General features: G+C 40.1%; 1 protein-coding gene and 1 non-coding gene across 3 annotated transcripts; both read right to left on the bottom strand.

Moving 5' to 3' along the window:
• Positions 1-40268: 40268 nt before the first annotated feature.
• Positions 40269-43212, bottom strand: LOC132605048 (single-stranded DNA-binding protein WHY2, mitochondrial). Of its 2 annotated transcripts, none has more exons than XM_060318355.1 (7): positions 43076-43212; positions 42878-42975; positions 42696-42788; positions 41876-41970; positions 41644-41717; positions 41287-41375; positions 40269-40562 (listed from the first exon to the last, which is right to left on the bottom strand). In XM_060318355.1, exons 2-7 carry the CDS (start codon positions 42899-42901, stop codon positions 40446-40448), a joined length of 492 nt encoding a protein of 163 aa, XP_060174338.1. In that variant the 5' UTR covers positions 42902-42975; positions 43076-43212; the 3' UTR covers positions 40269-40445. The 2 variants fall into 2 exon arrangements, with proteins under 2 accessions (XP_060174338.1, XP_060174339.1); XM_060318356.1 differs by having other exon boundaries at positions 42878-42978; positions 43076-43211.
• A 2476-nt stretch (positions 43213-45688) lies between these two features.
• Positions 45689-45794, bottom strand: LOC132608480 (small nucleolar RNA R71). Its single transcript, XR_009570398.1, has one exon. It is a non-coding gene; the product is annotated as a small nucleolar RNA R71 (small nucleolar RNA).
• Between the last annotated feature and the right edge of the window lie 26295 nt (positions 45795-72089).

Consider the following 72089-nt stretch of genomic DNA (forward strand, 5'->3'; position numbering starts at 1 on the left):
AACTTTCTTTTTTCTACATTGACCAGCAATAGGGCAATGTTACACCTCGGAAAATTTTTCGTTGGTACGCAAGTGGATGAACTAGTGATGAATGTGAGTGCACGATGTCTATGAGCAAGAAACGACGTTTGATGACCTTAGGCGAGATTTCAAAAGTATCCGATGTGAGATGAGGAAGTTGGCTAAGTTAAGATGAGATACAAGGTGAGCAATGCATGTGCATGGACGGGGGAGATTAAAATGAGAAGTCTAAGAAATATGGGAAGTTGCAGAATTGCAACTGCCCAGTGGTCGTAAATTGCAAAATACGGACCTTAAATTGCAATACGGTCCGTAAACTGGCAGTCGTAAACTGCCATGCAAGGTTTCAACTTTCTGCCCAGTCAAGAAATGGTAAAACACGACCAGGTGGACGGACCGTAAAGTGATTTACGGCCCGTAAACCATGGTCGTAAACCACCATGAAGGCAGCCCAGCTTCTGGTTCTGGAAATGGTTAAATACGCCCATGGAGGACGAGCCGTATAGTGGAATACGAGCCGTAAACCTCCATGGACGACCACTGTTCACCCAACACAGATTTTTCAATTCATTAAATGTGAGGATCAAGACTTGTCTTATTTCATTACAATATTACACCACTTCTCTCTAAAAATTCTCTCTACATTTATTATATGAGTTTTCAAGGATTATAAGCCATCAATAACATTAAGACAAGTGAATCAAGGATAAGGGAATCATCAAGGATCATCCAAGTCAAGAAATCCAAATGGAGAAAAACTAGGGTTTTGCTCAAAGATGAGTATTATCAACCAAAGCTTGTTCCTACAACTTCTAAGGTAAGATTCATAATTTTTACAAGATGTTTAAGGTATTGGAGAGTTAAAATATATGGATTGTAGAAAATGTGGTCAACTAGGTCATGAATGGTGAATAGTGACATTTTGAGGAATAGTTTGAATTGAATTATGAATGTTGTTGTGTTACGATATGAATGTATTATAAATGGTACTAAGATCATGAACTAGACACTTTAGACGAATGGACGAAGTTGGAGGTCATGACGATAAATATGGGAGAATTAGAAGCAAATTGAGAAATCTAGATAATGTGGTTAATGTGAATGACTAATGGCCATTGTTATGATATTAATGAAGGCATAGACGCTAGCATTGGAAGGAAACGTGCAAGTGTAGAATAGTCCGACGAAAAGGTATGTAAGACTAACCCTTCTTTCATAAGGCATGATTCTTGGCCAAACTTCTAATTCCTCTATATGAGTATGTTGTATTCAAGTGATTGACACTCCGAGCTCATAAGCTCACGATCCTTAACATGTACTATGATTGTACTACGCCCCTCATATGACGAGTAAGCCTAAGATATGGTTGTAGCAATAATGACGAAGATAGTGATGACGATAATAATAATAATGATGCCAAAGGTGCCTACGGGCTATTATACTTATATGTGCCTATGAAGGGCTATAATGATACCCCGAGCTTATAACGCCGGGTAGGATATACGTATATGATTATGTATAAAGTATGTATACGATTACGTAACGCGCGCACACCTCTGCAAATGGTACGGATAACCCTGAAGCCATGGGAGGGCCAGGTAGAAATAACATTGAGCCTTGGTTGGCTAAGTACGTATGAAACACCGAACCTTATGGTCGGGCAAGCTATGTATGTATATAAGTGTATGGCTATTTATATAATATGAATATGAATGTGAAAAGACTATGTATACGAATACGAATAAGGACATGTATGCGAATATGAGCCCAAGTAGGGTACGAGCACTATTATGAAATACGCATGAGAAATGGAAAGTTCCTATGAAAGGCAGGTAAGTGCCATGATGATGATATTATTGTCTTCCCTCCTGTGCCACTTCATATATTCTCTATGATGCTTCTATATTGATGTTAATCACGCTTTACATACTCAGTATATTCTTCGTACTGACGTCCTTTTGTTTGTGGACGCTGCGTCATGCCCGCAGGTGCACAGGGAGACAAACTTGATCCATAGCTGCCTATTTGGAGATTACATAGAGAGCTCCATTTCCTTCGGAGCCATATCTTTTGGGTACTCATTCTTTTTTTGTATATAATTATGGGCATAGCGGGGTCCTGTCCCGCTAATGTGATATGTTATACTCTTAGAGGCTCATAGATATGTGTGTGTGTGGGTAGATGTGTTTGGCCTTGTTGGCATATGTTTTGTATATCATTTTGTCGGCCACGTGGGCCCATGTACATTGATGTGGCATAAATGCCTACGATGATATAAATGGGTTGTTGTCCAGATGGGACTAGTTGACGAATGAATGGAAATACATGTATAATTATGTGGCTCACCTAAATGTAAGTATAAGAGTAAGTTAAGAGGGTGCTCGGGTGGGTTAACACCGGGTGCTCGTCGCGGCCCCGAGTCGGGTCGTGACAAAAGTGGTATCAGAGATGTTCAGTCCTAGGATGTGTCTACGAGCCGTGTCTAGTAGAGTCTTGGTTATGGGTGTGTTGCGCGCCACACTTATAAACAAGAAGCTGCGGACATTTTAGGAATATATGACCTTCTTTCTTCATAAGAATCGTGCGATAGAGCTATGATGTAAGAAATTCTTGTTCCTAAATCGTGTGTTGTGTATTTCAGAGATGCCTAAAAAGGAAAAGGCTACAGCAGCCCAAAAGGGCAAGACGGTGGCAGAAAAGCGGGCTGAAAGAGCACCGCCACCGGTAGTCGAGGAAGATGAGTCCCAGAGTGCGTCTCAATCTCAGTCCTCCCAGACAGTGCCTATTACCGAGGAGCACGTGGGAGCCTCAGCCCCAGCTCCAGCTCCTCTACCAAATGCTTCGGGCCAAGATGTAGAAGAGGCCATTACTTTATTGACTCAATTGGTTGCGGCCCAGGCTCAGAGGCACAGTTCAGGGTATGGTGATAGGGCTGTTAGTGCAAGAGCCCGTGATTTCATTACTTTGAACCCTCCGGAATTCTTTGGGTCAAAACCGGAGGAGGATCCCCAGGACTTTATTGATGGTATGCTAAGGACGCTCCGGTTGATACATGCTTCAGACACCGAGTCGGTAGAGCTGGCGTCATATAGATTGAGAGACGTCTCGATCCAGTGGTATACAGTGTGGATGGATTCACGGGGGGCCAATGCACCTCCCCCGGTATGGCAAGAGTTTGTTGATGCTTTTCTCCGTCATTATATGCCCCCAGAAGTTCGGCGAGCTAGGGCCGATAAATTCTTAAATTTGAGGCAAGGGAGTATGAGTGCCCTAGAGTATAGCCTTCGTTTTAACTCCTTGGCCAGGTATGCTTCGGCCATGGTAGCAGATATGGGTGACCGGGTACACCGATTTGTAAAGGGCCTAGGGCCCCATCTGATGGACAAATGCTTGACTGCGTCCCTTCAGGACGGAATGGATATTGCACGCATTCAGGCACATGCTCAGAACTTAGAGGAAAGCCTACAGCAGCGGAGAAGTGAACGTGAACAGGATAGGGGACATAGCAAGAGGGCCAGATCTTCGGGTCCAATAAGTGAGTCCAGAGGCGGACACAGGCAACAGTTCCCTAGACGTTCGGGCTATTCTATGACCAGTGCACCTCCACGGTTTCCAGACCAGAGCCTTGATAGATCTGTTCGTTCAGGGCCGAGTCAGAGTTATCCGGGGTCCCAGTTTAGAGGTGATTCAGGCCAGTCAAGGCCACCTATACCACGGTGTTCCCAGTGTGGGAAGTCGCATTGGGGTCAATGCCGATTGGGTTCAGATTTTTGCTATTCATGTGGTCGACCGGGCCATATTATGCGTGATTGCCCCTCAGTGCATGGTAGAGGTAGGACCCAACCATCAGGGTCGGTAGCCGGATCTTCGGCATCTGTACGCCCTATGGGGCCAGGTTCACATGCGCCAGTCGGCCATGGTAGAGGTAGAGACAGAGCTCCCAGTACTAGCAGTCCTCAGCACCGTATTTATGCTTTGGCTGGACGCCAAGCTCTTGAGTCTTCTCCTGATGTGGTCACAGGTATATTATCGGTATTCTCTCATGATGTATATGCTTTGATTGATCCGGGCTCCACATTATCATATGTTACTCCATATATTGCGGGTCGATTTATAATTGAGCCGGAGTCTATCAAACCTTTTGAGGTGTCTACACCTGTGGGTGACTCAGTAATAGCTAGCCGAGTATATAGGAATTGTGTAATTGTGATTTGTGATCGTCGTACCATGATTGATTTGCATGAGCTAGAAATGGTAGATTTTGACGTTATTATGGGCATAGATTGGTTGGCTTTTTGTTATGCCAATGTTGATTGCCGAATGAAGATGGTTCGTTTCTAGTTTCCGGGAGAACCAGTCTTAGAATGGAAAGGGAATGCGGCATCACCAAAAGGTAGGTTTATTTCCTATCTAAAGGCAAGGAAGATGATCACGAAAGGGTGTATTTATCACCTAGTGCGAGTTCAAGATGTAGAAGCTGAGTCGCCGACTCTTTAGTCAGTTCCGGTAGTGAACGAATTTCCGGATGTGTTCCCGGAAGAGCTTCCAGGCCTTCCTCCCGAGCGAGAGATCGATTTTGCGATTGATGTGTTGCCAGACACTAAACCCATATCTATTCCCCCATATAGATTGGCACCCGCGGAATTGAAAGAGTTGAAGGAGCAATTGAGGGACTTGCTTGATAAAGGCTTCATTAGGCCTAGTTCATCCCCGAGGACGAGCATGCAAATCATTTGCGAATTGTCCTTGGAGTTCTTCGAGCTCGAGAGTTGTTTGCAAAATTCTCCAAGTGTGAGTTTTGGTTGAACTCGGTATCATTTCTGGGCCATGTCGTTGCAGCCGATGGTATTCGAGTGGATAGCCAAAAGATCGAGGCCGTGAAGACTTGGCCAAGGCCCACGACTCCTACGGAGGTTCGTAGCTTTTTGGGCTTAGCAGGCTATTACAGAAGATTTGTTGAGGGTTTTTCTTCTATTTCTGCGCCACTCACCAAGTTGACTCAGAAGTCAGCTAAGTTTCAATGGACAGATGCTTGCGAGCATAGTTTCCAAGAGTTGAAAGACCGATTGACTTCAGCCTCAGTCTTGACACTTCCAGAGGGATTGGAAGGATATGTTATTTATTGTGATGCTTCAGGCGTCGGGCTAGGTTGTGTATTGATGCAAAATGGTAAGGTGATTGTGTATGCTTCTAGACAATTACGGAAACATGAACAGAACTATCCAACCCACGATTTAGAATTAGCCGCAGTGGTCCATGCATTAAAGATATGACGACATTATTTATATGGTGTCCATGTGGATGTTTATACAGATCATAAGAGCCTTCAGTATATCTTCAAGCAGAAAGAGTTGAATTTGCGACAACGACGATGGTTGGAGTTGCTAAAGGATTGTGATGTTGATATCTTGTATCACCCCGGAAAGGCTAACGTTGTGGCTGACGCTCTTAGCCGTAGATCCATGGGAAGTCTAAGTGATGTACGACCAGAAAAGAAAGAGATGGCCCGTGAGCTTCAACAGTTAGCGAGCCTAGGAGTCCGAGTAGTGGACTCAGGTAGCAGCGGAGCTACTATTCAGAATTCGGCCGTTTCATCGCTAGTAGCGGAAGTAAAAGAGCTACAATATGAGGATCCCATGCTAATGCAGTATAGAGATACACTCCCTCAGAAGGAGGAGTCATCATTTGATATTTCGGAAGACGGAGTTCTCCGATGTCGAGGCAGGTTATGTGTTCCCGATGTGGTAGGTCTACGTCACCAAATATTGAGGGAAGCTCATTGTTCCCGTTACTCCGTTTACCCCGGAGCGACGAAAATGTATCATGATATTAAGTCTATATATTGGTGGAATGGGATGAAGAAAGACGTAGCGGAATTTGTAGCTCAATGTCCTAATTGCCAACAAGTGAAGATCGAGCACCAAAAGCCGGGTGGCTTATTGTAAGCTATAGAAATCCCAACTTGGAAGTGGAAAGTGATTAATATGGATTTCATTACAGGGTTACCCCGTTCTCGACGTAAGTATGATTCTATATGGGTGATCGTGGATAGACTCACAAAGTCAGCGCATTTCTTACCAGTCAGAACGACCTATATGGCAGAAGATTATGCGAAGCTTTATCTTAAAGAGATAGTGAAACTCCATGGTGTTCCAGTATCTATTATCTCCGATAGAGGGACCCAGTTTACAGCCAAGTTTTGGAGATCGTTCCAAGAGGGTCTAGGGACCCAAGTGCGCCTTAGCACGACGTTTCACCCACAGACCGATGGGCAGGCCGAACGTACCATTCAGACTCTTGAAGATATGTTGCGAGCATGTATGATAGATTTTGGAGGAAATTGGGATGATCATTTGCCACTCATTGAATTTTCTTACAATAATAGTTACCATTCCAGCATTCAAATGGCACCGTATGAAGCTCTATATGTGCGAAAGTGTAGATCCCCAATTGGGTGGTTTGAAACCGGAGAAACTAAGTTGATAGGGCCAGACTTGGTCCAACAAGCAATAGAGAAAGTTAAGCTCATACAAGATCGGTTGCTAGCGGATCAAAGTCGTCGGAAGTCCTATGCGGATAATCGTCGAAGAGACTTAGGGTTCGAAGTGAAAGATTGGGTATTCTTGAAAGTGTCGCCGATGAAGGGCGTGATGAGATTTGGCAAAAAGGGGAAGCTCAGTCCCCGGTATATTGGGCCATACGAAATTGTACGCAAGATAGGCAAAGTGGCCTATGAGTTAAATCTACCTCCAGACTTGGAGTCAGTTCATCCAGTATTTCATGTTTCGATGCTTCGGAAATGTGTTGGAGATCCTACTAGGATCGTCCCAGTGAATGATGTGCAAGTAACAGAGAAATTGACTTATGAAGAGATACCCATTGCCATACTAGATAGGCAAGTACGGAGACTTAGAAACAAGGAAGTGGCCTCAGTTAAGGTCTTATGGAGGAACAACAATCGAGAGGAAATGACGTGGGAAGCAGAAGAGAGTATGCAATCCAAATACCCACATCTATTTCAGCCCTTGGAAGAAGTACAAAATGAGACGTCGAGATCATAAGGTATGCACGTTTTCCTTTTATGCTTTTGGGTCGTGTGTGGCCAATTTTTTTATGTTATTATGTAGTGGCCCTGTGTGGCATCGATATTATGGGCTGTTGTGGCAGGATGGCAGTGCCATAATGTATGGGAAACTCTGGCGAAATTTTTCTAGAATCCCTGAACACTTTAACATTCGAGGACGAATGTTCTTAAGGGGGGGAGAATGTTACACCTCGGAAAATTTTCCGTTGGTACGCAAGTGGATGAACTAGTGATGAATGTGAGTGCATGATGTCTATGAGCAAGAAACGACGTTTGATGACCTTAGGCGAGATTTCAAAAGTATCCGATGTGAGACGAGGAAGTTGGCTAAGTTAAGATGAGATACAAGGTGAGCAATGCATGTGCATGGACGGGGGCGATTAAAATGAGAAGTCTAAGAAATATGGGAAGTTGCAGAATTGCAACTGCCCAGTGGTCGTAAATCGCAAAATATGGACCGTAAATTGCAATACGGTCCGTAAACTGGCAGTCGTAAACTGCCATGCAAGGTTTCAACTTTCTGCCCAGTCAAGAAATGGTAAAACACGACCAGGTGGACGGACCGTAAAGTGATTTACGACCCGTAAACCATGGTCGTAAACCACCATGAAGGCAGCCCAGCTTCTGGTTCTGGAAATGGTTAAATACGCCCATGGAGGACGAGCCGTATAGTGGAATACGAGCCGTAAACCTCCATGGACGACCACTGTTCACCCAGCACAGATTTTTCAATTCATTAAATGTGAGGATCAAGACTTGTCTTATTTCATTACAATATTACACCACTTCTCTCTAAAACTTCTCTCTACATTTATTATATGAGTTTTCAAGGATTATAAGCCATCAATAACATTAAGACAAGTAAATCAAGGATAAGGGAATCATCAAGGATCATCCAAGTCAAGAAATCCAAATGGAGAAAAACTAGGGTTTTGTTCAAAGATGAGTATTATCAACCAAAGCTTGTTCCTACAACTGCTAAGGTAAGATTCATAATTTTTACAAGATGTTTAAGGTATTGGAGAGTTAAAATATATGGATTGTAGAAAATGTGGTCAACTAGGTCATGAATGGTGAATAGTGACATTTTGAGGAATAGTTTGAATTGAATTATGAATGTTGTTGTGTTACGATATGAATGTATTATAAATGGTACTAAGATCATGAACTAGACACTTTAGACGAATGGACGAAGTTGGAGGTCATGACGATAAATATGGGAGAATTAGAAGCAAATTGAGAAATCTAGATAATGTGGTTAATGTGAATGACTAATGGCCATTGTTATGATATTAATGAAGGCATAGACGCTAGCATTGGAAGGAAATGTGCAAGTGTAGAATAGTCCGACGAAAAGGTATGTAAGACTAACCCTTCTTTCATAAGGCATGATTCTTGGCCAAACTTCTAATTCCTCTATATGAGTATGTTGTATTCAAGTGATTGACACTCCGAGCTCATAAGCTCACGATCCTTAACATGTACTATGATTGTACTACGCCCCTCATATGACGAGTAAGCCTAAGATATGGTTGTAGCAATAATGACGAAGATAGTGATGACGATAATAATAATAATGATGCCAAAGGTGCCTACGGGCTATTATACTTATATGTGCCTATGAAGGGCTATAATGATACCCCGAGCTTATAACGCCGGGTAGGATATACGTATATGATTATGTATAAAGTATGTATACGATTACGTAACGCGCGCACACCTCTGCAAATGGTACGGATAACCCTGAAGCCATGGGAGGGCCAGGTAGAAATAACATTGAGCCTTGGTTGGCTAAGTACGTATGAAACACCGAACCTTATGGTCGGGCAAGCTATGTATGTATATAAGTGTATGGCTATTTATATAATATGAATATGAATGTGAAAAGACTATGTATACGAATACGAATAAGGACATGTATGCGAATATGAGCCCAAGTAGGGTACGAGCACTATTATGAAATACGCATGAGAAATGGAAAGTTCCTATGAAAGGCAGGTAAGTGCCATGATGATGATATTATTGTCTTCCCTCCTGTGCCACTTCATATATTGTCTATGATGCTTCTATATTGATGTTAATCACGCTTTACATACTCAGTACATTCTTCGTACTGACGTCCTTTTGTTTGTGGACGCTGCGTCATGCCCGCAGGTGCACAGGGAGACATACTTGATCCATAGCTGCCTATTTGGAGATTACATAGAGAGCTCCATTTCCTTCGGAGCCATATCTTTTAGGTACTCATTCTTTTGTGTATATAATTATGGGCATAGCGGGGTCCTGTCCCGCTAATGTGATATGTTATACTCTTAGAGGCTCATAGATATGTGTGTGTGTGGGTAGATGTGTTTGGCCTTGTTGGCCTATGTTTTGTATATCATTTTGTCGGCCACGTGGGCCCATGTACATTGATGTGGCATAAATGCCTACGATGATATAAATGGGTTGTTGTCCAAATGGGACTAGTTGACGAATGAATGAAAATGCATGTATAATTATGTGGCTCACCTAAATGTAAGTATAAGAGTAAGCTAAGAGGGTGCTCGGGTGGGTTAACACCGGGTGCTCGTCGCGGCCCCGAGTCGGGTCGTGACAGGCACGATCGGAACCTGTACTAGATAAATGAATTACCCTCTTGCCATTAAAGCTGTCTAACCATGGTTCATTAACGAGGATCCTATAAAGCCTTTTTCAGATTGTTTTAGGGTGCCCCTAGTTGTTACAGCAAGTGTACTGATCCCTAGAGAAGCCTGCATCAATTAGTCCACAATCAGATAAACATTCTAAGAAATTCAGACTTTTCTGCATATTATATGGAGTTCCACCATGCTTCTCTTCAGGGCAGGTGATAACATTAAATCTCCTACCACCCCCCAAGGTCCTTTTAGAGTGTCAGATAATATCAATAGTTCTTCCCACAGAGGTTTTCTTAAAGGAATAGTACATTCATCATACACATAAGTTATATAAAAGTTAGTGCAACTATTTGAACAAGCAATATGACAAGTAATATGCTGCATAGATTTATTAATGATGTGAACAATAAGGCTGGACTCCCAAAAGAACCAGATTTTGTTATTAAGATTATGATGAAAATGTTGGAAACCTAATCTCATCATATATTTTGTGATTTGTTTGGCTTTCCTTTTGGATTCTTGTATGCAAATAAAGGGGAGCTGGTACTGTTTTATGAGATTTTTCAATCTCTCACAAGCACCTAATGTCTTAATGCTCCTTGCATTCCAAGAAAGGAAGCTAAACATTAAACAGTTTTTCTAGGTTTTATCACTTTGAAGAATATTTGTTACTCTAGGTGACAAGTTGTTAAGTCTAGTAGGATCATTGCTATCAATAAGATCTTTATCAAAAGTTAATTTTCTTCTTACTGAGAGATTGCCCTGATTGTCCTTGGCAATCTCATTGTCACTGTGGTTGATGGTGTCCTGCTGCTTAGCAGAGTGTTCCTCTTCTACTAGGGTGTTACACCTTGGAAATTCTCCATACATGTACAGTGAATGGGTGAGCGAAGGACATAACATATGCGATGTTTTGACGAGCAATAAACGATGTAAGTGGCCCTAATTAAGATTCTCAAAGGCATCCGAGATGAGGAACGAAAGTTATTAAGGGAAAGTGAACCGTATGTTGTGTATCAGATGGGAATAAGGAGCAACGATTTTGTGATGGCATAATGATGGTTTAGAGACATGTTATAGCGTCCCTAAGATTGGTATTGAAGTGTTAAACAAGTGCTAAGAAGGTTCCATAAGGATCGGAGATCAAACGAGTCGACGAGAACAAGTCTCGAAAAACTGGGCAAACATACGACCAGACATACTGGCCGTATAAAATACACGGACCGTATGTCCAACCGTGGATCTGGCCCAGCACAACATAGCTCACTGGACCAAACATACGGTCAGTGAAAATTATACGGACCGTATGTTGGTCCGTATAAAGTGGGTCGGCCAGATTTTTAAAATAAATATAAGGGACCCTTTTCATTTTAATTCATTTCATTCCTACTCTCCACTTCAAGAACCTTCTAGAGAATACTCTAACAATCATCCATAAGAAAAATTCAAGGGGAATTGATGATCAACAACATAAAATCCATGGAGCAAAGCATATGAAACTCAAGTAGGATTCATCTTCTTCAAGAAAACCCTAAGGAGGCGAAGTGAAACTTTGGTGCAAGAGGAAGAGTTCCATTCAAAGCTTGTTACACCATCATCTAAGGTATGCTTCATGATTTTACTATGTTGTTTAAGGTATTGGAAAGCTAAGATGCTTGGATTGTAGAAAAATATGGAAAATGAGTTTTTAAAAGGATGAGTAGTGTCACAATTGAATAGTAGTTGGATGGAAATCATGAATGTTGATATGTTGTGATCATGAATACATTATAAGTAACGTTTAGACCATGGGGACAAGTTTGACGTATGAGGAGATGTGATGATAGGCTAAAACCACTAAATGTGGAGAAATTGGAGGAAATTGGTGGATTTTGCTAAATGTATATAAACGATGATTGTTGGTTTCTATATTGCGATTATTGTTGTGAATGTTTGGGAGCTGAAGTAGAATATGGGAAACGTAGTAGAAACAAAGGAAATGCTGCCCAATTTTCCCTAGAAATACAAGTCCATTCTTGTAATTGCTTAACTAACGACGGCATGAACTCTCTTGAAGGTATACACGACTGCATCATAAGGGAAACGAACAAGCGATAAGAATGGTAAACGTCCAAGGTATGTGAGGCTCGTCCCTTCTTTCAAAGGCATGATCCCTAGGTTATGATTTCATAAATGTTTCCATATTTTCCTTGTTATCAAAAGTTAAAAAGCCTAAGATTCCAAGGTATGATTTCCTTCCTGATAACCCATAAGTGTTTTCCCAAGATATTCGTAGTCTCCAAACCAAAGTTTGTGATTATGTGAGCTCTTATGATAAAAACGATGGATATGTTTTCCATGACACCGATTATGTCAAAAATGAGAATATCATTATGATGAGAACGATTTTATGTTTAAAGGTTCCAAGCTTACGATTTCAAAGACGACATGAGAACATTGAGCCATCTATTGACTTCTCGATTTTATTCATGAATGATGACTACATTTTTCTCTAAGACTCCAAAAACATATGGATTGACTTCTTATAAGATTATGACCCTATTTTATGTTTCCTCTTGATGTTATTATTCATATCTATATTCTTCATTGATAGTCCCACCTTATAATAATTGTTCCTTCAAGGTGAGACATGACGATCATGATTAAGCCATAATATAGTCGGAGGCTACCGACCTTACGTCACTCCGATAGAGCCATAGCTTTTTCTTGGGCTCTCATGCATACTATGTATATTATATGTATATGTATTCAGGGGATACGGGGAAAGGTGAGGCGCTATAGACGCATAGCCACTTGGTCAGCAAGCATATTATGATCTCATCCCGGACGCGGGATGCCCGGACGCGGGATTTATGGGTGATGGATCGGGCCGTACGTTCCACGGAATTATATTGATATATGATGATATATGGATCGGGCTGCACGTTCCGCAGCAATATATGATACGATGTTTTATGAGTATGTATGCATGAATCCGCCTTAAGAGGCAAGCAGTTACTGGTTATCTTCTTGCACTTACTTTATCTTCTTATTCTCTCCTTTATTTCTTGATGTATGCCTTACATACTCAGTACAATGTTCGTACTGACATCCTTTTCTTTTTAGATGCTATGCTCATGTCCACAGGTAAACAGGGAGACATTGCAGATCCGTAGGAGCCATCTACAGATTTACAAGAGCACTCCACTATTCCGGAGGTGCTATTCGGTTGATCCTTTTGTGTATATTGGTATATGTCATCCAATAGAGGCTCGTAGATACTCGATGTGGGTTATGTGGTTCCATGACGTGGATAGTATGTATGAGTATGAGTATATTGAAATATGTTCTTGTGTTAGAGCATTAAGTTTTGTAATGAAAACCAGATCCTTTCTAAAGTTAACAAGGAATCGATGAATGATTGTTAAATGGGTTAAGGAAATGATAGCACGAGCGGTGCTCGGTGGTTAGCCCCGGGTACCCATTGCGGCCCTCAACTGGGTCGTGACATAGGGCCTGTTTGTATTCACTTTGTTCCTCATTTATATCCTCTAGTGGTACCAATGCATCCATCTGTTCTACCTGATCACCTGCACCTACACTCAAAGGAGAAATATATCCTCTAGTGGTACCAATGCATCCATCTGTTCCACCTGATCACCTGCACCTACACTCAGAGGAGAAATACCAGTAAGAGCATCAAATCTGTTTCCTATTTCAATGGGCTTCTCCTTAGCCTTTCTCCCTTGCAAAGCAGGGGATTTGGCTGTTTCTCTAATTTCTTCCAACAGGTGTAATTCCTCTTGAGTATTTTCCCATGCTTCTTGCTCATTGTTCAGGTTAAATTGAACCTTCTTTTGTATTTTTTGTTTTTTTAGGGGATGGGGGGCATGCTTGTATAGTCTAGACTTCGTTTGCCATGATCCCCCATTTCCTTGTTCCATAGCTTGACTTTGCTTTCTTAATTCTGCTATATCCTCATTTGTAAAAACCTGTGAATTGGTGATGTTATTTGTATGATTATTGGTGCTATTACTCTGGTGATCAGTGTTTCTAATTTCCTCCATATTCATGACGTCTTCTTCATTGCCTTTGTCACAAATAATATCCATGCTATCATAATCTTGGGAGTTTCTCATCTCAATGTTTTTCTCATTATCGAGTCCTCCTTTGTTCTGAGCCTGCATCTTTTCCTCAATACTCTTATCTTAACTTGTATCCCCCATCTTTTTGGCATTTTGACGAACACCTTGTTGACTTGATTTCTGTGTTTGAGAGGTACTTTGTTTCCCACTTTCCATCTGGCCCCTTCTACAGTTCCAAATTCCATGTCCTTGTATCATGCATTTAAAACAATAATTTGGTACTCCTTCATATTCTATTGGTTGAATTATTTCTTCTGACTTTCTGGTCGACTGATTGACAAAGTCAACAATCATAATCTTGATTTCTGTTAATCTTGGTTTGGCTAGGTCAATTTCGACCCTAACCTTAGCAACACTAGGTCTGGTTTTTGAATTAGTTGCTTTGTCAGGACCCAATGGGTAGCCAATCGGAGAAACTAATCTGTAAATAACCTCCCAATGAAAATAATGCCATTTCAAACCTAGGAAAGTGACCTAAACAGGTTCTAGGGTTGTCTCTTCCATAGGTTTTGAAGTCCTTTGCCATCTTTGAAGTCGCATAACTGTATCTGCATTGAAGGGTATGTATCTCCTGTAATATAGATTCTTGCAACCGTCTTCATCAGTGAAATCGAGGAATACGTGTCTTGAATCGAATAGACCGATTGTGAGATCGCCTTTCATTGGAAATATTCTCTTGATTTGCTTCCTGATGGTTTCAATCTGGGGTTTGTTCCTTGAGAATTTTCTGACCAAGGTTAGCCGGCATTTATGGGCAAGAAGATATTTTTCTTCAGATGTAAAAGAGACAATAGGGGTTCCATTCACGATTTCAAAGGGTTTATAGGCAAGTTTAATAGTTTTGTTGGATTGGTCTGTGGCTTTTGTGATGTGCATAGCTTGAGCATATGCTTCTTTGGTTTGTGCATTTTCCGGTGGTTCAATCATGGGATTTGTGTTGTTAGTGTCTGTAGTGGTGGACGAGGGGGGGATGTGTCTGGGCGGTTGCCCGGTTGAGTTGGTCGGACGTCATCGGAGTTTTTGGGCTAGATGCCCAAACAGGTGGTGTGAATTACTGCGATGGTAGTTAACTGTTTCTTGGAGCGTATTTTTAGAGAGAGAATTTTTTGATTGTAAGACTTTTATCACGTTCATATAATATAATATACTTTATATTTTAAAGAAAATGGATTCAGGGCTTCTAGCAATCTAGAAGCTGCAGCAATCGCATAACACGAACCTTCGAGTTTCATTGCATCTTAATAATGGATACTTTGTTGATGTATTACCTGTTTGAAGTTGTAATGCGTGAATAATTCTCACCATTAGCATTCTTATTCAATTTCGGGTATCCGCAAATCTGCAGGCAAAATAAAACATCCTTTTTTTTCCCCTCACTTAGTAGCATATGCTTCTAGCACTATAAAGCCAGAAGCATGTACCCAATACAATATATAATATCTCTAATATCATGTAATTACAATATAGTTGCATGGACAATTGATAAAATGTACCCATATTACATATACTTCGACTTACCTGGGTGTGGCAACGAACTTGCTACATCGTTATCCCTAAACTCCAAAAGTTCTCCTGTCTAACAATAATTTGATAAACAAATAGTTACATCAGTCACCGAGCTCAAGGCAAAACAATGAAGTATGAATCTTTTTGTCAAGATAAAAAGATACTGACATACACTACATAAAAGATAAAAAAAATTCTTTGTGTCAAATGTCAAGCCCTAAATATGGAGAGGTGTAACCGGCACCCGCTGCCACACTCGGCCTGAGCGAACCACTCTATACCTGTAACTCTGGAGGGATAACCCTCAACTTAGGCCGATAGGGCCTACCTGCACACAGACAATAGCAACCAGCCGACAAGGCCACAATTTGGATAAACATAAACACTGACTATCTCGTCTGAACTGAGCACACACACCCAAATATATATATATATATATATATATATAGCCAACGAGGCTGCTATGATCGTACAAAACCAACAATACCGAAATAGGCATATACAAGTTGGCAAGGCTATTACACTGCACACTATATACAAGACTTGTCTACAAGCTTCTAGAGAAGCATAACTGAGTCATAGACGGGACAGGGCCTCGACCCACCTGTCATGTCTATAACCACAAAAGGAAGACTCCACATAGACCTGGAAACTCCGAACAAGAGGGAGCTTACCAATCAACTGATATCAAGTTCTGTCTACCGAGGAGGTCTAAGTCTGTCTATCTGTACCTGCAGGCATGAATGCAGTGCCCCCGGGAAAAGGGATGTCAGTACGAAATAGTGTACCGAGTATGTAAGGCAATAGATAACTGAAACTGAGTTATAATTGAATCTAAAATACATAAATCTGCTGAAATAAACAAGGATTAGAGAAACCTGAGAAGTACATCTATCTGCCTCTACTTAACTCACAAACAAACTGTACTATGGAGTCTACCCGGCCATATCTGAGGCTCGATGCGAACTATCCGGCCATGTGTGGATCGGTGCATCTTTACCCGGCCATAGATGGCTCGGTCCAATTTCTACCTGGTCGTCGGAGGCTCAATGTATCTCTACTCGGCCATAGATAGCTCGGTGGAATCTCTACCCAGCCATCGGAGGCTTGGTGCATCTCTACCCAGCAATAGATGGCTCGGTGCAATCTTTAATAACAACCCAACATGCTATCAACAACATATATACCAAACTATCATAATTCCATTACACAATCACGAGAGCTAACACTTAAAATACTCCTGACAAGGGACCAATCTGATAATGGCAATATAATTCTAAATAAATGGAAGTGGAATTCTTTTGGAAAACAAGTTCTTTTGCTAGTCGTTTTTGATTCGGAACATATCAAGTATGTACTGAGATATGCAAAGACAACAACAGGTCTCTTTATACCTTTCTCTAGGATCATGAACACAAAAAGCTGATAAGAGTCTCTCGGAAATACGACACAACACTAGGGAGGCTATATGCTTCTAGGACAACCTCTAGTTGATAATCTCTCTTTATGAAATTCGTTAAGCTCTTACTTTATAAAATTTCACTGACCATAAGGCCAGGCAAATCTATCTCACTGACCGTAGGCCAGGCATATCTGTCTCACTGACCCGTAGGCCAGGCAATCTGTCTCACTTACCAGTAGGCCAGGCAATCTGTCTCACTGACTAAGCGGCCAGGCTAAAGTATATATATATATATATATATCATGCTGTATATCAAGTGTAAACTGTAATTTATGAAGACGTTAACATGTCTCTTTCTAACTCTTCTACTAGCAATGAACTAGGAAGCGGATAGAAATCCCTCAAAAGATACAATACCACATCTAGAAGCGTTACACCTTTATGACAGCTCTAAACAATAGTTCTCTTTCTTTAAGATTCGATAAACGTTTATCATCTAAGGATCATGCCAAGAAAAGAAAGGATAGCCATTACATACCTTGCTGCTTACTTAGCCACTCAAAGTCTACCTTCCGAGCCTGCAAATCTACATCCAAATGATTCATACAACAATCAGGCCATAGGAACACTTACATACTCAAACTTAGCTAGTTAATAAGTTAACAGAATTCAGACAACATTTCCCCTATATCATCTACTTCCTCGAAACTCCAAAACAACTCCCAAATATCATTAACAAAATCAACAATAACATAATCAAGATACTATATGACAAACATATACAAATCCGTCCGAAACTTCCTTCGAAAATCAGTCCATAGCCAACAACATAAACCTATCAAACTACGACCTTTATACTATGTTTTCCTTCACTTTAAACCATCAAAATCCTAAAAAACAACTCAATATCAAAGTCAAGATGAAGAACACACCTTATACTTGAAGAACGTCAACTCACACAACTTGCTTCAAGACCAAACTCACTACAACATCAAGTAGAAGCAAGAACAATCACTTTTCATGAACTAGTTTGGTGTACTCTTGTTGAATTCTTGATCTAAGGGTCTATAAGTGTTGAGGAGAAGTATATGGATATTTCTAGAGCTCATAAGAAGTGGAAATGATGAAAAAAAGGGAATAATGGGGGTATTTATACCCTTTGAAAGTCGGTTCCACCGACTTTCCAAGTGGGCCCGCGGAGAAGCCATCTGGCAGCCTATCTTGAAAAGCCCATAACGTTCTACTCCGATGTTGTATCGATGAATAGTTAGTTGCGTTGAAAACTAGACTCAATGAACTTCAATTTACATAGGTTTTGCATTTCATAACTCCTCATATTCTGGAGATACACCTCCCTCAAGTTGGACCAAAATTTCTGTCTCGAATTCTGCCAAGTTTTTCTAAAATTTTGACAAACTTAATATTTTCGATTCACTTGATCCTGAAACCTTTAGAAACTTGCTTGGAACTTATTAAAAGTATTCCTTGACCTTATAGGGATTCCATAACCTCTTCGAGCTTACGCTAGTTTACTGAAAACGCAAACGACGCAAAAAATTTTGAGGTATAACATCAAAGAAACCCAATATCTCTCACCTTAAAAGTATGAACTTTTGATGCCAAAAATAGGAGATGAAAAACAGAGAGCCAAATAACTTAAGACTTTCTGTAGCAATTTATACCCGATAGGAATTAGTGAACTGTATATTTTTATATTAGAGGTCTTTCCAACTTCAATAGGTTCACTTTGTAACTTTATTTTTCTTATCGGATAAGTCCTTATTATATTACAACTCCTTAAATTCAAAATTCTGTATTTCAAAATTAGTTGGTGATAAGAAATGATATGTTTTGATGACATGACAAACCCTAAGGAACCTAATACAATTAGGTTCACCTGTCTGAACTTGGTTAACCTTATGATATCTCATATGCTGCTTATCTAACATGCTTCTTGAAGGATCAGATGCCGGCCGAATTTGATCATATATAAGAGACCAGCTATGTTGATTCTGAAGGACCAGATGGGAACAAGTCTCTAGCCTGCTCAGCCAACAATGCAGCTGTAGAGCTACTGACAGTGTATCCAGTACTTACAACTTATTCGAAGAACAGATGAGGAACCAGGTTCCTCCAGATATAGGTCCTGGTCACTGAAGCTGAAAGTCCAAATCCACAGCAGTAAAGTGAGCTGCTGAAAAGTACAATGTAGCTGTACAAGAGTACCTCAGCAAGGCCGATTGATAAACGGTCAAGATTTCATGAGTGGTCATCTCTACTCTCTCTCTCTCTCTCTCTCTCTCTCTCTCTCTCTCTCTCCGTGCATATAAAGATATCATCTTCTAAGAGAAGACTTATTCTTGCACAATCCAAAAATTTCTCCATTCAAAGTGCAAGTCTCTACCTTTCAAGGTGTTCCTCAAGAACAGAGCCACAACAACTCGAAAGACCAGGTTCAGAACTGAAGATGTTTTAGGTCCTTAGGTTGTTGAGTCTTTGCTCTTTTGTGCTTAAACTGTAAACTAATCTTCTATAAAAAAAGTTGTTTTTAGGTGTTCTAAATTCTCAAGGTTGCTTCCACAAGCTCTTGAGTGGTACACCTGGCTAGAGTTAGCTCAGTTGTATTAGTGTGTGGCTAGAGTTAGTCACTGTGCTGAAATTCTCAAAGGGTGCCATTGAGTGGTACACTAGGATGGGGTGAGTCTAGGTGTATTAGTGTGCTTGGGTAGGGGTAGTCAAGTGTGAGGGCATAAGCATTGTTGTAAGAGTGAGGGATTATGGGAGTTAATTCCTAGCTTACGATAGAGTTGTAACCTGAGTTGCTCGGTTAGTAGAGTTGAAATCCTACTGGGGTTGATTGTGGTTTTTAATCCCTTGAGCAAGGACTTTTCCACGTAAAAATCTTGTGTTGATTCTTGTACTGCATTGCATAAGGGAACTGGTACACAACCAGGTCCCTCATTAATACTGTTTGGTGAATGCACAACCTGCAACAATTGGTATCAGAGCAGGTCCTTTCTAAAAGGTTAACACCTAGAGAAGATCTTCATCATGGCTAGTTCACCAAGCCTAGAGAAAAGAGAATCTATCACAAGACCACCAAGATCCAATAGAGAATACATGGATGGTGGAAAAGGAAAAGGCATAACTTTTCATGACTGAGGATCTAAGCTATGGGACATCATTTGTGATGGACCTCATGTTCCTATGAAAAGTTGCGAGGCTGGATCTGGGACTAGTCAAAAGATTGAGAAGAAGCCAAGAGTTGACCGACCCAGTTTCCAGAAAAGGAAGAAGGCTGGAATGAGAAGAGGCAGTAAAAAACTATGTTAATATTGTTTACCTTGATAGTGATTTCAAGGCATTTAACTAAAAGAGTGGATGATTTCCTCTCACTCAAGGCCTACCAAGGAGGGAGTGTGTCTTTTGGAAATGGCAAGAAAGGTCACATTCTTGGCCGTGGAAAAGTTTTAGTAAGACATCCTCCCACGAACTGAAAATGTGGCATAGAGAAATCTGGTCCCTTTATCACTCTACTTGCTGAAAGCTGATTCTGCATGATAGAGGAAAAGGTAGCAGACATCTTCACCAAGACACTAATAAGGGAGCAATCTATAGGAGATGGGTTTGATCGAGCTCAAATTGTTACCTTTCTTCAAACTTCTTCATGATTAGCTATTTTAAGAGGAAAGGTACAATGTTAAAAGGTGTTTATCAGAAGCATCTAACTCACTCTTGTACCGTTACAGGTACACACACATGGCAGGGTCAGGACATCACAAGCATAAGTGACATTACGCATCTCAGAGCTCTTGCCTCGTCTTCAAAATTGTCAAGGGACCTGGTGTCCATGACTCAAGTTAGCAGTCTCTTCAGTTCTTAATATGTCTAGAACTATCTAGAATGCCATGTCATTAAGACTCTTTTGCTTCCTATTCCAATTTAAGCCCTTTAAATGTCTATCTATCCTGAACCTCTTCGTACTTCAAAAGAAAACTGTTCCTTCTTCAGATCTTGCCAAAAAAAAATCCTTTACTATATCTGAAATCTGAATCGTCCTTCCTCACTCGTTAGAAAATCTAAACCCCACCATATCACTTCTAGATCCCACAGATAGTCTGAATTTGGTAAGTCCCACTTCCATCGATCATTTTAGAATAGATAAGGGACTCTATGAGCCCTGTGTAGACCTTCTCCTTGATGACTCTAAATGAGAGGGAAAGAAATAGATCTAATATCATGGAAAGTGGAACTGAAATTTTTAAGGGGTTTGAATAGGCCGTGAAGGCAAAATAAAGCGATGAAGGAACTCAAAATGATCTGATGACCAAATGGATGAAGGGGAAGGAACCTATTAGGGAAGAAATGGATACAATCCGCAAGGCATGTAATCCATTGGAAGAAAGGTATCTGTCACGAGTAATCCTTATAGTAGTGCAGAAGAGACATCATACATATTTTCTCCCTGCGAATCACAATGATCCTAACATGACAAACAAGGATAGAAACACCTTGCCAGATACTGTGATAGATACCAAGATGTGCCACCCTATAGAGCCTAATGTTTATTGGTATAGCCACGCTAAAATCCGAGGTACTAGTTTTCCAACTCATTACCATGTACTGGTTGATGAGAACGGATACGCCACATCAATAAACTGGGTATGCTACATATGCAAGGTGCACACGTTCGGTCTCCATGAATCCACCAGCCTATTATACACATCTGGCTGCCTGTTATGCACGATATTACATTGAGGATGATGTGGTAATCATGGAGAAATGAAAATGCTCGAGAAGGCAAAGGGATCAGGTCTCAGTGGGGCTGCAAAGGAAGTTGACTCTTAGCTAAAGACTGAAAATCTTTGTCTAGACCCACTAATCCTTAGTTCTTGAGCCCCTCCTAGTCCTCTTGAATATCTGACCCTTTGTATTTCATCGCTTAATGACTATGGCACTCATGGTAGTTTAAGCATCATATTTTGTACTGATTAAGACTACTATGTTTTTGATATGCTTAATCTAATCTGGGCAGTTACTCTGATTTGTGCAATGATTTTAATACTTATTGTTACTATTCTTGCTTATGTTGTGTTGCCTTAGTGGCCATGTGTTAATGCTACTGAACTTCTTTTTGGCTTATGCTACTTTTATTACTCTTTTCGATGATGCCAAAAGGGGGAAGAAAACAAAGGGTGGGAAAGGGAGGAAGAATGATGATGAATGATGAGGGAGAGCAGTATATAAATAATGTGTCTAAGTTTGTCATCATCAAAAAGGGGGAAAGTGACTATATGTTTTGATGATTGTCAAACTTGGTGATGCAGAGAGAGAAACCCGATCCTCAATATGGCCTCTTGTCACGACCCGACTAGGGGGTCGCAACGAGCACACGGTGCTATCCCACTCGGGCACCCATTGACATACTTTCACATAACATCTAGGTGAGCCACACAGTAAAACATACATTTCTATCCATCAATCATACTAGTCTCTTTGGACAACAACCTCTTTATATCGTCATGGGCGTCTATACCACATCAATGTAAATGGGTCGACGAGGCCAACAAAATGGTATAAGGCCAAACAAATCTAACCACATACACATGTCTGCGAGCCTCTAAAAAGAGTATAACATATCACATAAGCGGGACAGGACCACGCTATGCCCATAATTATGTACACAAAAGAATAAGTACCCAAAAGCTATGGCTCCGAAGGAAATGGAGCTTTGCTATGTAGTCTCTGAGAATGCAGCTATGGATCAAGCCTGTCTCCCTGTGCACCTGCGGGTATGACGCAGCGTCCACAAACAAAAGGACTTCAGTACGAAGAATGTACTGAGTATGTAAAGCATGATCAATATCAATATAGAAGCATAAATAGCAACATAAGAAGTAGCATAGAATGGGAGATAGCCATATCATCGTCATGGGCACTTACTTGCCTTTCATAGGAACTTTCCATTTCTAATACGTATTTGTGTACCTACATCATTATCCGTGTTCTATAATAGTACCCGTACCATGTTTGTGCTCGTATTCGCATACATGCCCTTATTCACATTCATATACATAGTCATATCATATTCATATTTGCGTCATATACACAATCATATCATATACATAGCATTTACATAGCATACCCGACCATGTAGGATCGTTGTTTCATACATACTTGGCCAACCAAGGCTCAAGGTTGCTCATACCTGGCCCTACCATGGCTTCAGGGTTACATCTACCTGGCCCTACCAAGGCGTCAGGGTTATCCGTACCATCTGCATAGGTGTGCGCGCGTTACGTAATCATATACATACTTATTTACATATCTTACCCGGCCTCATAAGCTCGGGGTTCCATAATAGTCGTACATAGATACATATACATCATGGCTCATAAGCCTCTTTACTATTAACATCATTATCATCATCATCATCATTATCGTCATCGATATCCTTATCACTATTATCATCATTCGTCACATCTATCTTTATAGGCTTACTCGTTATACGAGGAACTAGTACAATCGTAGCATATCGAGAATCATAAGCTCAGTAGCTTTGAAGATAGAAGCATTTGGAGAATATCATAAGCTCGTAGAAGATTTAGATGTTTGGCCAAAGAACCATGCCTTATGAAAGAAGGGTTAGCCCTACATACCTTTTTGTTCGACTATTTACCACTTGCACGTTCTCTTTCAACGGTTGTGTTTATACCTTCATTAAAGTCATACTATCGTTAGAATCGACAACTAGCACACATGGCTAAAGCTAGAGAAAATCGGACAACATCTCCTTTATTTATACGACATTCCTCCATAGCGTATATCAACTCCCAAACGTCAATAATGCATTCACAATACCATAACAATAATCATTATTCATCCACATTTGTAGACTTACTTTCAATTACTCATATCCATGGCTATAACACACAACTATGTCCATTCACGTACATTGCTCATCTCATGTTCTCAACATCATTTATAACACATTTACATCACAATACATCAAGACTCATAACTCAATTCAAACTATTTCTCAAAATGTCACTATTCATCATTCATGACCCATTTTTCTATACTCATCTAATGTCCAAGCATTTTAACTCTCAAATACCTTAAACAACATATATATACCATAAATCTTACCTTAGATGTTGTAGGAACGAGCCTTGGTCGAAATACTCCACTTGAGCAAAAACCCTAGTTTTCCTTCAATAAGATTTTCTTGACTTGAATGATCTTAATGGGTTTCCTTACACTTGATTCACTTGATTTGTGTTGTTGATGACTAATAATCCTTGAAATCTTGTGGAATAAATGTAGAGAGATGTTTTAGAGAGAAGGGATGAAAGGTGGAAGTGAAATAATAAACTTGGATCCCTTATTTAATAACCCAAAATATGATCTTAAATGAATAGCACAGTGGTCGTAAACTTGGTTTACGGTCAGTATTCCAGTTTACGGACCGTCCTTCGCGGTCGTGTTTAATCATATCAGAACCAGAAACTCAGGCTGAGACGTGGTGATTTACGGACACAGTTTACGGGCCGTAAACCACTTTACGGTCCGTATTTTGGGTCGTATTTAACCATTTGCTCATTTGGCAGAAAGTTGAAGTTTTGGAAGCCAAAATACGACATGGCAGTTTACGGACCGTATAACACTTTACGGTCCGTGTTTCATTTTACGACCAACTGGCTAGAATGCAAACCTGCAACTTTCACATTTCCAAAACCGTTAATTAGTCATTGTGGAGCATAACCTCTCTCTTATTGCAATTGCCTTCGGAATCTTACTTAGGGTCGTCAAATGTTATTTCTTACTCATGAAAATATCGGATACTCGTACTCCTGGCGGGCCCATTCACTTGGACAACAATGGAGGATTTTTTCGAGGTGTAACATTCTTCCCCCCTTAAGAACATTCGTCCTCGAATGTTAAAGTCTTCGGGGATTCTATAAAAATTTCGCCAGAGTCTCCCCTATAATACGACACTAACGTCCTATCACAACAACCCATAATATCGATGCCCCACAGGGCCACAACACGATAGCATAAAAATTCGGCCACACACGACCCAAAAAGCATAAAAGGAAAACATACATACCTTATAATCTTGACGTCTCATCTTGGACTTCTTCCAAGGGCTGAAATAAATGTGGGTATCTGGATCGTATACTTTCTCCCGCTTCCCATGTCATTTCCTCTCGTTTACTGCTTCTCCATAGAACCTTAACTGAGGCCACTTCTTTGTTTCTAAGCCTCCGTACTTGCCTATCTAGTATGGCAATGGGTACTTCTTCATAAGTCAAATTTTCTGTCACTTGCACATCGCTTATTGGCACGATCCTAGTAGGATCTCCAACACATTTTCGAAGCATCGAGACATGGAAAACTGGGTGAACTGACTCCAAATCCGGAGGTAAATCTAACTCATAGGCCACTTTACCTATCCTTCGTACAATATCATAAGGCCCAATGTACCGGGGGCTAAGCTTCCCCTTCTTGCCAAAGCTCATAACACCCTTCATCGATGACACTTTCAAGAATACCCAATCTTTCACTTGGAACTCTAAGTCTCTTCGACGATTATCCGCATAGGACTTTTGACTACTTTGGGCTGCTAACAACCGATCTTGGATGAGCTTGACTTTCTCTATAGCTTGCTGGACCAAGTCTGGCCATATCAATTTAGTCTCTCCTGTTTCAAACCACCCAATTGGGGACCTACACTTTCGCCCATATAAAGCTTCATACGGTGCCATTTGGATGCTAGATTGATAACTATTATTGTAAGAAAATTCAATGAGTGGCAAATGGTCATCCCAATTTCCTCCAAAATCTATCATACATGCCCGCAACATATCTTCAAGAGTCTGAACGGTACGCTCGGCTTGTCCATCAGTCTGCGGGTGAAATGCCGTACTAAGGCTCACTTGGGTTCCTAGACCCTCTTGGAAAGACTTCCAAAAATTGGCTGTAAACTGAGTTCCTCTGTCCGAGATAATAGATACTGGAATACCATGGAGTCTCACTATGTCTTTGACATAGAGCCTCGCATATTCTTCTGCCACATAGGTCGTTCTGACTGGTAAGAAATGAGCTGACTTTGTGAGCCTATCTACAATTACCCATATAGAGTCATACTTGCGTCGAGAACGGGGTAAGCCTGTAATGAAGTCCATGTTAATATCTTCCCACTTCCAAGTTGGGATTTCTATAGCTTGCAACAATCCACCCGGCTTTTGGTGCTCGATTTTTACTTGTTGACAATTGGGACATTGAGCTACGAATCCTGTTATGTCTTTCTTCATCCTTTCCACCAATATACAGACTTAAGGTCATGATACATTTTCGTCGCTCCGGGGTGAACAGAATAACGGGAACAATGAGCCTCTCTCAATATTTTGTGGCGTAAATCTGCACATCGGGAACACATAACCTGCCTCTACATCGGAGAACTCCGTCTCTTGAAATATCAAATGGTGACTCCTCTTTCTGAGGGAGCGCATCTCTGTACTGCATTAGCATGGAATCTTCGTATTGTCGCTCTTTCACTTCTGCTACTAGCGACGAGACTGCTGAATTCTGAATAGTAGCTCCCTTGCTACCTGAGTGCACTACTCGGACTCCTAGGCTAGCTAACTGTTGGAGCTCACGAGCCATTTCTCTTCTCTCTGGTCGTACGCCACATAAACTTCCCATAGATCTGCGGCTAAGAGCATCAGCTACAACATTTGCCTTTCCAGGGTGATACAAAATATCGACATCATAATCCTTTAGCAATTCCAACCATCGTCGTTGCCGCAAATTCAACTCTTTCTGCTTGAAGATGCACTGAAGACTCTTATGATCTGTGTAAATATCCATATGGACACCATATAAATAATGTATCCATATCTTTAATGCGTGAACCACTGCGGCCAATTCTAGATCATGGGTTGGATAATTCTTCTCGTGTTTCCGCAATTGCCTTGAAGCATATGCAATTACTTTACCATGTTGCATCAATACACAGCCCAGCCCAACACCTGAAGCATCACAATAGACAACATATCCTTCCAATCCCTCTGGAAGTGTCAAAACTGGGGCAGAAGTCAATCTACCCTTTAACTCTTGGAAACTACGTTCACAAGCATCTGTCCAATGAAACTTTGCGGATTTCTGGGTCAACTTTGTGAGTAGTGCAGAAATAGAAGAAAAACCTTCAACGAATCTCCTGTAATAACCTACTAAGCCCAGAAAGCTATGAACCTCCGTCGGAGTTGTGGGCCTTGACCAGGTCTTCACGGCCTCAATCTTTTGACTATCCACTCGAATACCATCGGCTGCTACAATATGCCCCAAAATGCCACTGAGTTCAACCAAAACTCGCATTTGGAAAACTTTGCAAACAACTCTCGGGTTCGAAGAACTCCAAGGACAGTACGCAAATGATCCGCATGTTCTGCCTCGGATCTAGAATACACCAAGATATCATCGATAAATACGATCACAAATAAATCCAGGAAGGGCCTGAACACACTATTCATCAAATCCATAAATACCGCCGGCGCATTCGTTAGCCCAAATGACATTACTCGAAACTCAAAATGACCATATCTTGTTCTGAAGGATGTCTTAGGGATATCTTTCTCCCTAACTCTCACTTGGTGATACCCGGACCTCAAATCAATCTTTGAAAACCATTTAGCACCTTGCAATTGATCAAATAAGTCATCAATCCTTGGAAGAGGATACTTGTTCTTAATCGTCACCTTATTCAATTGTCGGTAATCAATGCACATTCTCAAGGAGCCATCTTTCGTTCGGACAAACAGTACGGGTGCTCCCCACGGGGATAAACTAGGCCTAATAAAGCCTTTCTTAAGCAAGTCTTTCAATTGCTCCTTCAACTCTTTCAATTCTGCGGGAGCCAATCTATAAGGAGGAATAGATATGGGCTTGGTGCCCGGCAAAACATCAATGGCAAAATCAATCTCCCGCTAGGGAGTGAGGCCTGGAAGCTCTTCCGGGAACACACCCGGAAATTCATTTACTACGGGAATTGACTGAAGAGTTGGCGATTCAGCTTCTATATCTTGAACTCGCACTAGATGACAAATGCACCCTTTCGTGATCATTTTCCTCGCCTTTAGATAGGAAATAAACCTACCTTTTGGTGATGCCGTATCCCTTTTCCATTCTAAAACTGGTTCTCCCGGAAATTGGAAACGAACCATTTTCATCCTACAATCCACATTGGCATAACAAGAAACCAACCAATCCATGCCCATAATAACATCAAAATCCACCATTTCTAACTCATGCAAGTCAATCATGGTACGATGATCACAAATCACAATTACACAATTTCTATATACCCCGCTAGCTATTACCGATTCACCCACGGGTGAGACACCTCAAAAGGTTTAATCGACTCCGGTTCGACTCTAAATCGACCCGCAACATACAGAGTAACATATGACAAGGTGGAGCCCGGATCAATCAAAGCTATACATTATGAGAGAATACCGATATTATACCTGTAACCACGTCAGGGGAAGACTCAAGGTCTTGGCGTCCAGCCAAAGCATAAACACGGTGCTGAGGACCGCTAGAACTGGGAGCTCTCCCTCTACCTCTACCATGGCCGACGGGCGCATGTGAACCTGGCCCCATAGGGCGTACAGATGCTGAAGATCCGGCTATCGACCCTGAAGGCTGGGTCCTACCTCTACCATGAACTGAGGGGCAATCACGCATGATGTGGCCTGGTCGACCACATGAATAGCAAACATCCGAACCCAACCGGCATCGACCCTAATGTAACTTCCCACACTGGGAACATCGTAGTACGGGTGGCCTTGCCTGACCCGAATCATCTCTAAACTGAGACCCCGAATAATTCTGACTCGGCCCGGAACGAGTAGATCTATCGAATCTCTGGCCTGAAAACCGTAGAGGTGCACTAGTCATAGAATAGCCGGAGTGCATGGAAATCTGCTGTCTGTGCCCACCTTTGAACTCACTCATCGGACCTGAAGATCTGGCCCTCTTTCTATGGCCCCTATCCTGCTCGCGTTCACTTCTCTGCTATTGTAAACTTTCTTCTAAGTTCTGAGCATGAGCCTGAATACGTGCAATATCCATATTGTCCTGGAGGGACGCAGTCAAACATCTATCCATCAAATGTGGCCCGAGGCCTTTAACAAATCGGTGCACCCGGTCACCCATATCCGCTACCATGGCCGGAGCATATCTAGCCAAAGAATTGAAGCGGAGACTATACTCTAGAGCACTCATGCTACCTTGCCTCAAATTCAAGAATTTATCGGCCCTAGCTCGCCGAACTAGTGGAGGCATATAATGACAGATAAAAGCATCAACAAACTCTTGCCATAGCGGGGGAGGTGCATTGGCTTCCCGTGAAGCCATCCAAACCGTATACCATTGGATCGAGACATCTCTCAATCTATATGACACTAGCTCCACCGACTCGGTGTCCGAAGCATGTATCAATCGAAGCGTCCTCAACATACCATCAATAAAATCCTGAGGGTCCTCCTCCGGCTTTGACCCGAAGAATTCCGGAGGGTTCAAAGTAATGAAGTCGCGGGCCCTTGCACTAACAGCCCTATCACCTTGCCTGAACTTTGCCTCTGAGTCCGGCCGCAACCAATTGAGTCAGAAAATTAATCGCCTCTTTCACATCTTGGCCCGAAGCATCCGGTGGAGGCGCTGGAGGTGCTGGAGCTGGGGCTGAGGCTCCCTCACGCTCCTCTAATATAGGCACTGAACGGGAGGACTGAGATTGAGCCGCACTCTGGGACTCACTTTCCTCTACTACCGGTGGCGGTGCTCTTTCATCCCGCTTTTCTGCCACCGTCTTTCCATTTTGGGCTGCTGTAGCCTTTCTCTTTACAGGCATTTTTGAAATACACAACGCACGATTAAGGAACAAGAATTTCTTATGTCTTAGCTATATCGCACGATTCTTATGAAGAAAGAAGGTCAATCATTCCTAAAATGTCCGCAGCTTCTTGTCTATAAGTGTGGCGCGCAACACACCCATAACCAAGACTCTACTAGACACGGCTTGTAGACACACCCAAGGACTGAACTGCTCTGATACCACTTTTGTCACGACTCGACTAGGGGCCGCAACGAGCACCCGGTGCTATCCCACCTGGGCACCCCTTGACATACTTTCACATGAAATCTAGGTGAGCCACATAATAAAACGTACATTTCTATCCATCAATCATAATAGTCTCTTTGGACAACAACCTCTTTATATCGTCATAGGCGTCTATACCACATCAATGTACATGGGCCGACGAGGCCAACAAAATGGTATACAAAAATATAGGCTGACAAGGCCAAACAAATCTAACCACATACACATGTCTGCGAGCCTCTAAGAAGAGTATAACATATCACATAAGCGGGACAGGACCCCGCTATGCCCATAATTATGTACACAAAAGAATAAGTACCCAAAAGCTATGGCTCCGAAGGAAATGGAGCTTTGCTATGTAGTCTCTGAGAATGCAGCTATGGATCAAGCCTGTCTCCCTGTGCACCTGCGGGTATGACGCAGCGTCCACAAACAAAAGGACTTCAGTACGAAGAATGTACTGAGTATGTAAAGTATGATCAATATCAATATAGAAGCATAAATAGCAACATAAGAAGTAGCATAGAATGGGAGATAGCCATATCATCGTCATGGGCACTTACTTGCCTTTCATAGGAACTTTCCATTTCTAATACGTATTTGTGTACCTACATCATTATCCGTGTTCCATAATAATACCCGTACCATGTTTTTGCTCGTATTCGCATACATGCCCTTATTCACATTCATATACATAGTCATATCATATTCATATTTGCGTCATATACACAATCATATCATATACATAGCATTTACATAGCATACCCGACCACGTAGGATCGTTGTTTCATACATACTTGGCCAACCAAGGCTCAAGGTTGCTCATACCTGGCCCTACCAAGGCTTCAGGGTTACATCTACCTGGCCCTACCAAGGCGTCAGGGTTATCCGTACCATCTGCATAGGTGTGCGCGCGTTACGTAATCATATACATACTTATTTACATATCTTACCCGGCCTCATAAGCTCGGGGTTCCTTAATAGTCGTACATAGATACATATACATCATGGCTCATAAGCCTCTTTACTATTAACATCATTATCATCATCGTCATCATTATCGTCATCGATATCGTTATCGCTATTATCATCATTCGTCACATCTATCTTTATAGGCTTACTCGTTATACGAGGAACTAGTACAATCGTAGCATATTGAGAATCATAAGCTCAGTAGCTTTGAAGATAGAAGCATTTGGAGAATATCATAAGCTCGTATAAGATTTAGATGTTTGGCCAAAGAACCATGCCTTATGAAAGAAGGGTTAGCCCTACATACCTTTTTGTTCGACTATTTACCACTTGCACGTTCTCTTTCAACGGTTGTGTTTATACCTTCATTAAAGTCATACTATCGTTAGAATCGACAAATAGCACACATGGCTAAAGCTAGAGAAAATCGGACAGCATCTCCTTTATTTATACGACATTCCTCCATAGCGTATATCAACTCCCAAACGTCAATAATGCATTCACAATACCATAACAATAATCATTATTCATCCACATTTGTAGACTTACTTTCAATTACTCATATCCATGGCTATAACACACAACTATGTCCATTCACGTACATTGCTCATCTCATGTTCTCAACATCATTTATAACACATTTACATCACAATACATCAAGACTCATAACTCAATTCAAACTATTTCTCAAAATGTCACTATTCATCATTCATGACCCATTTTTCTATACTCATCTAATGTCCAAGCATTTTAACTCTCAAATACCTTAAACAACATATATATACCATAAATCTTACCTTAGATGTTGTAGGAACGAGCCTTGGTCGAAATACTCCCCTTGAGCAAAAACCCTAGTTTTCCTTCAATAAGATTTTCTTGACTTGAATGATCTTAATGGGTTTCCTTACACTTGATTCACTTGATTGTGTTGTTGATGACTAATAATCCTTGAAATCTTGTGGAATAAATGTAGAGAGATGTTTTAGAGAGAAGGGATGAAAGGTGGAAGTGAAATAATAAACTTGGATCCCTTATTTAATAACCCAAAATCTGATCTTAAATGAACAGCACAGTGGTCGTAAACTTGGTTTACGGTCCGTATTCCAGTTTACGGACCGTCCTTCGCGGTCATGTTTAATCATATCAGAACCAGAAACTCAGGCTGAGACGTGGTGGTTTACGGACACAGTTTACGGGCCGTAAACCACTTTACGGTCTGTATTTTGGGTCGTATTTAACCATTTGCTCATTTGGCAGAAAGTTGAAGTTTTGGAAGCCAAAATACGACATGGCAGTTTACGGACCGTATACCACTTTACGGCCCGTGTTTCATTTTACGACCAACTGGCCAGAATGCAAACCTGCAACTTTCACATTTCCAAAATCGTTAATTAGTCATTGTGGAGCATAACCTCTCTCTTATTGCAATTGCCTTCGGAATCTTACTTAGGGTCGTCAAATGTTATTTCTTACTCATGAAAACATCGGATACTCGTACTCCTGGCGGGCCCATTCACTTGGACAACAATGGAGGATTTTTCTGAGGTGTAACACCTCTCCATACATCTCACAGTCTCACGAAACTAATCGATACATGTGGGAGAGACATGTGATATGTATAGAGAGGCATGTGAAAAGATAGGGGGAACAGTGAAAAAGAGCAAGAGGACTCCAAGCAAGGTCTGATCCGCAGGGGAAACAGGTGGGAATCTGGTTCTCAGGGGGAACTTTGTCTATGAGTTTATCATCATCAAAAAGGAGGAAATTGATATGTCATGACATGTTTTGATGACATGACAAACCCTAAGGAACCATATACAATTAGGTTCACATGTCTGAACTTGGTTAACCTTATGATATCTCATATGCTGCTTATCTAAAATACTCTTTGAAGAATCAGATGCCTGTAGGATTTGCTCATATATGAGAGACCAGATATGTTTATTCCGAAGGACCAGATGGGATCAGGTCTCCAGCCTGCTCAACCAACAATGCAGCTGTAGAGCTATTGACAATGTATCCAGTACTTACAACTTGTTCGAAGAACAGATGTGAAACCAGGTTCCTCCAGACAAAGGTCCTGGTCACTGAAGCTGAAAGTCCAAATCCACAGCTGTAAAGTTAGCGGCTGAAAAGTACAATGCAGTTGTACAGTAGTACCTCAGCAAGGCCGATTGATAAACGGTCCAGATTTCATGAGTGGTCATCTCTACTCTCTCTCTCTCTCTCTCTCTCTCTCTACGTGCATATAAAGACATCATCTTTCAAGAGAAGACTCATTCTTGCACAATCTGAAAATTTCTCCATTCAAGGTACAAGTCTCCACCTTTCAAGGTGTTCCTCAAGAACAGAGCCACAACAACCCGAAGAACTAGGTCCAGAACTGAAGATGTTTTAGGTCCTTAGGTTGTTGAGTCTTTGCTCTTTTGTGCTTAAACTGTAAACTTACTCTTCCATAAAAAGAAGTTGTTTGTAGGTGTTCTAAATTCTCAAGGTTGCTTCCACAAGCTCTTGAGTGGTACACTAGGCTAGAGTTAGCTAGTTGTATTAGTGTGTGGCTAGAGTTAGTCACTGTGCTGAAATTCTCAAGTCCAGATTTCATGAGTGGTCATCTCTACTCTCTCTCTCTCTCTCCGTGCATATAAAGACATCATCTTCTAAGAGAAGACTCATTCTTGCATAGTCCGAAAATTGCTCCATTCAAAGTGCAAGTCTCCACCTTTCAAGGTGTTCCTCAAGAACAGAGCCACAACAACCCGAAGAACTAGGTCCAGAACTGAAGATGTTTTAGGTCCTTAGGTTGTTGAGTCTTTGCTTTTTTGTGCTTAAACTGTAAACCTACTCTTCCATAAAAAGAAGCTATTTGTAGGTGTTCTAAATTCTCAAGGTTGCTTCCACAAGCTTTTGAGTGGTACACCAGGCTAGAGTTAGCTTAGTTGTATTAGTGTGTGGCTAGAGTTAGTCACTGTGCTGAAATTCTCAAAGGATGCCTTTGAGTGGTACACTAGGCTAGGGTGAGTCTAGGTGTATTAGTGTGCTTGGCTACGGGTAGTCAAGTGTGAGGGTTGCATAAGCGTTATTATAAGAGTGAGGGATTATGAGAGTTAATTCCTAGCTTACGATAGAGTTGTAACCTGAGTTGCTCCGTTAGTGGAGTTGAAATCTTATTGGGGTAGGTCGTGGTTTTTAATCCCTTGAGCAAGGAGTTTTCCACATAAAAATCTTGTGTTGATTCTTGTACTGCATTGCATAAGGGAACTGGTACACAACCAGGTCCCTCATATATACTGTTTGATGGACGCACAGCCTGCAACAGTTGGATTTTTTAATCTCAAATAAGATATGTTTTATCTTTCAATTAAAATTAAATTCAACTTTTTTTTAATCTCTATGCAATATCTTTCAAATCAATTCAAAATAGTACATCTTTCCCCCACAGTGATACTGTAACAGTTGTTATCCAAAAGAAGCAAACATACATGTTTACGATTATCATTTTTGAATTGCACGTCACTTTTACGTGAAAGATTACTATAATTAGCTAAAATTTGGGTTGATTTGGTTTAAAGTTAAAAAATAGTACATGCTTTTCCCCTCTACTTACGTACGGATCCTCAAGATAGTAAAAACATCTTTTAAATGTTGAAACTATAATCTACTTATAATAATTTAGTCTCACTATATTTGTTGAAATTTTTTTGAATTAATATTTCATTCGAAAGTGTTTTTCTATTATTCTTTGTTGAAAATTTATGAGAACTCCATCATGTGTCAAATTCTAGATCAAACTACTGTTTAAATTTAAATAAAATGCTGATTTTAGCTTTATCTTTAACTAATTTAAATTTGAAAACTAATATTGTTATTACATTATCTATTAAACGATACTTCAATTCAAAGTCATACAGGATAGAGCCCTATAAATCTTGATAATATCTGTTTTTAAATAGTTAGCTTTAAATTCAAATTTGAATCTTTATCTTTCAAATATCAACTCAAAATTTTTATTATTTTTATTAATTTTACCTCAAGTTCAAATCTAAAATTTTACCCAAAACCACCTTAAATTTTCTCCAAACTCCCTCAACTTTGAGACTTAGACTCCTCAAAAGATCCCCAGCAAAACCCAATAACATCTATTTGAAATAAATTACTCCTTCATAAAACCTATTTTTCAAGCTTGAAGCTCAAACTTCAACAATGGCTATAGTCAAGCTCAAATCTGAAAATTTTCCACAAAACCACCTTAAATCTTCTCCAAATTCTCTAAAATGTGTGATTTGAACTCCTTAAAAGATCCTCAACAAAACTCAATAACATTCACTTAAATGAATCATATTTCGAAAACTCATTTGTTTCAAGCTTGAAGCTCAAGCTCCAACAATGACTCTCAATGGAGTGTATTTCAGATGTAGGGGAAAAAATGTGGGAGTGAGTTGAGAGAGAAAAATATAATTTTATATTTTTTCATAAGGTAAAAGATATAATTTTAGATTTTTTTTTTTTTTTACTTTTGATCAAAATTATTTTTTAAAAACTTGAGAGCTGGATTGGAAGCTTGGATAAGTTATCAATTTTTTAAATGATTGGATGAAAATATATACTTATTTTAAAACTTGGGGGCTGATTTTGACGCTCAAATAACTTCTGAGCACTAAATTAGTGAAAGGGTCCTCGCACCTAATAAAACAAACTCGGGGTCTTGATCTACTCGTAGAGAGTAGATGTAGGTCCCCTTCAATTGCACTATGAATAGACATGGCACATCACCTATTCAAGCTACTGCAGTTCGAGCTCGTTTATACATATTGCTGTGTTGTTGACACCCAATTTTGTCCCGCCTCTCCTCCGAAATACCTATTTACGCTTCTAATATTTTCGGCAAATTAAAATATATTTATATTTTACTATAATTATTAGCCTCTTATCAATACCAGCGTTTCATTATTCTATTATTATTATTATTATTATTATTATTATTATTATTATTATTATTATTGTTATTATTATTAGTTCAAATACAAGCCCAATTCACCTCCAACATTTTCGGATTAACCCAAAAACAATTTTCATAAGCCACTACACATTTTAATTCACCCCAGCCCAAATAATTAACCAACATTTCGGACCAGCCCATTCTTTTAATTTTGCCCAGCCCATTACCCATTAAACCCGGTCCAGCCCACACCATCGACCCGACTCGGACGGCCCAATCTCTTTCCTAAACCTAAATCCCCCCCCCCCCCCCTTTTTCTCTTTCTCTTCTCTTTCCCTTTCCTTCGACTCAGCCGCCTCCCTCACTCTCTTCTCTCCCGCTCACCTCCACCTTCTCCTGTCCCCCCACTTCCGTTTGTCTCCCCCACGCCACTGTCCTCTCCACCTCCTCCTGTTCCCCACTCCTCTGCCACCCCCACGTTCCTCTGTCCACGCTCCTCTCAAACAAACCCTAGTTCGCCCTATAAATAATTTTTCCAAGTCAGTTGAAAGGGGTCGGTTTTTTTGAGTCATGAAATCCCCCAAGAACTAGGTCTTCTTTTTCAGTCACAAAAATCCCCAAAATATTGAGTTCTTCAGCTTCGAATACCTCTAAAAATACCAGTCCCTAATCGCACGAGGTTCCCTTTAAAATATAAGTTTTTCATTTTCTAGCTATCGTCTCAAGCATTAAATTCTCTTCTGTTTTGCTTTAATATTTGTTTGAATCCGAGCGCGCGCAAGTTCGGATTTAGTGGTGTTTGAGGATAAATCGAGACTCCGCGCCTCACTTCGCTGCACACAAAAGAGGTAAACCTCGATACATTTACTACTCATAGTCTTTAATTTCTATTTTGGTTAAGATTTTAGTTTATTTAGCTATATGTTTAGTGGTTATGTAGTTTCTTTGTCGTCGCGTTATTTGTTTGATGTTTGGGATCTGTTAGGGTGGGATATCAATCGTTAATCGAATTTGAAGGATGTCTATTGTAGTTCGGATGTTTAAGACTGAATTTCCAAGATTCAGGACACACTCAAAACCGAATATACATAGGATATACAGTGGGTTAACAAGATAAGAAGAAGATATACATTCGATATACACCAGATATACACACCTTGATATGTATATTTTAGGTGTATTGTATATATGGTTAAAACAGTTCTGAACTATCCCTCTTTACTCTATTTGTTTAAGTAATGTACCCTGCGACGAATGTAATCTGCTTAGATTTAAATACGATAAAGTGATTATACAACATGTCGACGTTGGTTGCTGAATTCTGTTTGGTCCTGCTTTAACCGAAGTGGAGACACTGAGGTTAACACTTAGTAGCACAACTTGTCAATTAAGAAATAGCCTTGAAATCAAAAGACTTGTGTGTTAGTAAGGGATAAGCTTGGCTATTAAAATTTTGTACATGTTTTTGTGTGTTTTATCTGAGTGTTTCTAGTTAATCTGTCTCGTATATAACTTTGTGGCTAGGCTCCCATATAACTCTGTTAGAACGTTTTGACCTGTATGTGCCCCATAAAACACATGTTGCTATAAGTGTGTCGAGTTGAGTCTTTGAAAATACTAAGAGATCCTGTCTATCCAAGTTCTCTTCTTTGAGGAATAAGAGGCTTTTGTCCTATTGGTATCAACATGACTCAAACTGTTGCATTATAGTATATGCCTGCAAAACTATAAATTTCTTTTCTTAGCTGAAACTGTATTTGGCGTGTATATAAAGCATGTTTAAGATGTCTTGCCGTATGTTTGTTTCTCTATTTGAGTCTAAAAGATAGAAGGTACAGTTCCAAGGTGGGGTTCTGAATTAGCTTGATTCTATTAGAGTGTGTTTGCTGGGATAAGCATGATGCATATTTGAAATAAGAAAAAGACTGATGTTACTGAGTTTAACTAAAATCCTGAGCTTGTGTTTGGCCTTTATGTGGGCTTTGGATTATTAGTTTGTGCATCACATTGGTATTAAGTTGGACCTGGTTCATAATGGTTTGCTTCTTTGGGCTATCTCCTTTATGTGTTATTAGTTGGTTTTCTCTAAGTCTTCCGTGCTGCTCAAACGAACAGTCACTACATTTTAGAACTAAGTGCATCTCAAATCCCAGAATCCTGCTTTGTCAAGAAACAGTTTGTTGAACCTTTTGGAGATGAAATTGTGTGATGCTTAGTTTAACACGGCCAACCATTATTCTCTTTTGATCTCTGAAATCCTTGTCAACTTATTTCTGATGGCAGATGACTCTTTAGGTTTAAGTTTAATTTCATTCGACAGTAAACTTCCAGTTTTTTGGGCTTGTTGGATGCTTGCCTTTTTGCATTCCTGGATACTGTTTCTGCTTACTGAAAAGGATACTAGACACCTCCATTTACCATGTTTGTCATCGCCTCATGCTTGCTTTTGCATTCCCATATCTAAGTGTCACCTTAGCCTAAAATGTGTTCATGAATTATGTCCATTTATGCCTTCTTTATAGTTGTGAATGAAATGTTTATCATGAACCAAAATGGTGATCCTGCACTGTTTGCATTACACTGTCTTCAGATGTGAAAGATGATTCCTTTTGACCACATCTTATCTCTTCTTGCTTCATATTGTTTTAAGCCATCTCTGCCCGTGACCAAACTGAAACTGCTCCATTTATTTTAGGCTTACTTTATTCATTTCTTTTGTCACTTGGATACATTATTGGGCTGCTGCACTTGTTTAACCTCTTTTCTTACTGTTAGCTTAGAAAACGTCAATATATTTAACTATAAGCAGTTCACTGATTAATTAAAGGTCATTAAGTAGTGGACAGATTACTTCTATGTTCCCTATGAATATGTATACATGGAATATACTAGATATACATAGTACGTATATGAGTTAATGTGAGTTATTAATCTGTCCTTCTTTTGAGTTTACATTATGTATGTTTAGTTTTATTCATCGATTATATATTAATTCTTTTTCTTTCATTTTTTTTTATGCATGACTATCGCACACGAGTCCGGGGGACTCGTTCTTCTTCCACATTCGGTGTTGGGCTAAAAGCCCAACGAAATCTTTTCCGCGTCCAGCCAGTCCGCAGCAAAACAAAAGAAACGGAAATTCTGGGCTAAGGCCCAATAGCGTGAACAGTTTCTCACCAGTCCTAAAGTGGGCTGAGCCCATTTTAATATCATTTGCTCCTTTATTTCATTTCATGTATTTGATTTGTATTTGCGCAACTAACACTTTACTTGTTTGTTTCTTTAGCCAAATGAACCTTACTAGATTAATATGAGACTTAGTTTTAGTGAAAGGGTAGTTAACTTAAGAAAGACCAGTTAATTCCATAAGCTTCATTTTTCTTTTATGTCAAAACTATTTATAGCATCTAATATTTATTTTACTTATTAATTTGCAAATAGCATAACGATGTATTTTGAGTTAATGGAATCATATTTTATTCTTACTATCATATACATTTTCTAAAGCGTCACTAATACGCAAATATAAACTCAAGTATATTTTATAAATATTATTTTCAAGATCAATTCAATTATACATATTCCTAGCCGAATATAGGTAAATAGGTTAATAAAAAGAGAAAGAAAATTCACCTCCTCTTGCATTCTATTCATAACAAGTCTAGATTTCTTATACCACTATATTCATATAATGTCATTTTATTCCAAGTTAAATTGGCTAGGTTTTCTCTTAAAAAGCTTCTATCCATATGCAAATCATTATATTTTGCAAGTTTCATTTTTAAAATAAAAGTTTTATTTAAAGCTTAACAACATTTATAAGTTTTATAAGCTTAACAACATTTAGTTTAAATAACATCACTATGTTTTCCTTTCAAACCTTAATAACATTTACAACCTATTTTCTTAAGATTTAAGCATTATATTTAATCTAAATTAATTAACCTAAGTTTGGCCGGACAACCGTAGTTAACGGATTCTAAAGGATGCCAAACCCCTTCCCTTTAGGATAATATAGAGCCCTTACCTGGAATCACATCGGTTAAGCAGACTATTAACGGAGGTTTAGTTTTAACTTTACCTTAGTTAACATCTAGGTGTCCTAATTCACCGTTAAATTAATTAGGTGGCGACTCCTTAAACAAAACAAAATAGGAATCACCAATATGTTGTACTCCTACTATAACCCCGGTTAAAACGGGGTGTAACATGTGTCACAGGCTGGTCTGGAGCTCTCAATTCATCATTATTTGCTCCATTTTAGCAGAATGTGATTGTTTGATTTACACTAAATAAGATGTACTCTCCAAATCTTCAACTCTGAAAGTACATTTTGAAGTCTGGAGCAATACGACACAATCAACCTGTGATGCAAGAAAAACAGATGCTTCTTAAGTTTACATTGCAAATCAAAAAGAAAAGAACAAGGCAAACAAGTTCCTTTCACAACCAATATGTTTTGAGTCTTTCTGAAAAGTTAGCTAATACATATATGATCAGGTGGTTATTCTCTCCGACATTTTCTCTTTTGATAGAATCTAAAAGGAGAAGATAGCTCATCTTGGAATGAGACTAGTACTACACAATAAACATAGTCGCTCATCTATCCCACTCCTCCTCCATAAGCTGTGGAACCACTTTTGTGGGACTTTGAGAGAAGCTTTCTGAAGGCCGATTAGTGAAGCGATCCCATCCCATAATGTGAGGCAATGCAAACTACATTAGAAGACCAAAATTATAAACGGACAATGAGTCAAAATGAAGCGGCAAATCATTGGAGAAATATCTGTACAACGCACACAACAGTATAGTAAATTTTACTTGATGATTACTTTGTACAACAATGTAACTGCAGGTACACATATTGTAAGCACTAAGCAATTTAATCATTTTTTCATGAAAATGAAATTATTAGATGAAGGGCTAAACATGCTTGTGTACAACATGTATACCAAAATTCAAAAGGAACCTCGTGGGTGCACAAAAAAGAAATAACACTAAGCAGTTTAATCTTACAAGTCAGAGATTAGAATAATATAGAAAGGAAGCTAAAAATAGACTAATTCTACTAACATCACAAAAAACAAAAAACTTTGTTCGAAAATTTAGTTTTGAGAATATGGTTGCAAATTCTAGTAGCAACTGCATTCACTCCAATGACATCTATTGCGAAATTTAAAAGATCGTATGCTTTTCCATTTCCTGCTAAAGGTTAAACGTTTTGTTATAAACAATACAATCAATAGATATTGGACGTTCTGACAACCAGTTTTACTTCTTTCTTACAGCTCCATTACCTGATATAAAATGTTCATCCACCATCAATTAGATTTCACTAACGAAGTCAGAGCTAGGATAAGAAAAGGCAATAGAAGCATCTCAAAGTAATTAAATGGAAGCATAATTTCTTTCACAACAGAAACATATTAGAAGAACGTACACTGAAAGTCGTTCGCATAACAGCAAACTCAGCAGTAGTAACAGGAACAGTAAACCGATCATTGGTTTTGAGATTATTGTTGACGACACCTGCATAAAGGACAAAAATCAAATGTTGGAATTAGTTATGAGCATTAATAACATGGATTGCCAAATCATGAAACACACCCAGAAGCCATACAGGAAAAGGATAAAACATATATATAATTTTTTTTGACATGTAGCGAAAACGGTTACTTTAAGCATATCGTCGATCCTTAACATGGACAGCTATCCATTACAAAACACATTGTGATGCATCTTATGGGTTGAAAGCAAAATTTTATAAAAAAAGGTGAACATATACAGTGATACTTACTCAACAAAACGAAATAACCACTGCCATCAGCATTTGGCTTAATTGACAAGCTCTTTCTAACTTGACCAGCATTACTGTAACATATAACCTCTGCTTAGATATACAGTAAAATGGTTGAATAAAGAGAAACTAATAACAAGTAGGACGCAAGGATTCTGTACTAAAAAGAGAGAGTGTGTGTGTGTGTACACTAAAGACAGTCCTTAGCCAAGAACTGTATGAGAAAATCAACCTTGACAGCATTGAAGGATCATGAAAGAATTCACAAGAATCTCTGTTCCCCATACTTATCAATGATCCAACCTCTGTTGCTGATAAAGCAAACAACTGCAATGTGTTGATTCAGAGATCAGATACGTGCAAGAAGAAAGAGCAAGAGAGAGTGGTGCAACAAACATAGAGATGGATATTTATTTATAAGTAGCATACAGATGGACATTTAAAAAAGATGGACTTATAGATGACTAATATGTCTAAAGAAAAACCAAGCAGCCAAACAACATTAACAAGAAATTTACATGCAATTTCTTCACCTAGTTGTCAAAGTAGCACCTCTCAAGCTTATTATAAACCTGTAAGTTAGTGGCTCATACAAGACCAAGTACTAAGCATCTAAACATGACCAATCAACCCTCTCTCATAAGCTTAGGACTCTGCTCACATACCATGAAAGAAGAATAAAAACTTTGCAGCCTTGAAGAGAATTAAAAGCCGATAGGAACTCCCTAAAAGAAGAAAATAATATCTCAGTTTGCTTCAGCACTGATTAGAGAGAATTGAAGACTGTTGACTGGGAGGAACTATTGAGGATGAAAAGGAAATAAGTTGCTCATCTCTAGTCTTTGCAAGCTAGGCACCAGTGGATGTTCTTTTTTTTTTTTTTTTTTTTTTTTAATCTCATAAATATAGAAAAATTCACAAGTGTAACACTTTTGAGAATCCCTAAACATCTGTGATGCGAAAAGATTTTCTGGGACAAATAAAAATCAAAACTTGTTTCCTATTATGCTGGTGGTGCTCAATTATAAGAGAGAACCGCATAAACACATTACCTGCCTCCTTTCCCAGTCATATTTGCGCTCACCAATAGATGGCCAGAATGTCAACATAATGACACCACGACGATTGAGTTTAACACCTCCAGACTATAATAAGAAGAATGGATGAGTGGAAGCATAATTTGATAGGCAACTCCAGTTTGTAATTCTATTTAAAAAGGTAACAAAGATCATACTTCCAGTTTATTAAATGTGGGCATCCTAGGTTCAGCAGAAAGTGCTGCTTTGCCTTTAAATACTGAGTGGGGAGCAAACACGCGACCTGTCAATTTTCCTGCTATCAAGAAATAAGGCAAAAATAGCATCAAGATTACCACCGACTATTGTAAATATCACATAGAGACTTTATAAATATCTGAAAAAATTCTTCATACCATCAGCCGCAACATTCTGTCTAACACTAGAAAAACCTGCAGAAGTGTTGATGGCACGCTACCAAATAAAATCTTTGACACCCTCTCCAGTCAATTTCTTATGCAACAACTGATTCCTATTGTATAGAGAGAAAAGCTTCACATTAGAAAGGTTCTTTTTCTATTAGTCACTTTATGTTTAAAAAAAATTATACGCACTCTGCATGTTAAGCAGTTTTCTATATTGTTAAAGGTAATTTATCGAGCATCCAGCATCAAGAAGTGCTGTAGGAATATTTACAGAGAGAGCATCACTGCTGCATGTGTAAAGAACTCGAAATGTCTAATAAGTTGCTATGGAATATGTTGCAATAGCCATTTTACAGGAAAATAAAAAACAACAGTAAAGAGATACATCTGTACTTAGTGCTAATTGCAATAGCCACCAGCACTGCAGTAAACTCCAAAGTCAGCTTTAGAACTATCCAATTTACTCCAATAATTGTGGAAACGAGATCCCAGATTTGCTTGGTGAATGGGCAATGGATGAAAAGGTGGTTAATGTCCTCAATGTGCCTTTCACACAGTGAGCATTGCTACCAATACTGACCTTTCTTATTTGAAGATAATCTTTAGTTAAACATGCTAAGCAGTTAATTGATATGGCGTGGTTTTACGCCACAATCGATGTTTTTTGACTCTAAGTTTTACTTGTTTTTAAGCAAGCCTATGTGATTTTACGTGGTTTTTAGTGTTTTTCAGGTAAAGGAACAGATTCGGCACAATCACAGTTGAAGTGCAGAACTAGGTCGTAAAGTGATGTTTACGGTCCGTATTCTACAATACGGGCCGTATTCCATGGTCGTGTTTAATGATAACAGAACCAGAAAGTCAAGCTGAGAAGATGGTGGTTTACGAGCTAGGTTTACGGACCGTATTTCAGTTTACGGTCCGTATTCCATCACGTATTTAACCAGTTGAGCATCTGGCAGGAAGTCGAAGTATTAGATGTTGAATTACGACCATGCAGTTTACGGACCGTAAACTACTTTACGGTCCGTATTTCAAAAGGGGAAGTTGCACACAACTGAGCAGCCAACTTGGGCGTAAACCAAATTTACGGTCCGTAAAGTGATTTACGGACCGTATTTCGCCATGACGGGACTAAAGTGCAAATCTGAAACTTCTGTAATTCCAAAACCTATAAATAGCCTTTGTAGGGTTTTTAATAGAGATCATTCATTATTTTTGTTGTCTCTTGACTTAGAATATTAATTCTCTCTAGTTTTTGAAGATTCAAACATCAATTCAAGTATTACGAATTCCTTTTTTATTCCAAAGTAAGAAATTATGGATTCTTCAATTTCTTATTTCTTGTTCTTTGTCATGAGTAACTAAATTCCCTTACTAGGGTTGTGAACCCAATGATGGGTGTTTTGTGATTGGGTATGTGATTGATATACAAATAATGGATTATTAGGGTTTAGTTATTCTTCATTCTTCATTCATAATTAATGGTTGCAAACATTGATTAACGCCATAAACCCTAAATTTATTTGGAAAAATAATTAGGGTTGGTAAGAATAATTAACAAGAACTCAAAGCTTTAAACTTTGTTTAATAAATTCACTTAGGAATAAGAGGAATTTACTTGACATTATTAATCGTTCTTCATAATCACTTTCTTATATTTGGGAAAATCATAGAAAGATATAATCTCTATTTATTGGGAAATAGTAGAGATTCACATAGAGATTAAGTGCATTCATATAATGATCCATTACATGTATATCAAGATCAATACCCATGATTATACACTCTATCTAACGGGGACACAGCCTTAGTTTCTTTTACCATAAATATTAACCAAAGCAATAATTTAGCAACTAGTCATAGAAAAACCAACTTTTACACATTATCGGATTAAGACATTAGACCTAGAACTTAGCATCTACGACTTTAGTACCCTTTTCACACCATATTCCCTGTGGGATTCGACCCCAATCTTGTTGGGTTACTATATTTGACAACGTCCGCGTTATACCATTTATAGGTATAATTTGAGCGTATCAAATTTTGGCGCCGTTGCCGGGGAATACGGTTTTGAAATTACTAAATAGTGTTTGCTTTGATTAAAGTCTTTTGCTTATTCCATGACACCTTGTTTGCTACGTTATGTAAACCAGGTGGATATGAATCAAAATCAGCAAAATCAGCGTGCGGGTAATCAGGTGAATCGGTTGAACAATCAAACGGATGAATCTGATGATGAGAATATTTTTGCTGAACTGGTTCAAGAGGAGGACTATGCATCTGCCATTGTTCAACCTCGAGTTGGAGCATCTACTGTGAAAATTGACTCATCTCTTTACCAGCTGCTGAAACTTGAGGGGTACTTTCGGAACTCTACCGAGAATGACCCTCAACGTCATTTGCAGAATTTTGTGGATGTGTGTGCTAATCACGTCCAGAACAATGTTCCACAAGATGCTATTCGGTTGAGGCTATTCAAGTATTCCTTAGCTGGAGAGGCAAGAACATGGTTCGAGAAGCTGCCCCGAAATTCAATTACTTCATGGGCAGAGATGGTTACTGTTTTTCTTAAAAAATGGTATCCTCCTAGTAAGAAGGCTGAGATTCGAGACAAGATATATGAATTCAAGCAGCGACCGGGGGAACAACTATATGAAGCTTGGGAGAGGTTCAAAGAATATCTGCAGAAGATCCCAAATCATGGTTTTCCGAAAAATATATTGATGGAGAAGTTCTACCGAGGGTTAGATCCAGTGACACAGTCAGTAGCTAACAATGCAGCTGATGGGTGTTTTATGAACAAGACCTTCTGACGAGTGACCATAATACTTAACAAGGTGACAACTCATAATCAGGCTTGACACTCGAACAATGCTGATGTGGTACCGTATGGTAGTGCTATGCTCCAGAATATAGTGAAGGAGAATCAGGATACCCAGCAAACATTGGCAGAACTTGCAACAAATATTTCCTTGCTGACGAAGAAGTTTGATGAGTCTCAAATCAAGAAGGTAGATGTTTGTGAGGAAGATGCAGTTTTACCAAAAGGGATGTACCATGCTCAAGATGGTCCGTTCCTGGATGGGCCACCTATGCAGGTTGAAGATGCTAACTATGTTAATAACTCTCAAGGGGGTTATCAAAGACAGAATTACCAGGGTGGCTATCAGAATCAGAATCAATGGAGACCTCAGCAAGGTCAAGGTGCTTACAACAATTCTGGGAACTACAACAATAACTATGGTGGTGCGAACCAAGGGAGCTACAACAACAGCAACAATTTTGGGAACAAGAGTTCCAACCCTTATATACCACCGAAAGGGCAATCATCAGAGCAGGGTAGTTTGAAAGTTGAAGTAATGCCTGAGAAGATTCTGGCAAATCAATCGAAGTCTGAGAGGACTCTATCTGGGTTGACACAAACAGTGGGTTCTCATACAGCGGCTATTCAGAAGCTTGAGTCGCAGATGAGGGATATTTCTAGAGAGAAGCACCCTCCGAAAAAGGGAGGACTTCCAAGTGACACCATCCCGAATCCAAAGAATGGGGGAGGCGGTTTAAACAATGTGTTTGCCATTACTACTAGAAGTGGCAAAACAATACAGGGAGCTGCTGAAGAGGTGATTGCTCTGGAGCCGATAGATGAAGAGAATGAGGTGCAGTCTGACGCACCTATTATTGCTGATGATATCCCTGCTGACAAGAAGGTTGCTGATATTCCAGAGATGGTGAGAGAAGCTGATAACACTAGCAAGCAGGCTGTAAAAGGGGCTCTTCGCCCTTTGACACAGCTTTTCAAATCTAAACCTCCTTTTCCTCAGAGGTTGGTAAAGAAGAATGAAGATGCTAAGTTTGAGAAGTTTTATGATCAGCTGAAGCAGTTATCTCTGAATTTTCCCTTCTTGGAAGCTGTCAAGGAGATGCCCGGTTTTGCAAAATATCTGAAGGAGTTGCTGACCAAGAAGAAAACGGTGTAGCATGACACCGTGAGTTTGACTCACACTGTGAGTTCCATCATTTCAACTACAACTGTTCAGAAAAAAGGAGATCCTGGGGTGTTCACTATTCCTTGTTCTATTGGGCACCACGATTTTGCTCGCGCTTTGTGTGATAATGGGGCGAGTATAAATTTGATGCCCCTTGCTATATATAAACAATCAGGTTTGGGGATGCCAAGGCCGATTACGATGAGGTTGCAGATGGCTGATAGGTCTATCAAAAGACCTGTTGGGGTGGTTGATGATGTCATTGTGCGGGTTGGTGAATTTCTGTTGCCCGCTGATTTTGTTATTCTTGACTGTGCTGTTGATCGGGACATTCCTATCATTTTGGGGAGACCTTTCCTTGCTACAGGGAGGGCGCTGATGGATTCTGAGAAAAATGAAATAAAGTTTCAAGTCAACAATGAAGAAGTGACCTTTCAGGCTAGCAAAGGGATGAATTTACCAAGTGCTTACAAGAGTATTTCGGTAATTGATTCTGTCGATGTTGTTGATGAAGCAGTGGAGTTCAAGATGGAAGAAGAGAGTTTGGGTGAGGCCTTGGCTGGTATTTTGATGAATTTCGATGCTGAAGACATGGAAGGTTATGAGGAGACAGTAAATTCACTTTTTGGGTTGGGCTCATACACATATCACCCAAAGAAGCTGAGTCTCGATCTCGAGAATAGAACAACTCCTCCAGCAAAGCCTTCAATCATTGAGCCGCCTAAGTTGGAACTTAAGCAACTCCCATCTCACCTGAAATATGAGTTCCTTGGTCCCGACAATACATTACCGGTGATTGGTTCAGCCTTATTGACTGAGGAGCAGAGTATGCAGCTTTTGAAGGTGTTGAGGGAGTATAGGCGTGCTATTGGTTGGACCATAACAGATATTCGAGGTATCCCATCTGGAATCTGTGAGCACAAAATTCAGTTGGAGGAGGGCAGCAAACCCAATGTAGAGCATCAGAGGCGACTAAACGAGAATATGCAAGAGGTCGTCAAGAAAGAGATCATCAAATGGCTAGATGCAGATGTGGTTTTCCCGATTGCTGATAGTAAATGGGTGAGCCCGGTCCAATGTGTTCCTAAGAAGGGCGGTATCACGGTTGTGCCAAATGCCAAAAATGAGTTGATCCCGACCAGAACTGTCACCGGATGGAGAGTTTGCATAGATTACCGCAAGCTCAATACAGCCACTTTCAAGGACCACTTTTCTATGCCCTTCATTGATCAGATGCTTGACAGGTTAGCAGGGCGTTCTTACTATTGTTTCCTCGATGGGTATTCGGGCTACAACCAGATCAACATTGCTCTGGAAGATTAGGAGAAGACCACTTTCACCTGTCCTTATGGGACATTTGCATTTAGCCGGATGCCTTTTGGGTTATGTAATGCACCAGCCACCTTTCAGAGGTGCATGATATCAATTTTCTCCGACATGGTGGAGGATTTCTTGGAGGTGTTCATGGATGATTTTTCCGTGGTGGGTGACTCATTTGAAGATTGTCTTGGCCATCTGGGTCAAGTGCTGAAAAGGTGTGAGGAGACCAATCTGGTGTTGAATTGGGAAAAATGCCATTTTATGGTGAAGGAAGGAATCGTCCTCGGTCACAAAATCTCTGAAAAGGGAATCGAGGTCGATCAAGCAAAAATTGATGTGATTTCAAAGCTTCCTCCACCTATCTCAGTCAAAGGTGTCCGGAGTTTCTTGGGACATGCTGGGTTCTACAGGCGCTTCATCAAAGATTTCTCTAAAGTTGCCAATCCCTTGTGAAAGCTTCTTGAAAAAGAGGCTAAATTTGTGTTTGATGAAAAGTGCCAGAAGGCGTTTGAGGAATTAAAAGAGCGTCTCACTACTGCTCCTATTATTGTTGCTCCTGACTGGTCCCTACCATTTGAACTGATGTGTGATGCTAGTGGTTTCGCAATAGGTGTTGTGCTTGGGCAGAGGCACAATAAAATTATGCACCCGATCTATTATGCTAGCAGAACGCTGAATGCTGCACAGATGAATTACACAGTGACGGAGCAAGAGCTACTTGCCATTGTGTTTGCCTTCGAGAAATTTATGGGCCTACTTGTTGGGGTCCAAAGTTGTGGTGTATACTGATCATGCAGCCTTGAGATACCTCATGGAAAAGAAGGAATAAAAGCCGCGACTGATTAGATGGGTGCTCTTGCTGCAAGAGTTTGACTTCGAGGTGAAAGACCGAAAGGGCACTGAAAACCAGGTGGCTGACCATCTCTCTCGGCTTGAAGAAGCTGGGAGACCTTCTGATTAGCTTGATATCGATGATGTTTTTCCAGATGAAAGGGTGTTGGTGGTGTCGATGGAGGTGGCACCATGGTATGCTGATATTGCCAATTATTTGGTAACAGGTATAGTTCCCGATGATATCAAAACTTACCAAAAGAAGAAATTCTTGTGGGATGCTTGGCAGTACTATTGGGACGAGCCTTATTTGTTCCGAACATGCGCTGATAACATCATTCGGCGTTGTGTTCCGGAAAGTGAAGTGATGGCAATTCTAAAGGCATGCCATGACTCTCCTGTTGGGGGTCATCATAGTGGAAACCGGACTGCAGCCAAGGTACTTGAGTGCGGCTATTACTAGCCGACTATTTTTCATGATGCTAATCTTTTGGTGCGGTCCTATGATCAATGTCAAAGGCAAGGGAATATCGGCAGAAGGCAAGATATGCCTATGAATTTTGTTATGGAGGTGGAAGTGTTTGATGTCTAGGGTATTGACTTTATGGGACCTTTTGTGAGTTCTGGTGGAATGAAATACATCTTGGTAGCTGTGGATTATGTGTCAAAATGGGTAGAAGTGGTGGCTTTACTCAATAATGAGGCCAAGAGTGTTATGGGGTTCCTTAAGAAGAACATATTTACTCGTTTTGGTACTCCGAGGGCGATAATCAGCGATGGTGGATCCCACTTTTGCAATAAAGCGTTCGCGGGACTGATGGAGAAATATGGTGTAAAGCATAGGGTAGCAACGCCTTACCACCCTCAGACAAGTGGACAGGTTGAAGTGTCCAATAGGGAGATCAAAAGTATTCTAGCAAAGACAGTGAATGCCAATAGAACTGATTGGGCCCACAAGCTCGATGATGCTCTGTGGGCATACCAGACTGCTTTCAAGACTCCAATTAGGACTTCTCCCTTCAAGCTTGTATTCGGGAAAGCTTGTCACTTGTCGGTTGAACTTGAACACAAAGCTATGTGGGCGCTGAAGAAGCTGAACATGGATTGGGAGGAAGCAACCAAGCTGCGGTTGTTCCAATTAAATGAGATGGATGAATTTCGGTACCAGGCGTATGAGAGTGCAACCCTCTATAAAGAAAGGATGAAGCAATACCATGACAAGAAGATTCTGAAGCGAGAGTTCTACAAGGGCGACTCTGTATTACTGTTTAACTCTCGGCTGAAGTTGCTACCGGGCAAGCTCAAATCCAGGTGGTCTGGTCCGTTTGAGGTGGTAGGTGCCTCACCCCATGGCGCGGTTGAATTGAAGTCCGGAGATGGTACTCGGACATTTAAGGTGAATGGGCAGAGATTGAAGCACTACCACGGAATGGTTTTGGAGGATAGGATTGTTGATCGCTACAGGTTGAAACACCTTGGAACGAACAATGATCTGGTGTACCAAGAGAAGGAGTGATTAGTCACCACCGTCGTGCAGCGACGTTAAATCAAGCGCTTCTTGGGAGGCAACCCAAGTGTAATGTTTATTTCTCCTTGCTGTTTTATCGTACATATAGGGTAATGGTTGTTTTGGTGCAGGAATATATCACAGAAAAAAGTCTGCTGAAAAGCAGGTAAGTTCAGTTGTAAGACACTGTTTCTCAACATTGCAAAATACGCCTGAAGTTTACGGACCGTATTTCACAATACGGCCCATAAACCAGGGCGTATTTAACAATGTGACGAAACAGTGAGCACTGTAATGAAGATGCTAGTTTACGATCATGGAGGACGGACCATATTTCACAATACGGCTCGTAAACCTGATCGTAAACTAACATGAAGCATTGCAGTGTTCTGCCATCATAACCACTCTAAATACGGGTCGTAAACTATTTTACGGACCGTATTTAGAGATATATAAAAAAGAAAAATGAAACAAAGCAGCGGTTTAAATACACCGCGATTTAAATCAAGTGCAGATGAATCACACCCCACGATTTCCCTTCCCTCCATCTTCACGTCTTCTTTCACTCCCTCCATCTTCCCACAATTAATTCTCCTTCTCCTTTCATACAACCACGTTCCCCACCTTCACCCATCATCGTCCATCTTCCTAACCACCAAAATTTCTCAAACTCCACCCACAAACAAAACCCAGCCCACCAACAAATTCGTATTCCCTTCTGCCCTAGGTTTAAATTGTTTGGTGATTGTAGTGGTGCTCTAAAAATCTGTGCTCTAGTGGTCTGATTCATCATTGAAAGGTATGATTGATGTTCCCCATTATTTTTCTTTTCTTCTTTCTTTATGTGAACTTGAACTTGATGGTAAGTGATTGTTAGACTGGGTTTGTGAGATTAAATGCATAATTACCTTGGTTAATGATCTAGTGAGGGGATAGAGGTGTTCAATCTCTTTTAATTCTCGTGGGTAATTGTTAATAACACCCAAATGGGTTGGAGGGCATTCCATACTTCAAAATTTGAAGTTTTTGGTCTGCCCACCAATGGCTTGACACTCGCGGGAATTATGAATATTGACAGAAAAATAGGTGAAGTCTGAGTAGCCTAAACCCCAACACAATGTGAAACCGAGATATGATATGAAATTGTGAAATCAAAATATGTGTCTGTCTGTGGTGCGAATTACGACTGCACATTACGGACCATATTGCACTTTACGATCCGTATTTAAGCATGTTAAGTGGACAGAATGACATCCTAAAGGAATCCCAGTTTACGATCTAACTTTACGGACCGTAAACCAGTTTACGGTCCGTATTTAAGATTTCACCAAGGGACAGAATGTTCTGAAGATGATTGCTCAATATACGATCGCAGTTTACGGTCCGTCTTTTGTGTTTACGACCACAGACATAACATGTATTCTGTGCACAGTCATATATTCTTATCTTTGGTTGATTGTTCCATGATAACTGATATGTGGTGTGTTTTGCAGGAATGGGTCAGAAAAGAAAAGAAACGAGAGCGGGGGCCCACAACACGGGCAAGAAAAAGAGAGCGCGCTCGGATTCAAGGTTGATAGATGAACCTTCCACTTCGGAAGGAGAACAATCAGGATCCGAGTACGCCGAGGTTATACCGCCACCAAAAGTCCGGGGGCCCCCCACCCAAGACAATATGGCAACCACATCAACCCTTCCCTCACCCATGACTCCATCAAAGTCTGCGTCGGAAGCCTCCCAGTCTGAAGAGGGGGATTATGACGCGGAAGCATCAAGCAGGAGGGCTGCCACCCAGACTTCACCAGAGAGTGACTCAGCAGGGCCTAGTGAGGGCAGTGATCCGATTGATGGTACGCCGCCTAAGGGGCGTAAGCTGGTCGTCAGGACCAAACAATTGGATGAAGAAAAACTGCGGTTCTCGGTAAAGGGGTCAAAGGAGTTGTATGACCAAGGGATGGCCGGGTCTGAGACTGGTGGGCAGCCGTCGAGGAAAATATTTGAAGAACGGCGGCTGATTTACGATGGTATTTCAGCTCACCCGCAGCTGGATGAGACCATCAAAGGATACAAATTAGATGCATTCACTCATGAGCCGGGAGAACATGCTCCACATATTGTGCGGGAGTTCTATGCATCCTATGGGGCCGTCTTGAGGTCGATGAAAAATCCAAGTATTTCCTAGCATCAAATCCCAATGCTGGAAAATGTGACGGTCCGGAACTCCCTGGTTGATATCTCCGCCAAAGCCATCAACAGGGTCCTGTTTGGTGATGACTTTGTGGCTCTCACTGATCTGAGCCTGTTCTTAGACAAACGAGACAGGAAGGACAACAAATCCGTCAGGGAATGGACTGCAACACTTATCACATCTGAGCCACATGAGCAGAAATGGACTAACGATGGGAAGGTCAAGATCACTAAAAGCTGTTTGTCCACGGAGGCCAAATTTTGGTGGACTTTGCTGCGATATCGGATCACTCCAACACAGGCAGATAATACCCTTTCCACCAATCAGGCAGTCACTATTGCCTCCTTCATGTCGAGATACCCGATGGATATTGGGGAATTGATAGCTGAGGAGTTGCATGTCCGGGCACACAAGCCAAACCAGAACATGGTCTTTCCGTGCCTTATCACGGCATTGTGTTGACGGGCAAGAATAATTCTGCTTCCAGAGTGGGACGGTACCATTACAACCGTACATGTGGGGGATTGGAGGAAAAACAAACCGGTAAGCAAAAAGGACCGGGAGGTAGATCAGTCCAGTGATGATGACGACACTCAGTTAGAGTTGAGAGTCATGCTTATGGGATTGATCCAGTAGGGTCCGAGTTGGGTGCTGCTACTACTGGGCCTGAGGTTACCACGACAGGTGTTTCTGGGACTGTCCATGCTCAGGAGGCCGCTGCCACACTTGGTAGTTCTGAGGTAAGACCTCCACCACTACCTCCGGCCATACAGGATCATCTTCGGGGTCCGCCACTGCTGCTGCGACAGCTGAGCTTGCTGATCCAGAGCTGGGATTGCTGTACTTCAGTCCTGCTAACTACAGCCAGATTGCCATTAAAGCGGTGCGGACCGAAAGGCAAGTAGACAAAATCTTGCTACAATTTAGGCCGACGGTGAAGAAAATAATGCAGCAGCTGGTTACTGAGGCAACCACAGAGATCCGTGCTGAGTTTCAGAGAAAGCACGAGGTGTATCAGGCTAGGCTCGACAGCTTTGAATCGAGATTGTTAACTCGAGAGCAGACCGCACTCGGAGGGGAGTCTAGTTCCTTGAGGAGTGAGTTGGAGAAGCTGAGAAAGGAGCTTGAAACACTCAAGGGGCACGGGATGATAGCCACACCAGCACCAGCACCACAACCCATTTTGCCTACCACATTCAAGGTGCTGGACTTGCTGGATTCTGAGGAGGAGACGGAGGAAGCCGAACCCTCTGTTCGCAATACTGGAAAAAGGGTTCTTGCCTCATCCGAGGACCCGGAGGAGTTGGCTAGAATATTAAATAGGAGTGAAAAGGAGGACCTGCAGCAGGCGATCTTTCAGTCACTAGTTGAGCCGCAGCGCCAACCAGGAGAGTCCTCCAGTCAACCGCCAGATGCGGCAGGCCAGTCATGAGGTGCTCCCAGCACCAAGGTACCATTTCCTTTCCCTCGTTCTTATAACTGAAGCACTGAGACAGTGCTTGATTCTTGAGTTGGGGGTGGGACTAATTGATAGTAGAATAGTGTAAATAGGTGTTTAGGAACCCCCTCGGCTTTTCTTTGCCAGAGTTCTTTTCCTGAGGGGGGTTTTATTTTGTTGAAACTGACATGTTTAGGATGTTTCTTATGTTGAATAGAATAATTTTGACATATTTGGTGTTACTTTGTAACTGATGGCATGTGTTGTAGTTTGTTGAAAATTTGGACCCCTCAGAATTTTTGAAAAATGCATACTTAGAACGGTTATTGTCTGACATGATTGATTCTTGATATGACATTGTGATTATTGGGGTGTTGTGTGTGAGGAATGATTACTTAGGAGGTCACAAGTGTAAAAATGATTGTCCTTATGCCGATATGAGTGTGAGTCGTTAGTTTAATTCTGTTTACGCATGTATAATCTAGAACTTGCCTGGTTGGTCTTGTTTGAAATACGAAAGTTAGTTTGGTTGTGAAATGATCTTAGGCTTTCTTTGTGTTAAGTCACTGTGCTTAAATAAGCCTCTCCAAAAGCCGAAAATATCACTAGTGTCCCTTTTTGAGCCTTTTTGACCTTTTTCTTGGTTAGCCGAATGAAACCTCACCCGTTGTGAAATTTACCCATCTTCGCACCCGTTCCCTCCTTGATGCTACTAGATAGACGAGGCCAAGCGCCTAAGTTGGGGGTAAATCAAATGTGAAGTGGATGTTGAGAACAAAGGTTGGGGGTGGTGGAATTTGCTAATAGAGAGTCGATGTGGTAGTTGACACTAAATAAATCCAAAAAAAAAAAATCATCATCAGAAAATTTAAACACAAAAAGAATTGCTAGTTGGATAGGAATAAAGCCACATCGAGGTCGAAAAACGTGAAAGAAAATAAAGGGGTTGGAAAGAAAAGAGGCGAATAAAGGTAAAGAGATGTTGTAGTGTCAAGGAGGGTGAGTCACTAATACCCAAAAAGTATCCTACCCGTCCCGAAGCCTACATTACAAGCCGAAACAAGTCCTAATGTGATCACAACCGAACGAGCCTAGGATGAAAACATAGAAAATAAGGGCAAGCCTATGGTATTTGTTTGTGTAGATATGAATTTCTTTGTGAGTGTGAGTGTTTTCTCTTCTCTTTCATCTTCGTCCCATTCTTGTTGTATATATGTGTGTTGGGACATTCTTTGGTCTATGTGAGGGCATAAGGATGAGAATTGAACAAAATAAAGTGACTGCTGAAAGTAACGTTTGTGTGCACAAAAGCATGTTCGATAATGTGATGTCATGTATAGAAGCTTCATGGTTAGTCATAACGTTCTTCAAGTGTGTATATTGCTTTACAAATTACAGTTGGGGTGGTCAGTTGAAAGGAAACATGCATGCCAAAAGTTCCAAGTCCAAACCGATGTAGACATTGTTATTTTATGATATCTAAGTGTTAGATTGAGTCGTTGTGTGGTATGGCCTGCTTGAGGACAAGAAAATACTTTAAGTTGGGGGTGTTGATGTGGCGTGGTTTTACGCCACAATCGATGCTTTTTGACTCTAAGTTTTGCTTGTTTTTAAGCAAGCCTATGTGATTTTACGTGGTTTTTAGTGTTTTTCAGGTAAAGGAACAGATTCGGCACAATCACAGTTGAAGTGCAGAACCAGGTCGTAAAGTGATGTTTACGGTCTGTATTCTACAATACGGGCCGTATTCCATGGTCGTGTCTAAGGATAACAGAACCACAAAGTCAAGCTGAGAAGATGGTGGTTTACGAGCTAGGTTTACGGACCGTATTTCAGTTTACGGTCCATATTCCATCATGTATTTAACCAGTTGAGCATCTGGCAGGAAGTCGAAGTATTAGATGTTGAATTACGACCATGCAGTTTACGGACCGTAAACTACTTTACGGTCCGTATTTCAAAAGGGGAAGTTGCACACAACTGAGCAGCCAACTTGGGCGTAAACCAAATTTATGGTCCGTAAAGTGATTTACGGACCGTATTTCGCCATGACGGGACTAAAGTGCAAATCTGAAACTTCTGTAATTCCAAAACCTATAAATAGCCTTTGTAGGGTTTTTAATAGAGATCATTCATTATTTTTGTTGTCTCTTGACTTAGAATATTAATTCTCTCTAGTTTTTGAAGATTCAAACATCAATTCAAGTATTACGAATTCCTTTTTTATTCCAAAGTAAGCAATTATGAATTCTTCAATTTCTTATTTCTTGTTCTTTGTCATGAGTAACTAAATTCCCTTACTAGGGTTGTGAACCCAATGATGAGTGTTTTGTGATTGGGTTTGTGATTGATATACAAATAATGGATTATTAGGGTTTAGTTATTCTTCATTCTTCATTCATAATTAATGGTTGCAAACATTGATTAACGCCATAAACCCTAAATTTATTTGGAAAAATAATTAGGGTTGGTAAGAATAATTAACAAGAACTCAAAGCTTTAAACTTTGTTTAATAAATTCACTTAGGAATAAGAGGAATTTACTTGGCATTATTAATCGTTCTTCATAATCACTTTCTTATATTTGGGAAAATCATAGAAAGATATAATCTTTATTTATTGGGAAATAGTAGAGATTCACATAGAGATTAAGTGCCTTCATATAATGATCCATTACATGTATATCAAGATCAATACCCATGATTATACACTCTATCTAACGGGGACACAACCTTAGTTTCTTTTACCATAAATATTCACCAAAGCAATAATTTAGCAACTAGTCATAGAAAAACCAACTTTTACACAAATTATCGGATTAAGACATTAGACCTAGAACTTAGCATCTACGACTTTAGTACCCTTTTCACACCATATTCCCTGTGGGATTCGACCCCAACCTTGTTGGGTTACTATATTTGACAACGTCCGCGTTATACAATTTATAGGTATAATTTGAGTGTATCATTAATCTTATGGGGGGTCCTTAAGCCAATTCATCTGTTTTCATGAGAATTTATGTTCATTCATAACATAACATGGAAATGGGGTCCTAAGTAGTTTTAGGTATGGTTGACTTACTTAATTATACTCTTGGTTTATTTATCCTCTCTTTACCCCCTGTTTGGATGGTTGTTTCCCGTGGTTCATTAATGTATGGTTTTCAATGAAACCATGTTTGTATCCGTTGTTCTTAAAATTATGTGGTATGGTGTTGTAAACCCGTGGTTATCTAACCATGAAGAAGTTCAATTTTTGTAACCACGGATTTGGTGGTTTTTGCGTGGTTACGTATTTCATTTCTCCATTATACCCCCACGCCCCGTCCCCACCCCTACCCTACCTCCCACCACACGCCCACCCTACTACCCACCCCACCCTACCACCCACTACCCCTACCCTCATCCCACAACCACCAACCCCTCCACCACCCCAACCACCCACCCAGCGACCACCTCCACCCACCACCCACCCAGCGACCACCTCCACCCACCACCTACTTATTTTTTAAAGTTTCTATTTTATCATTTACCTGAGTTTTATTAATATATATAAACTAAATTCTAATTAAGAGTTAAGGGTATTTTAGTAATCTTACAAGTTATTATGCAGTAAAACCAAACAATACAAATTTTATTAAACCACAACAAAGATACAGTCTATCCAAACATTGTGTTCATTAATACAGTACAATACAATACAACACCAAACTGTACCATACCATATTGTACATTAATGTACCATACCATACAGTACATTAAAATTTGAGAGTAAGAAACAGTAGAGGGAGATTCAAGTTTGAGTTGGAGTCCTATTTTTCCCAGTAGAACGGAAATGACAAGAACCATTTTGTTGGTTTGAACTAGGAGATGATGATTTCTACTAAAGGGTCAAGTGCATTTTTCGCAGTTATTATTATACATGTAAAATAAAGGGCAAAAGAGCAACTAAGGTTTAAGCGAAAAACGTGACAAGAGAGAGCAGGGTTTAAGTAGAGAACCTTAAAAGGTGCAGAATCCGAATGAGTTTAAACATCGCCGTAAGACAAGGTGTGACAGCTGCTTCTTCCTCTTTCCACTAACAAATGCTTTAAAATGAAATCATCTAAACATTCCTAAATTCAGAATGCCTATTTTATAATTATTGGATTAATTACACTTACCTCCCTGCCATTTATCCTTTGTTTCCATGACCTCAACTCCAATTCAAAACAATTACTATTATTAGGTTGAAAATCATTTTAGTGCTCCAACTTTACTTTTAAAGACCTCCTCAATATTAAACAATCGACATTCATCCTTGTGAACGATGAAATTTTATTAAATTTAAATCAGCAGGAAATTCGGGTTATATCAAAATTAGAGACATATTAGTCCAAATAAATATTGTAGACTAATATGATTGGATTAATTATTTAAGTTCAATTGACATAGATAGTCCAATTTTGTTGGGTTAGTCTAATGATTTGGGCTACAAATGATGAGCCCATTTTGTTAAGCCCAAGATGACGTCTTATTCAAAAGGCCCAGTTTGGTACCACGTGTCAAATGTCGTGGCACGCCACGTCAAACGAAGGAGCCAATAGGATCATGCCACGTGTCAAAATGATGCAGCGTGTTACACCTTGAAAAAAATTCTCCGTACGTGTACAGTGAATAGGTGAGCGAAGGACATAACATATGCGATGTTTTGGGAAGCAATAAGGGTGTAAATGGCCCTAATTAAGATTCTCAAAGACATCCGAGATGAGGAACGAAAATTATTAAGGGAAAGCGAGTCGCATGTTGTATATCGGACAAGAATTTCGAGCAACGAGTTAATGAGGGAATAATGATGTCTTAAGTAATAACGTCCCTTAGATTGGTATTGAAGTGCTAAACAAGTATTAAGAAGGTTCCATAAGGGTCGGAGAACAAACGAGTCGACGAGAACGAAAGTCGCTTCAGTTGGCATTATACGACCAAACATACGGTCCGTATAAATTATACTGGCCGTATGTTGGACCGTATAATTGGCCAAGACGAAGATAATATTCTGGACCAAATGTACGGTCCAACATACGGTCAGTAAAAATTATACGGACCGTATGTTGGTCCGAATAAAGTCCCTCGGCCAGATTTCAATTTTAAATATAAGGGCCCCTTTTCACTTTATTTTCATTTCATTCCCACTCTCCACTTCAAGAACCTTCTAGAGAATACTCTAACATTCATCCATAAGAAAAATTCAAGGGGAATTGATGATCAACAACATAAAATCCATGGAGCAAAGCATTTGAGGAGCTTTGCAACTTGAAGATTTAGCTCTAATTTGGGGAGCTTCGCGATTTTAAGATTTAGCTCAAATTTGAGGAGCTTTGCAATTTCAAGATTTAGCTCATATTTGATGAGCTTCGAGACTTGAATATTTAGCTCGAATTTGAGGAGCTTCGCGATTTCAAGATTTAGCTCATATTTGAGGAGCTTTGCGATTTCAAGACTTGGCTCGTAATTTGATGAGCTTCGTGACTTGAAGATTTAGCTAAAATTTGATGAGCTTTGTGACATGCAATTTTGGCTCGTGTCTCAAGGAGAATTTTAGCTTGTAGTTTACACTCGTACAATAAGGAGCATTGCAACTTTCAGTTTAGGCTCGTGTGATGAGGAGCATCGTAACTTGCAGTTTAGGCTCGTAAAATGAGGAGCATTGCAACTTGCAGTTTAGGCTCGTGCGATGAAGAGCATTGTAACTTGCAGTTTAGGCTCATACGATGAGGAGCATTGTAACATACATGGACTGTTCGGTTTCATCTTCAGATTCAAACTTGCCCTACTATGGAGTTCTTCTATATCTTTATTTTGCAAGGTTCACAGACAGGTAACCATTGATCTCCACTTGTAGCTATGCTCAATTCCATATCATGCGCGTGAGTGGCCAACTCTTCGAATTTATTTGGCTTTATTCCTTGCAAGATGTAGTGAAGACTCCAATTCATGACTTGAATGCACATTTTAATGCTAGAAGTTTCACTAAAGCGATCTTTACAGTTGAGGTTCAAGCTCCTCCAGCAATTAATGAAGTCAATAACTGGCTCACCTTCATGTTTGCAAGATTTTGTAAGTTCAATCATACTAACGACACGCCTTGTGCTATAAAATGATTGAGGAATTCTTGCTCCAGCTGCTGCCAACTATCTATAGAACCAGGTTCGAGATCTGTGTACCAATCAAAAGCATTTTCTTTGAGAGTTCGGATGAACTGCTTGACTAAATAATCACTATAAGTCCCAACATCATTACAAATCTCGACAAAGGGCGCTATATGCTATTTGGGATTTTCTTTGCCATCAAAGAATTGAAATTTAGGAGGTTGATAGCCGACGAGCATCTTCAAGCTATTGATCCTTTGCATGTATGGCTTTTCATATGTGAAAGAAGATTTTGATGATGGCTCAAACTTATCTTCAATTGCCCCCATGATGAAGTCCTCCAATTGATTACATGAATCAGTCCTCCAATTGATTAACAGGAATCAGACCTTCAGCGGAGACTCGGATCTCTTTTGTAGTTGTCATTTGCTTTATAGAGGACTCTCCTTTCTCTTGAATTTCAGGAAGCTTCACAGGTGCTTGATTTGATTCTCTCTCTGCCATGCTCTCCGTGTTTTTTGTCTGCTTGGAAGGTTTAGCATCTTGTTCTTGTACATGCTTTCTCAAACCTTCAACTGCTTTTGTCAAACTTGCAAGTTGTTCTTCTACGGTGAAGCGTCAATCATCATTGCTTGCACGACCATCATGGAGGATAAAGAATGATATAAATCACTACTTGAATAGATCTTGGACTGGAGAGCTTTTTGATAGGAAATTGGGGCATATCCATCATTTAGAACATTATCATCTTCTTTCATTAAGGAGTTATTAGACTTATAATAGCGTTCTTGTGGCAGATTAAGTCGAGCCAAAGTTCTTTCGACCACCTCAGCAATATTATTTCCTTCTTCTAGCATGCGGGAAGAGGATAACACTCCTTTCGGAGGTGATGAACCCAAAACATGACTTAACTTTGATGGTGCTTGAAGCACTTGTTGTCATGGCATTTTGATTTTGCTCCTTTTGATTTAATCAATAATCTCCATGGAAACTTCCAATCCACTTTTAGAGTGAGCAGCCGCAATAGCATCGGATTTGGTGTTGATCTTCATCTGAGTCATTTTGATGTTCTTCAATTTTTAAAGGAAGAGATGAGAGGTAGAGATTGTCCCACTGGGCGTGCAGAATTTTTAGACAATAAAATTCGTGTCGAGAAAATAATAATCAAGGCAGGAAAATATCGCAAAAATCGTAGTATTTGATTCCAAATATGATGAGTGTTACAATCTCTATGATTCCTCTGATTCTTCTTTACAAATATAAATTCAAGGGCTTTTGAGCTTGATCTTGAACTTGATGGATTTGATCTTGACTTGTACTTGAATTCAAGGGCTTTTGAGCTTGATCTTGAATTTGGTGGTCTTGATCTTGACTTATATTTGAATTCAAGAGCCTAAAGCTTGATCTTGAATATGGATTTGATTTTGATTTGAATTGATTCGGCGCGAACAGTTTAATGGCTGCCAAGAACAATAATTCTCCCACGAACAAATGAATTTGATCTTAAACGCCTTGGTATTTGATTTGTCTATGTTGACTTTGATCTTGAACACCTTGCTAAATGATTTACCTTCGTTCTTGATCTTCGATACTTGTAGAGGAGTGCTTGAATGCTTGCAGCTAGTTGAAAACTTATAGCATTTGATCCACGAGCTCCCTTTGGCTTCTTAATCGAATTTCGGTCCTTTTTTCGCAATTATGAGACCCCTACTTATAATTGTAGAATGGAGGAGTTGTGATAAGGACAACCCCTTTCCGACCAATCGTAATGAAGTGACATGGACATATTTGATTGGCCGAAACAAGTCACTTGTGCACGTGGCGCACCTTCATTAGTCTTTGATTTGACTAGGTGTCACGACCCAGCTGGGGGGGCCGCGACGGGTACCCGGGGCTAACCACCGAGAATCGGGCTGTACGTTCCTTGGCACTAACATACTATATTTATGGATTGGGCCGTACGTTCCTCGGTACTAACATATATGGATCGGGCTGCACGTTCCGCAACACTATACATATGGATCGGGCTGCACGTCCCGTAGCACTATACTTATGGATCGCGCTGTACGTTCCACAACACTAACATTTATGGATCGGGTTGCACGTTCCGCAACACTAACACTTATACATACATATATATATATATATAGATTTGACCGAGTCCCTTACTAAAGGGCCGGGTACGGTATATATGTATGTATATGACTTCACTCACCGAGTCCCATAATGGGCCAGGTACGGTAGACAAAGTATGTATGTGCATGACTCATAACATAAGGTACAAATGCATTGGTATCCCTTGATTTTCATACTTATCTCCTGTTATCTTTTCACTCAGTCATGATCTTCACTATTGTACTTCATGCTTTACATATTGTTACACCTCGGAACTTTGGGTTGCCGAGTGGTGAAGGGACTAACGTAAGTTACGGTGAACATGATGTCCCCACAAGTAAGAAGGGATACTTATGTCACACCCTAACGTTACTATGGTGTGATGGGCACCCGACCCCATACTCGGAGCCGAGCGAACCCGCTGACTCTTATTACACACATAATCTCTTTGGACTCTTAAATCAAACGCAAATGAAATTCATAGTAAATGCTTTCAGAATAATCTTTTCATCTTTCGTTAATCAAATAAAATCTGTAACCACATGGACTTTATAACATAACACAAAATGACACACCGGCTGATGGAGCCGCTTACAGACTGACTTCCAATACCCACGACTTTGTCTGCAAAGTCTCTAACATTAATCAGAAATCATAACACATATACTCTTACTCGGCAGCACTCCAGAAGCAAGTGGAGCTTGCCAACACCGCTGGAACATCTTTCATATTGGCTTCTACTCATCTGGGTGTACCTATGCGGCATGAAACACAGCCCCCGAAAAAAGAGGGGTCAGTACGGAAAATGTACTGAGCATGTAAGGCATAGAATACAGAAAACGGAACCATAATCGAAACAAGCAGTATAAAGGTAAGTACATCATTCAGAATACCAACATGCTTATTTCCCAAACGCAAATCATATATGTCGAAGTCATATGTCAGAAGGAGTACAGAAAGTAAGTAAATCATCCAGAGTGCCAAAATGCTTACTTTCCAAACACAGACCGTGCGTGCCGACCTCATATGTCATCACATACATATTATCATATACAGATATACATATCACTGATAGTGCTGTGGAACGTACAGCCCGATCCATATGTAATATAATAGTGCCGAGGCACGTACGGCCCGATCCATATATATATAACATATACTGCCGAGGAACGTTCGGCCCGATCCATAAATATAATATATACTGCCGAGGAACGTTCGGCCCGATCCATAAATATATTATATTGCTGCGGAACGTGCAGCCCAATCCATACATATATTATATTGCTGCGGAACGTGCAGCCCGATCCATACATATATTATATTGCTGCGGAACGTGCAGCCCGATCCATATATATATAACATATATTGCCGAGGAACGTTCGGCCCGATCCATAAATATAATATATACTGCCGAGGAACGTTCGGCCCGATCCATAAAAATATTATATTGCTGCGGAACGTGCAGCCCGATCCATACATATTATATATTATTGCCGACATCATATATAAGAAGAAATACAGAGGGTAAGTAGCTTATCCAGAATATCAGAATGCTTACTTTTGAAACACAAATGATGCATATCAAAGTCATGCATAGGGCACAGGAACATGGTCGCCACTCCTGTCTCTGGCGCCATAACACATCATACTCCAGAAGATTTCATATCTCCGAACATCTCCGTCACATAACACATCATACTTCGTAACATATACACGGTACGCGGGAACTGGACATATATACACGGTACCCCGGAACCGGACACATCATACTCCCGAATATATATATGGAACCCGGCCCTCAAGCAAGGGACTCGCCGAACCATACGCACGATACATACCGGCCCGGGACTCGGTGAAGGAGGCAATGACACATGCACGAGCAGAGTAGTGAGAAACTATATGCATATCAAATAAATTTTAAGACTCGATAGACAAGTATACTTACTGACATTTGAAGATTCATAAACACGTTTCAAGTCAATCGGAGTTAGTATAGGAAAGTTACGAACATTTTAGTACAGAACCTTCTACGAACGTTTCAGAAGTCATTTTTGGAAAATCAAAGCAACAATCATATTAGGTACCTTTTGAATATCGTTATGGATCGAATCAAATAAAACTTTTGGAACCATATGTACGTATTCAAAATATATCATAGACTCAACGGAATAATCAAACGTGCTATCATTTGAAAATCCAGACATTAGTCATACCAATATCTCTCGAATGCCATACGGAAACATATCAAATAGAACTTCGGACATTAACACATACATAACTCTTTTAGGAACAAAATTCTTCATGCTCAACACGTCGTCCAATCATATAATAAGATCGATCATATGGAATATACTCATATCAAGAAGTGAGTAAGAGTCATAAACAAACACAAAATCAAAGAATAGAGTAATCCCCAGAGTGCATATCATACCTTATTTGGCTCTAGGACATGCCAAAAGAAAGAAAGGGTAAGCCTTACATACCTGTTCGACCGCTTATAAGCTACGCTTATTCGTCCAAGCTTGTAAGTCTACATTTAAAAGGAATTTATGCTAATGTTAGCCTTTTCGTCGCACATTTGTACCATATTTCAAATCATACTATTTTATATTCTGCCGAAAATCGGGCAGCACCTCCCCTGTTTATATGCCTATCCCGAATTCTCAATTCAGCAACCAACAACAACAACAACAATACCAACATTAATCATAATATTTCCAATACCCACGTATGCCATAAAACAGCCCACACATTATTTTCTAAATTCCTCAACCAACCAAAATTGCGATATAACTATTTAATAATTTTATTTCCGTAAGGGAGTTGAAATTAATACTAACAACATCAATAACAAAATCCTCCACATTCTACAAGTTGAATACATTTATTTTCATTCAAAATTCTCTTCAAATCTCATTCCATAATTCACAACGCCAACAAACGAATTTATCACACTATTTTCTCCGTTCTAGTTCGGTAGAACTCTAAATAAACTTATTAGCAATGAAAAGGAACCTTAATCTTACCTCAAGTGTGCATCCACCACGTCCACCCCCTTCTTTTTGGTTGATTTTTAGCTCAAATTGGAGGCAACGCAACGTAGAACACTTTTCTTTCACGGGCTTCGGGATTCGGGGCTCAGATTTTGGTCAAAATTGATCTTTTCTCTCTAAGCTCTCTTCTCTCTTTTTCTCCAGAATTTTCTGGGTGTTTTGTTCTGAAAAATGAGGAGAAAAGGCTGATATATCACTTAAATAAACATGGGTCATGGGCCTAACCCGGTTGGGCCCGGATTGGGCCTAGCCCACTGACCTTTCCGCCTTCAAACGTCCATATCTCCTTATCCCGACGTCTCCTATGGACCCACGACCTATGGTTGAAAAGCTAATTAAATTATATACAACTTCTATTTCTTGGTATTTTTCCAAATTCCAAACTTATAATACCGTGTTTGCCCCTCGAAGTCAGATCACCCGAAAACGTTACTTAAAAATATTTGTTTGGAGGACTTCCACTTTGATTTGGCTCAAGGGTCCTTCTTGAGTTGTGTTTAACTTCACATATGTGATTCATATAACTTGTCACGTGTTCCTAAAAAATCTCGATGTGTGGGCCCCTCCTCCGCTTACGAATAATCCGACGTACAAAAAAAATACGAAATATAATACTATCAACGTGAGTTTAAATTATGTAGTAACAACGTGATTGTCAATGTTTGAGGAAGCACGTGTCACGCTCAGGCTCTGAAAATGCGGGGTATAACATCCTTCCCCCCTTTGGAACATTCGTCCTCGAATGTTTAAACTATGCTCGTACTCTGTCCATAATCCCATTCTCGGGTACATCCATTATCGGATCATCCTTCTTCTAATACTATCGTAATTGATGCATTATTGCATCATCTTTTTCCTACAACCTGGTCATTTAGTTGTTCGGCTCTTGCTGTTTTGTAGTCTCCCTTTACTGGGTGGTCATTCCATAGTAAGCATCGTAGTTATTCCAATATCTTGTTAATGTTTGTCCCCTTCACCGGAACATCGTTCAATTCCTTTTCTTCCTGATGAATTATTTTCAGTCCAATCTTGAAAGATACCCTGCAATCACTCTATTCTTTTGCTGACTGACCTTTATATCTTATTGAATTCGCTTCTACAAAAATTCTCACTTCAAATTACATCTGTTTTTCATGTCTGAGTGCGTTTTGAATATTTGCATCCTATTCACTCTCTTTCTCCTTATGAGTCTTACCTTACGGTGCCTTCCAAAACAAATCCACACTTCGGTCTTCAATCCTTACTTTTCAATTTTAAGCCCAATACGTTTCTTCCATCGATTCACTCAATGTCCGTACTGAAATGGATAACGATAACAACTATATCATTTCCGTATAACTCTCACTTTTTGTTTTAGGGTCTATAATTGTCACATCTTAGGATTTGTTGTTCCAATCTCTACACTTATACTTTCCTTACTTGCTTCCCCCCTTTTAAAGTCTTACTTATAACACTCATAAATCCATTACCTCATCTCCGATCTTGAATTCATGTACCCCTTTCCTCAATTCCCTTTTCAAACTACATCATATTCATGCCATTTCCCATAATTTATAGTTACAGTACTTTATGTGCGAAGTCTTAACATACTCATCTTGCAGTAACGTAATTCAATAGTACATCCAATGTTGCAATCCAAACAAAGGATGTATTTTACTTAACTCAACCGTTAATTATGGGTCAATGTTCACCTCTGCTCCAATTAACAACTCTGTCCCATGGGGATACTTAGAATACTAGTATGTCAAATCGTCTGTACCCTCCGTGTAGTACCATTTATCCCATTCTTCAATAATCAGCATTCACTGGTAGCGTCATCTTCCCCTTTTCTTTCCATCTCCGTTATTTCTCTCTTTCCCGTAATTGACTTACGGTAACCGTCATTGCATTTCCCTTAAGCCGCCATCTGTCTTATCAAGGATCTAAGTCTCATGTACAACTAAGACCCCTTGTGCGTCATAGTCTTTTATTCTTGTGTTGTACTCAGAATTGATTTCAACGACAATCATAATCATATCTTTACTTGTTATTGGTGATATCCTTACTTTATCGCCTTATTATCACGTGGTGAACTCGCAACTCATAGCCACATCTTCCTTTCCAGCTTATTTCTTTAGGTACTTTACTTGTTCTGTCTTAGTATAAGGTATCCGTAGGAGATGCATTCTCCTTTTTCTCATAATATGACTACTTCTTAGGCTTGTGTACTTCGCCTGTTTCCTTTTCTTTCTATATCCCTCGACACCAGTATACTTGTCTTTAATTTCCTTGTATTGGCGATCGTTTCATCAATCGTTATTCCTTGTTGGCTCTTCGGCGTAGACCCCTCACAATTATAATTGGGTATAGCTTCACGGTGACAGTTCATATAATTCCATAGCGTATACTCTCATATTCAGTATAATTAATGGTCCATGAACTATTTTCTAATACCCGGCGGCCTCTGTTATTTTCCAACCATAAGAACAGCGTTCTTTCTTTTCTTCGAAAAATTACTAACTACCAATCGTTGTTACTTCGTTATGATAGTCATAATCCGAAATGTCCTTTGGATTTGTCATCCTCTCCATTATCCCTTGTGAACTTAGCTTGTACACCTTTCTTTCTCTCTTTGTTACTCGCGCTTTATTACCCTATTCGATCGGTGCCTTCAATATACCATAGCACCGGTTGCTGGGACATACATGCCCACTGATACAATCACATGTAGAATATTATACGCATTCATATATAGATATATATATAATTTCTGCCATCTCGCCCACAAAACATGTTCAAACGCTATTCAAACTTATCCTATTTTCAAAGCTGAGATGCACTTTCTATCTCTTCACCAATCTAGTTTGCCTCGTCCTACGCGACCTCTTATGGTCTCCAACCATCCCGTATACTCTGATTTCTCTTAGGCTACTCTAACTTCTCATTTGCCTCTTATGTCTCAATTTATAGGACCTTTAGTTCACTTCCCAGGGGGTCACTCATCCCAAAATTTCTCCCATCTTAGCACGCTTAACCTCGAAACTTCGATGGAATCCGGTGCCCTAATGCTGATATAATCGCGTCCACTTCCTCGCATGACCTTTATTACATGATCTGGAGCAAGTCAAAGTCTTACAGATTCCGAGACCTCCTCGTAACACGTCCTTTCCTTTACAATTACTATTTTACCCCTTTTCAATCCTCAATATTCACCTTTCACTTTCGTGTATAACTACCTTCGTCCCAGATTCCTAGATTCCCGATGGTAGTGATCGCGCCTTCATCGCCCTGCCAAATCCATAACCTTTCTGAAACAACTCACCCCACTTATCGTCCATTTACAATATTTACTTTCCACGCTTCTTTCCTGTTAGATGTGCCTAACCAAATAGCCTGATTTTGAAAAATTCTAACAGAATCTTCTTTACCATTCTTACTATTCAGAATCTGCACACAGCAAATACCAACAATGCCTCACAGGGCATATATTTGTGTACGACATATTCCAGCCACCCAGGGCTCCCAATTTCAGGTAACAAAACAAATATGTTACAACTTACCTTTATGACCTTCCATATCATCACTCAACTTTTTCCGTCGTATATAAGGCTTACATATAAGGAATCTCATTACCTATGACATGGCTCTGTCGCACGACCTGAGACAGAAAGAAGGTCAACAATCCCTAGATGCCCTACAACCTCCTGTTTATAAATGTGGCCGGCTTCACACCCATAAACAGGACTCTGCGGGACACGACTTTGCAGACAACCCCTAGGACAACCTGCTCTGATACCACTTTGTCACACCCTAACCTTACTAGGGTGTGATGGGCACGCGACCCCATACTCGGAGCCGAGCGAACCCGCTGACTCTTATTACACACATAATCTCTTTGGACTCTTAAATCAAATAAAAATGAAATTCATAGTAAATGCTTTCAGAATATTCTTTTCATATTTCTTTAATCAAATAAAATCTGTAACCACATGGACTTTATAACATAACACAAAATGACACACCGGCTGATGGAGCCGCTTACAGACTGACTTCCAATACCCACGACTCTGTCTGCAAAGTCTCTAACATTAATCAGAAATCATAACACATATACTCTGACTCGGCAGCACTCCAGGAGCAAGTGGAGCTTGCCAACGCCGCTGGAACATCTTTCATATTGGCTTCTACTCATCTTGGTGTACCTGCGCGGCATGAAACGCATCCCCCGAAAACCGAGGGGTCAGTACGGAAAATGTACTGAGCATGTAAGGCATAGAATACAGAAAACGGAACCATGATCGAAACAAGCAGTATAAAGGTAAGTACATCATTCAGAATACCAACATGCTTATTTCCCAAACGCAAATCATATATGCCGAAGTCATATGTCAGAAGGAGTACAGAAAGTAAGTAAATCATCCAGAGTGCCAAAATGCTTACTTTCCAAACACAGACCATGCGTGCCGACATCATTTGTCATCACATACATATTATCATATACAGATATACATATCACTGATAGTGCTGTGGAACGTACAGCCCGATCCATATGTAATATAATAGTGCCGAGGAACGTACGGCCCGATCCATATATATATATATAACATATACTGCCGAGGAACGTTCGACCCGATCCATAAATATAATATATACTGCCGAGGAACGTTCGGCCCGATCCATAAATATATTATATTGCTGTGGAACGTGCAGCCCGATCCATACATATATTATATTGCTGCGGAACGTGTAGCCCGATCCATATATATATAACATATACTGCCGAGGAACGTTCGGCCCGATCCATAAATATAATATATACTGCCGAGGAACGTTCGGCCCGATCCATAAATATATTATATTGCTGCGGAACGTGCAGCCCGATCCATACATATTATATATTATTGCCGACATCATATATCAGAAGAAATACAGACGGTAAGTAGCTTATCCAGAATATCAGAATGCTTACTTTTGAAACACAAATGATGCATATCAAAGTCATGCATAGGGCACAGGAACATGGTCTCCACTCCTGTCTCTGGCGCCATAACACATCATACTCCAGAAGATTTCATATCTCCGAACATCTCCGTCACATAACACATCATACTTCGTAACATATACACGGTACGCGGGAACTGGACATATATACACGGTACCCCGGAACCGGACACATCATACTCCCGAATATATATATGGAGCCCGGCCCTCAAGCAAGGGACTCGGCGAACCATACGCACGATACATACCGGCCCGGGACTCGGTGAAGGAGGCAATGACACATGCACGAGCAGAGTAGTGAGAAACTATATGCATATCAAATAAATTTTAAGACTCGATAGACAAGTATACTTACCGACATTTGAAGATTCATAAACACGTTTCAAGTCAATCGGAGTTAGTAACATTTTAGTACAAAACCTTCTACGAACGTTTCAGAAGCCATTTTTGGAAAATCAAAGCAACAATCATATTAGGTACCTTTTGAATATCGTTATGGATCGAATCAAATAAAGCTTTTGGAACAATATGTACGTATTCAAAATATATCAAAGACTCAACGGAATAATCAAACGTGCTATCATTTGAAAATTCAGACATTAGTCATACCAATATCTCTCGAATGCCATACGGAAACATATCAAATAGAACTTCGGACATTAACACATACAGAACTCTTTTAGGAACAAAATTCTTCATGCTCAACTCGTCGTCCAATCATATAATAAGATCGATCATATGGAATATACTCATATCAAGAAGTGAGTAAGAGTCATAAACAAACTCAGAATCAAAGAATAGAGTAATCCCCAGAGTGCATATCATACCTTATTTGGCTCTAGGACATGCCAAAAGAAAGAAAGGGTAAGCCTTATATACCTGTTCGACCGCTTATAAGCTACGCTTATTCGTCCAAGCTTGTAAGTCTACATTTAAAAGGAATTTATGCTAATGTTAGCCTTTTCGTCGCACATTTGTACCATATTTCAAATCATACTATTTTATATTCTGCCGAAAATCGGGCAGCATCTCCCCTGTTTATATGCCTAGCCCGAATTCTCAATTCAGCAACCAACAACAACAACAACAACAACAACAACAACAACAACAATACCAACATTAATCATAATATTTCCAATACCCACGTATGCCATAAAACAACCCACACATTATTTTCTAAATTCCTCAACCAACCAAATTTGCGATATAACTATTTAATAATTTTATTTCCGTAAGGGAGTCGAAATTAATACTAACAACATCAATAACAACATCCTCCACATTCTACAAGTTGAATACATTTATTTTCATTCAAAATTCTCTTCAAATCTCATTCCATAATTCACAACGCCAACAAACGAATTTATCACACTATTATCTCCGTTCTAGTTCGGTAGAACTCTAAATAAACTTATTAGCAATGAAAAGGAACCTTAATCTTACCTCAAGTGTGCATC

This window comes from Lycium barbarum, chromosome 8 (genome assembly GCF_019175385.1).
Source record: "Lycium barbarum isolate Lr01 chromosome 8, ASM1917538v2, whole genome shotgun sequence".
NCBI lineage: Eukaryota > Viridiplantae > Streptophyta > Magnoliopsida > Solanales > Solanaceae > Lycium > Lycium barbarum.

Excerpts from the sequence above, each read along its gene's own strand:
- LOC132605048 (XM_060318355.1), bottom strand. The coding sequence starts at position 42,901 with ATGCCCACATTTAATAAACTGGAA. Across the intron at positions 41,718-41,875 it reads GATCCTTCAATGCTGTCAAG|TAATGCTGGTCAAGTTAGAA; the intron begins GTTGATTTTCTC and ends TATATGTTACAG. Across the intron at positions 40,563-41,286 it reads TTATGCGAACGACTTTCAGT|TTTGCATTGCCTCACATTAT; the intron begins GTACGTTCTTCT and ends CTTCTAATGTAG.